Genomic DNA, 68,006 nt, shown 5'->3' on the forward strand with positions numbered 1-68,006 from the left:
TGAGAGTCAAACAACAGGTGTCTTTGTGCATGTAAGGCTGCAGCGGGCAGAGTGGCCAGCGCTTTGGGTTTCACTCTTTGAAACTGATATGGGTGAGCTGCTTTTCTCAGGCCTAACCCCAAATCTACCGTTGATGGACAGACCACCCATCTCTCAGCTCGTATAGGCGCACAGTGGGGCCACTCGCTGCAAAGGCAGCCCCCTGTCATTCTCCTTTGGAAAGGAAATGGATCAGCCGACTGTTTGTCAAGTACACTGTCAGGGTCTCCCTCACAATCAAACAGCCAGCATTACACTAATGGATACTACTGAAATACATGCAGGGCTTTACAAACCCTTACATCACTCTCTCAAAATGGTTGAAAACATGACAGCAGTAGCTCTGACAGAAGAAAAGAAAGTGAAGTCCTTGCTCTTTGTTCAAGTAAAGAAAGAGTATCTTGCAGGACAGTGAGATCAGTAAAAGTAGGATCACCGAAGACAAACTACACTTTTATGGTGATCCGTCCCGCGGTGTCTCTGTTGGACATTATAATGGGACCAAGTCGGAGGTTTCTGCCCTTGTATTCTGATCAGAATAAAGATTCCCCCAGGACGTCACAGTGCCAGAGCTGAGGATACCAGAACCATTGGTCAGAGGCGGAGGGCCGGGGGTTAGCCTCGCTGGGCAGCTCAACTGACAAGTAAGCTGTGGCCAAGAGTGGACTCAGACCGAGACAAAAGATTCACACCCATCCTCTTCCCTCCAGAAGGATCCCTCCCCTAAAGTATTTATGGTTAGTCACAGGGAGAAGAGATCCACCAAATACACAGCCTTTTGTTCTTGTTCCTAAATAATCTAAATAATCACACTTATTGGAGCAAGAAATATAAGGATGGAGGGATGACGTTTTCAATATGTGGTTGTTCTGTAGGAAAGGGTTAAGAAAAACCAAATGTTGTTTTAACTCTTGAGCCTTGGAACATCAGACCCTCACTTTTGGAGACATGGAAGACATGTTGCTCCATATGTGTATGCACTGGGCGCCCAAGTTTAGGAAACGATGCAAGTTGTGTTTGGCTGGTGACGGGGGGCAACCTGGTTTACGTCCAAATCCCAAACATATGTTCCCCCGTCGCTGGATGAGATCTGAGATACTGATAATCACTTTCATGGCCCCTTCCTCAATTAAACCAGGGCCCCATGGGTCTGTCCAATCAATAAAATGGGATCCAATCATTTGTCCAACAAACAAGAAAACGAAAACTCCCCCTCAGAAAAAGAAAGGGTTGCTCTCTAGTTGGTGGAGTGGATGTCAAAATAAGTTTATAATCCCTTTGCTTATGTAAGTGTGAAACGTTACCAATATTTCAGCATGTGTTGAGCTTCGACACAGAAATCTCTGCGCTGAAATAAATCAACCCACTGCCACATAAATCATGCAGCATATTAAACAATGGGGTTGAGAAGAAATTAAGCCAATGATTAATTTTTCTCTGGCCATTTTTGTCAAAACGCTTACTTCATCCTATACTTTGTTCATTACTCAAACACATCTGGCTGACAGGTGCCTCGTCTGCTAAATCGTTGAGTAATTTCATTCCAGCAGAGAGGAGCAGGCAGAGAGGAGTGTGGGATAAGGTCTTCTATCTTCTATCTGGGATGACATCAGGGCTCTCAGAGCAGCTTGTTAGAGATGGAGGGGTTAGAGCGGCGTTGCTCGGTTTCTACAGACAGTAATCCAGCCCGCCGCTGTCAGTGCCCTTTTCGAAGCACTGATTACTCCATTTCCAAGGACCTAATCTCTGTAAACAATCTCTGTTTTCATTATCTTTTAAACTGATTAGCCCTATGAATATAACTTTCCAGCGCTGGACTAGACAGAAGAAGAAAAAAAAGAAGGCCCTGCCATATTGATGCCAGCTGTAGCTGCGTGACCTTACAAGAGAAATAAAGCTGTGATACAAACACAGATAGAGGAACGGACAGCGGAGGAACATATGTGACGAACACATATCTGACAATTATGAGAGACATTTGATTTTTTTTTTTGATTTCCAGAAGGACAATCTTTAAGCTGCTTGTGGCAAAACTTGCAGCTGAATATTTTGGTCAAAACCTGGTTGTAAACAAACTCTCCACCATCTTTTCTCTAACTTTAAGTTTGACATTTGACATTTAAAAGCAACAAGGTTTTACTGCTTGTTCTAACTTTCATTTATTATCTTCACCTGGATTCCTAGACTCGCAAATTAAACAAATAACTCTTCCTCTGACATTATCTTTCTCTTCCTTCATGTGTCGATGTCTTTCGTGCCATTGCAAATTAAATTTCCTTTTCCACCCCATCCCTTTTCTCTCCTCTCTCTTTCTCTGTACAAAGTGAGGTAACGTTTGCCAGCACATGTCTCCATCTGTTAACAAACACTTCCAATATGTTGAGAACAACATCTTGGCCCTCGGTCTCCTCCATGAGGATGTGATGAACGCGCTGCACCTGTCTCGGCCTCCAGCCTTGTTTCTGGCAGCGGGAAGACGATCTCAGCCCTAACAACCACAACATCAAAGACAGGGACGTTGACAGCTTCAGATAAAAACAGTGGGTTTCCGTGCTTTCCTTTCCATTTTAACCTCCCAATACAAAGCATCACCATTGAACCCACTGCTCCCATTATTTCGTTTGGTGTTTTCCCATTTGCCAAAAATCACTTTAGGCCATTTGATACATCTCTGGTGGAGGAACTGTTTCATGTCAATGAGCACGCGAAAGACATGACTCCTGTTAATCCTATTTGGTAAACAAACTTTGAGTCATTCTCATGCAAAGGCCCACACGATCCCCCCAGACTGTAAATCACTCTGGACAGTACATTACCTCCACTAATATACCAGATCTGGGTGTTCACTTAAGTCAACAACAGAGAGAAGAATAGCAGCAAAACGATGTCAGGAGCTTGAAGCGGCCTTGATTGCTCAAACTGAGAAAGAACTCAGCCAATCACGCCAGGAGAGTCAGCGAGTTGAACCCAGCTCGGCGCTCGCATCGTGACACGGAGGAATGTTCAAGAATGAAAACAACCCCAAAAAAAGACAACCTGCGTCACCCTGCTCTGGACTCCACTTTAATTAACTAATGTATCTCCATTTGTCATAGCGTGACATGTCTTGATTCTGAGGCGAGCCGAGATGTTGGCTGCGGCTCCGAGAGGGGAAACCATCAGCACCCTCTACGGGCCGGCTTCAGGGCCCCAGCGGACTTCGGTTTCACTTCTTTCACATGGAGGCTGTTTGTCTAATTATCAGCTTCATGATAATGCTGCCACTGATGCTGCCTGCTAATGAGGAGCAGATCTCTGCTCTGAGCCGTAAAACTCTGGATTATATGACAATGACAATGATACAGTGAAGTGTCAGAGCCGCACGCCGAAGAGTTGCTGTTAAACAAGTAGAGTAATCCGTCCTCACTTCTCTCACTGGTTCCAACAGCCACAAGTTGGCTCCTGTTCATAGAGACTGGAGAGAAATGATGAGCTAATTGCTGACTTTTTCTCATCCAAGGTTTATATTTTATTTTATTCTTCCCTTGTGAGATATACACCGAGCATTAAAAAGAAAAAGACCCATTAGACAGCTTTTTGTGTGCGCCAGAAACATTTGGCCACATGACAACACTCCTTTCATAATTTTGGCAATTTGGTGGCTATGTGAGAACGACTGCTCCTTTAACACTTTACCGAGTTACAACAGCTTAAAATCCTAATGCGCTCGCTCTTAAAGGTTTGTGCTGTTAATCTATGTTGTTTTATTAGTGAAGTTTGTGAACTTTTTTTTCTCGGTGAAGGTCCGAAGAAACATGTGAGAACTACAACACCCATCTCTCATCTGTGCTCAGTGCAGGTATGTTACACAGTACATTCACTTAGTTACAATACGAAAGGAATATATATATAAATACAGACCATTTACTTTTAACCGACTACATATCGGCAAATATCTGTAATCTCTGCTCAACAAAATGTTTACAATGTATTGCGTTACAGTGTTTTTTCACATGTACAATATATTTTTTGAAGTTATCAATAACAAGAGCAGAATTTGTCCACTGATCCAATCAGAGCGGGCAGGTAACATTAGACCCCGCCTCCTGCAGCAGCAGCATCACTGGTGAAGAAAGCATTGGATTCAGAAGAGACTCCATAGACAGCTTTAGAGAAGTGGCTACATTCAAGTTATTTTTACCTTTAATACTCTTACTAGGATGTATATTAAAAGCAGGTACTTATTATTAACTAAAAGTACTACTAACTAAATGTAGTACTTTTACTTTTACTTAAGTGCGTTTATTTGCACTGAAGTAAATTGTTTGAGTGATCACCACTGCCTGTAAGTACTCTGAACTTGATGGATGAGTTACTTTGAATTAAATAACTCACCTTATAAATGACTCTACTCCTGCTACACGCATATCAAGGGCCATAAAGCTAAAAAAATAATAAAGAAGAAGGGCAAAGCCTTTTATATCTCATCCTGAGATTGGTGAGAAAGCAAATATAAACTCTGATTCCAGGAACGGTTATCATTATAAATCCTCCCCTCCCACATCTGCCTGGACGAGAGGGGGGGGGGACAATAAGTCAGAGCAGCAGGTACGAACCTTTTGGGATATATTTGGCTCCTCTGTGAGAGAGAAGGACTAAATATAAAGTGCAGGGGAAAAGACTTGCGTCAGCACTCAGATATTCTCAGATACGGGACGCCTGGCCTTTTTCATGTCGGTGTAACTGAGCCCGCGTCGGTATGTCACTGTCTCCTCGGCTAAACAAATTAGTATGTTTGATTGATCAAAGTTTATACGAGAGCGAGTATTTGATTTCAAACAGCGAGGGGAGAGAAGGGGGGAGAGTGGAATGTGAATGTACAGATAGAGGCAGAGTGGGAGGCAAAAAAAGCGAGGGAGAAAAAGAGAGACAGAGAGAGAGAGAGAGAGAGAGACTGAGCAGCTGGATTGCCATGTAAATAGCTGTGCAGATAGGTAGGGTTGGGCTTGGTGCCAAGGGCTCTACAAAGGGCTCCTAACATCTGTTTGAGGGTAGATTCCTGCTCTGTGTTGTAGTAAGAATAATAGTCTCGCTCTGAGGGCCCGTTCCCTCATCAGACGGGATCATGATCACGCATACACACTCTGTAACGACAGACCACAGGCCTGCAGAGCGAGTCGAGCTGTTAATGCTGTTATTACACCGCACCTCAGTCATCAGCATGAACGGACAGGTGGAACATTGCTCAGATAGTGGGAGCTCATTCATGAAGCAGGAGCAGACTCCAGTGAGACTAGCATCCCAGAAACATCCATCCATTAATGCAGGAGAATCAGGGGGCTGAGACGTTTTTAAAACCTCCTGGATAAGTAGGAAGTTTACACAGAGAGATACAGCGTTGAGGGTTCCAGTTTATATTCAAGTCAGCTGTCTGATGAAAACTGCAAAGCCACAAGTTTGGAGTACAGATAATTAAGTGCTACACCAGAATGTTGGAGACAAACTTAAAATATTCCTACGAGGTTTTCCCATCGAGTCGAGAGAAAATAAGCGGGACATCTCCGCTGGAGTGTCATGACAAGGATCCTTTTTCCTCTCCCAAGAACATGTGCGAGCAATTTGTACAACAAATGTTGGTTTTAGACTGTGTTCCTTGCATACTAGTGGCTTTCTCTAAAAAAAAACAAAAAAAAACCATGCAGGCCTCCATTCGTTAGTGGTTGAAAGCAAAGCAAACAAATTAATTAACACTATCTTTACATGGTGGTGGCCAAGGAAAGCAGGCGCTGAAATGTTACACCGTTACCTAAATTCGCATGCATCTGTCTGTGTCCCCCCCCGCCCCCCCCTTCCCACCTCCTCCCTCGCGCGCAGCCTCCCACCCCCTCCCCAGCGCACACGGCGCCCTTGAACAAGACCGGAGGACCACCTGCGTGAAAGAGGAGACCCTCTCTGTTATGTCTCTGCTAGGGAATGAAATAACACGGAATCCAGCTCTGCAAATAACTCACAGTGAAGATCATTTTCCACATGCTGCTTGACAAAAGGTAAAATAAGAACAGATGATATCCTTTCTCGTCTCTCTCTCTCTCTGTGTCTCTCGCTGGGAGTTTGCAGCTCTTGCTCTGCAGCTCTCCTGCTCGGCAGCCCCTCTGCACTGTGTCGTGCCGCTCGGCCCAGCAGGCAGATGCACGGGTCTGACCCCTGCAGTGGCCTTTGTTAAGCATGGGGTATAAGATACAAGCCCCCATTGCTAATATCCACTGATATTTACTCAGCGATTTTTTTTTTCCATGCCCTCCCCTGGCTTAGGTTAAGAGGGGTTTGGAGGAACCTGATCCCAGATCTGATTATTACGTGTGAGCCATCAGGAGCAGCAGGAGGCCTTCTTCTAAACACGGCATCCCTGACAGGAGAGGAGCTAGAACCAGTAGATGATAGCTGGGCCAACTTCTTGGGGAGGACACAGGCCATGAAGGCCGCCTCCTTCGTGGGCGAAAAGGCAAAGGCTGAAATGAGACGTCTGGTCTACAAGGGATTTCTATGATAGGCGTCACTAACTGCTGTCGCCTAGCAACAGAGCCGAAGTTGGACACGACGTGCAAGTTTTAAAGCCCCTTGGTATTTTAGCATGAGTATCGTACAGCTGTTCGGTGGAGTTAAAGCGTTTTGTGGCTTGCCTGGCGACATTACCTTTTTGAAAAGTTGTTTGTCACTGAAACACAATGAGTCCTGGGATAGGTTGGCCCGGGAATGATCCACCCGTCGGAGGCTTGATTTCTCAGGGGTGGAAGGACACGTTTGTCAGCTTGTTGTTTGTCAGTTTGTTGTTTGGAGGAGCCTTTGAAATGGGACAGTCTAGATGTGCAGACTAGAAGGATGCGGCCCCTGAATTGAAACACATCTAACATTTTGAGTATCTTGTAGTGGATTTCCCAAAAAGTACCTATGAGAGTTGGATCAAAAGACCAAAACCATTCTCATGACAAATATGAAAGTACAAACATTTAAGTGGGATGTTGTTCAGTAGGTTTCTTTAAATTTGGACAGAGCCAGACGGACTGTTTCCTGTTTCCAGCCTTTATGATAAGCTGCAGACATGAGAGGGGAGTCTATCTTCTCATGTAACTCTCACCCAGAAAGTTCAAACCCCTCTCTCACACTGTTGAACTGTTTCTTTAGCAACAACAGTGACTCTGCAGACACGCACGTCCAGCGCGCTCCATGCATAATCGAAACCAACACCTCTCAGTCTGCAGTGTAATTTGTCCGAGCGGACCTTTGGCTCAGCCGCTCCGAAGAGGACACATGTGAAGTCTGTCTAATCCAAATAAACAGGTGAGGCTCCGATTAGCCCCCAATTCCCACTGCAAGTGTAACTTCATTTTCAATTTGGACTCTCTCGCTGTGACTCATGGGAGAGCGACTTCAAAGCTACAGCCGTGCACTTGAGGTCATTATCTTCATGTCTAAATCCTCTGCAGGTTCTCGGCATATGGGAACATTTTAACTCTGCATTTTTATGTTTTTGGTGTGTGTGTCTACAGCCATAAATCTGACATGTCAACTATAAAATAAGGCTGACCAGCCACAGATGTAGCTGTAATACCTAACAATAAATGCATAAATAAATAAATAAAATCTTAGCACCTCTGTACTTTTTACTCTAGCATTCAGTAGCCATTGAGATTGATTTGTGTGTAGAGGAGATGGACAGTGAGCAAAGTCAGGACATGAAAAGGGGGTTTTGGGTGTTTCCATTTAATTTTCTATCACTGTTTTGCTTGCTCGCTCTCTTTCTTTCTCCCTCCTATCCATTCTTTAATCGCTCTCCTTCTTTTAGCCTTTAGCTGAGACGAATCCTCCTTTCATCTTCCTCTGCGGCGAGGCCCCGGTGTCTGTTCGCACAAAGCCCGACCATCCCTGACTCCTCGTCAACCCCTTTGCCCAATTCATCAAGCGGAGGCCCACGGGGCATTCATCACCCCCACCACCTTTCATATCCCGCACCAGCTGAAAGCCACTGTCCCTCCTCTGACTTCAATGCAGCCATGACACACCCGCAAGATTTATAGTGGCATAATTAGTAGCAGTGAGAAAAAGGGCCCGCGTGCTTTGGAGGGTCAATCGTACTGTAGCCCAGTCAGAGGAGCCCTGAGAGCCGCTCACATCTGCTTCAAAATAGATTGCACCGCCACCACAAAGTTGATGAATTAGCCAAAAAACAAGGAGCCGGGAAATTCATCAAAGCCTGACAGGGACATCAATACAATCGTACACACTTTGGGTCATTTAAACAGGCTATTCGTCACTATTCACTGGAAGTGAGACACGGCCATAAATCCTGTTCCTGCACTGGGGAAGCTGCTGCTGCCTGTGATGAGCAGCACTGAGGTGAGAACTCCCCCTCAGGACGGGGGTTTCCACAAACAGCTATAGGGAGGTCTAAAATAACAAGCCTAATAGTTAAAGTGTGTTATTGATGTAATCAGGCCAACCCCTCCCACCTCGTCCCGCTGTCACTGATATCTCAAGAACAGAGAACTAATTAAAACACTCCTGCAGTGTGTTTTCATTTCAATCCTCACACAGAAATAAAGCCTTCACTAAACAGCTGCAATTCTCTTTCTTTTCTTTTTTCCTGCACAAGTTGGGACCTGTTGCCACCATTGTGCACCCAGATGCAAAAATCCCCATTCAATCATAAATTAGACCCATTTTTCATTATTCCTGCTGCGGTTTCTCTCGCTGTTCTCTTTCATGTGGGCAGCAGCACCTGAAATATTAAAAATGTGGACATCAGCTGAGAGGAGGGGGCTGATGTGAAGGTGTTAATCAGAGCTGGGAAAAGAGCTTTTACTCTAAAGCTGCACTGAAGCTCAGTATTTAACTTCATGTATGTGCACTTATTTGACAGCTCAAGTGTTATTACTTACTTCTGAAAATTGTGCAATAACTTATACATGTACTTATACAGTATACACATATTACATTGGTTTTATTATTGCATCCACTAATGTATATAGTATTGCATAAGATTTCTTTATTGAGTTCATTTTTAGCTCTATTTTATTTAGTTTGAAAGTATTTATCCCTTTCTTACTTTATATTTTTTAGGACATTGCTCTTATTGTTGAGCTGGCCTGTCCTTCTCGTCCAACAGCATCATTGTACTGTTGAAACTGTCTCTCGTCACCTTTCAGGTTGTTTTTACACACACAACATGAACTTAAACTGCACAATAAAGTTAAAATGAACAGTAATACAAAAATTATTGTGCTCATTTGGGCCTTTTTGCACAATTTGTGCTTGTTTTCTTATGTCTGAATGCAATGTTTTTACTGATTGCTTTTACTTATACATTTATTTCATAAGAAAAAATAAAATATGTACGTGTATATCTGTTGGGAAGATTAAGTGTCACTGCTGTATACGTGCTGGATCGATGAGAACAGGTAAACGAGAACAGGTTAGTTCAACTTATTAATTCAACACCAATATTCACGTTTACACTGTACAATTAACTAGTGAAGCAGTGGTTCTGTGTAGATTAGACATAAAAAGGTAGAATACAGTGTAAAAGGATCATCGTTGACCAACTTTAAATAATACACAAATACTTTTTTTCAAATCAAAGTTTCAAACTCGTTAGCTTTAAGTTGAAAAAACTTAATTTGTGTTAAAAGTTGAAGCTCTTTACTTTTACAGAGCATAAACAAGTCATTTATCAGCTATATATTTACAATGCTGATATTAAAGAAATGCAACCTTCAGTAAATAACTCTCATATCCAGGATTTTCTCCATGTGCTAATGCCTCATCTCATGTTTTCTGAGTTATAATTACTGCAGCAGCTTATTTTTAAAGTTTCTGAAGATTAATGTTGAAAACGTTTTTTAGAAATCCCATCTCAAAAACATCTGATCCAAGCTCTTCTGGAGTTTCCCAAAGTTCAGCAGCAGTCCGATTTGATACCACACGTCATCAACATTTGGATTTTCCTTCTTTTTTTCCCCCTTGCCAGCAGAACAAGTGGTTGAGCTGCTGGTTTGCTGGAGCACATTGAAACGTTGTGCAGAGGGGCGAGGAAGCACCTGCTTCCAGCGAGGAGGTGCAGAGAAACGTCCCTCCGCTGTGGTTGGCACTGGCACTTGTGCGTGAGACCGGTTTGCTCTGAGATTACGCACAGATTATTTTGATAATCTTGCGGGCAGGGAAACGCTCACCTGATACTTTGCGGTTTTCCTGTTCCCCCCTCCACCCCCCCTTCTTCTCCCGGAGTGGCCGTGGTGTTTGACCATAAACCAGTCCGAGTAAATTATGGATCGCCTTTGTGGTGCAGTGGTTTGTTACAGTTTATGATAGATAGAGCTTCTCGGGCTTTGTGTCAGCTGCTTTTGTTTTGTCTTTTTTAACAATGATGGTGTGTGGGTCTGTCTCGCCACAAACTGCTGCCAGCAGAGTTCCCTTTCCCTGGAAGGACCGTGTGCTTCTGTCAGAGAAGGACGCCCAGCAGCCATGAGAGGACCCGCACTGGGATTCTGCCTGACCGGAGGATTCTCTGCAGCTTTCCACAGAGCCCAGTGACAGACAGCGGCACCAGCAGCAGCAGGGAGAAGTTGGACTGGAAGTGGCTCCACACGTTCCAGTGAGGGAAACTGATGCGCGTAAAAGAAGGGATGCCAGCCAGGCGTGGCTTGTGTTTGAACATCCAATGTGAGAATGCGTGGGGAGTATGTATATAATCAGAGTCTCTCCATCTGATGAACAGAGATATCAAACTGATGATTAAAGCAGAGGACGATCAATAAACTCCAGAGGAGCGGTTCGGAGGAGCAGCGGCGCGCCGGGTCTCCCTTTGGCTCCGTGCGTGCGTGCATGGACCAGGACTTGCGTGAAACTTTTCTCCCGCTTCGAGTCGCCCGAACCTTTTAAATGCCGTCGCTCAACCTGACAGCCGTGCACACCATGGCGGAGGTCGGGAGCTTCCTGGGGACGGTGGACTTGGATTTACAAACCTTTCCTTCGCTGGGGAACGTGCCGGTGGTGGAGGCTCCGGCGGGGCTGAGCGAGCGGCTGGGGCAGATCGAGGGCCGGCTGCAGCGGGGGTCGCCCACGGACTTCGGGCACCTGAAGGGGATCCTGAGGCGGCGGCAGCTCTACTGCAGGACCGGCTTCCAGCTGGAGATCTTCCCCAACGGCACCGTGCACGGGACCCGGCAGGACCACAGCAGATTCGGTGAGGCCACGCTCCTTCTTATGGAGCTCAGAAAAGTTCAGAATGCTGAGGATTTGATCATGTGTCTGTCTGCCACCACCAGTGACTTATTATTATTATTTGTGATGCTATTATTATTGTTATTATTATGTTATTACTATGTTATTATTATTATTATTCTACACAGTCACTGACAGATGTGTCTAAATGCAAAGGGTCGCGCTGAGGCCTCCGGTGCTCCTGGGGGGAAACAATTATCCTTATTACAGAAATTTCATTGCAGATTTTTGGGTGATTTACGAGGTGCAATATAGATCCTGCGCTATCAATTGAGATAATTCTCTCCGCTGTCAATCTCCGAGCGACTTTAATTAAGCAGCGTGTTTCCCCCTGTGAGTGCGGCTCCGTGCGTCACCGTCACCTGGAGGCGCGCAGGAGGAGCGTGTGTGCGTGCATGAGGGGCGCAGGTGTCTTCTCCGGCGCTCGTGCTCGTGAGATTTGGTCCCATTGATGCAAATGGGGCGAGGTGCGGGACAGCGATAAAAACACATGAGGTCAGGAGGGGGGGGGGGGGGGTGGGGGGAGCAGACAGACGCGCACATGTCTTCGCGCATCTCGTGTCCGTGCAGTCGCAGGTGCAGACGGAATACCTCCAGATTAAAGCATGACCAGTGCGGAATTCTGGGAAGGTCTTCTTTTTTTTTTTTTTTTTTTATGTTCAGACGTGCAGCCAAAACAAGCCGGTGCACAGGGATGGGTGGTCCGCAGCTTTGTCAGAGCTGCGAGGAGCGACGTGGCTTTGATTAAAAGGAGGAGAAGAAGAAGAAAAAAAGAAAGAGACACACACTCTTTACGCCCCGCAACAAAAAATTAGAGGGATCGTCTGTGTCATCCTCTGGCATGGGATGAGGTCTAGGAGATGGGGACCAGGTGGCCTCTCTGCCAGCTGGATCCTCTCTGACTAACCTCGGCCTCATCATCACAGCAACAGCAGCCCCGTGGCTTTTCATTTCACCGGTTTGTTTCCTGCTCTTTGAACTGTACATGTTCCCCCCTTTGCACCGACTTCCTGTGAGTCAGCAAACAACCGGTGCCCACAGCTCCCAGTGCTCCCTCTGTATTAGAGGCCAGTTGGAAGTCCCAACGCCAGGATGAACACATTTATAGACAACCACAGCCCCATTATGACAGAGTGACGCGATGAGTTGAGCAAGACTTGAAAAGAAAGCGACAAAACCAAAGAAACCCTCCCTCCGCTGCTGCTGCACATTTGTCTTTCCTGTTGTAATCGATGAGAACATCAAGTCATTGAGTGGCATTAAACGTTTTTTCAATGGGAAGTGTGGAGAGGGAAGAAGACGTTGGGTTTCCTTTGAGTGCAAATAATTCAGACTTGAAACGAATCAGATGGCAGTGGACAAATTGCAAAAGTATCAGAATCAGAAGTATTTTATTGCCAAGTACGTTCACACATACAAGGAATTTGCTCTGGTTATTGGTGCAAACAATGAACATAGAAACATAAAAACGCAATAAATACAACATGCAAAGGAGGGCAATAAAATATGGGAAACCAGTATATATTTACTCACTGTTTACTTCACTTTTTACCAATATTTATACAAAGTAACATTTATTTTGAGATAAACATTTCTGAATAAAAATATGTAAAAAATATAAAAAGTGAAGTAAAAAGTGAAACGCTAAATGCAAAACAGTTAACAGTGTCATATTGCAATATGCAATGTAATGCAGTATAATATAATATGATAAGATATAATGTGTTAATTTAACACATCCTAGAGGTGTGGGGGTGGAATAAAAGTCAGAGTCAGGTGGGGGTCCCGGGCCTTGTTGATAAGGCCAACTGCAGTCGGGAAGAAGTATTACGATTTACATGTACAGTACCTGCTCTATCGGCTGAGGAGGCCACTGTATTTGTGTGCTTCATTGACGGATTTGTGTGTGTGTGTGTGTGTGTGTTTGACCTCAGGTATCCTGGAGTTCATCAGCCTGGCAGTGGGTCTGGTCAGCATCAGAGGGGTGGACGCTGGACTCTACCTCGGCATGAATGAAAAAGGAGAGCTCTTTGGGTCGGTGAGTCAACCCCCCCCCCACCAACCCCTCTTTCATGTGCACCCCCATGCATGCAGCCTCTCATTCACAACTAGTCAGGCACAAGAGAGCACACGTCCGTAAGTAGCGGGCTGTCAAAAGAGATGTTTCCAGGAGCAATCTGAGGGTCCGTTTGTTATCGAGGTTCCCATACGTGGCGGATGGGAAAAGCCGCAGTGAGTCAAAACAAGTCGTCCGTGTGTCTCTCACACTCTTGAGTCGCATGCCTCTCTCTCTCTCTCCCGCTGCTTCCCTTCATCACAGAGGAACGAATCCAGACACTAGATTGAACTTCCAGAGCACAAACAACAGCCTCAGTATCAAATAAAAGAAATTCAGAGGTCCCCATGTGTGAAAAGGATTCAAGGGAAAAAACAGCGTCGGAGAGAGAGAGCAAGCTGACCTCATCTAGTTTTTGAGAAATGCAGAAATATTTACATATTTTCCCCAAAGTGGAGACAGGAGCGTTTCGGACGTGTGCGGAGGGAGAGTTCAGTGGAGATCACGTCTCCGTGCACAGCTGGACGGCACTGTTAAATATAGAAGAATTATTTTGTGTTTTTCCACCAGTGATTGTAGTTTCAAAAGAACATCTGTTTTTCAGGGGGGGGCCCTTGTGTGTGTGTGTGTGAGTGTGAGTGTGTGTGTGTGTGTGTGTGTGTGTGTGTGTGTGTGTGTGTGTGTGTGTGTGTGTGTGTGCGTGCGTGCGTGCGTGTGTGTGTGTGTGTGTGTGTTACGTTCTGGCTGACTTTCTCTCATATGTGGTCGGTGTCTGGGGACAGGGGAGGGGAAATGGAAGAGATAAAAACAATGAAAGGGAAGTATGTGAGGGTTACCTGTATCAGGTGTCCCATGGCATTTTACCTGAGGGCCCCTCAGAGCTCAGACTCCCCCCCCCCCCCCCCCCCACTGCCCCCCCCCCCGGCCCCCAGCTCTGAACATTTCCAACAGAGGCTACTTTTTAAAGCACGGCCATTATGTGGAAAAGTGCAGATACGGTTACTGCTATCAGAGTGTGGCATCCCGGAGCCTTGACCCTGCATAGGGGAGGTGATGGTGGGAGGCCATGATTCGGTGGGTCGGGGGGGGGGGGGGGTTGGGGGAGTAATTGCACACCTGAATAAGTCACCTGACTGACAGAGAGAGAGAGCGATGTAAATATATATGTCTGAATCTGAGAGGGCCAGGAGGGGGGACAGGAGGTCGCTTCCGGCCCCCAACCACCAGACCTCGACGAGCTTTTGATCCGATGAGGTTTGTGCGTGCGTCTGCGTGCGTGTCTGTCAGGAGGACAGACAGCCGGCCTAGTCATGTGCCCTCGGGGCTGTGTTTACAGACAACAGCTCCACCACGCAGCCGCAGCCAAACTGAGCCTGACAGCCAATCAACAAAATTACTGCTGTAATAAAAAGCAAGACTCTTGCACAAACACCATAGAGTGTGCTAAAGGCTAAAAGATCGACCGATAGCGAACGTTTATCTCCTTCGTAGCCCAAAAGAAAAAGAAAATGTGTGTGTGTCCAGGGGGACAGCGGGAGGGAGAGACTGTTTGGGAACACCCTTCAATTTCTGGGCCTGGGTCCTCAGTGATACCCTTGACTCCTTTGAGACTGACCGGTCCTGGCAGGAAAGCAGCTCTTATTGTTCTCTCCCAGTCACTCAGCCAGCACACTCTCACCTGTTGAACCCGCAGCCATCGCTCATGCTGCGCCATCAGTGAAGGCCGGGGCTGTGTGTGTGTGCTCTTGTACAGCTATCTTTGTGAGGACCACTTTGAGCCCACAAGCTACGGAGTGAGGACATTTAAGGCCGGTCCTCACTTTCTGACCCACCTTTACTGGGCTGTTTAGGGGTTTAAGACTTGGTTTTAGGACTAGGATTAGAATTAGGTTTAGGTTAGCATTAGGCATTTAGTTTGAATGGTTAGGGTAAGGGTCTAGGGAAATGCATTATGCCAATGAGTGTCCTCAGAGTGTAAGATAGAAGCATAAATGTGGGTGTGTGTGTGAGAGGAGCCTGTACTCCCGTTCACTGTTCTCATTGTAGCACATGCAGGGAGGGAAACACTTCTCCATGAACAACTAGAGGTGAACAGGTCCGAGGAGTAAGTGTCGGGCGTGTAGTGAAAAGCCGACTGTAATGACTTCCCCTCGTTTGTCATAATGAGCTCCTGTCTAGATGAGCTTCTGCTGCTTCAGTTCAGCTTTCGGTGCAAAGGACCAAAGTAGTTCACGACAAACACAAACGGGTCCGTCAGAGACTGGGAGATCTGCTTGCAGGGCAGCATCGAACATCTCAACCTACGCTTGTGTTCTCTCTTTAATGTCTGTCGTTGCAAATGTTCTTTTCCCTCGCTCAGCGCCGTGCAGAGCAGCACCTGACTGACGTGTTGTGTTTCTCTCCTGCAGAAGAAGCTGACGGCAGAATGCGTGTTCAGGGATCAGTTTGAGGAGAACTGGTACAACACCTACTCTTCAACTCTGTACAAGCACACGGACACGGGGCGCTTCTACTACGTGGCCTTGAACAAGGACGGCTCGCCCAGGGAGGGAAACAGGACTAAGAAACACCAGAAACTCACCCACTTCTTACCCAGGCCGGTGGAGATTGAAAAGATCCCGCAGGCCTACAGAGACCTGTTCCAGTACAGGTGACCAGAGCTGGTTCCACCGGGAGGAACAGAAGTAAACGAAGAGGAGAAGGGGGGTGTTGTGGATATTTTGGACCCGGTACTGAACTGTTCGACCTCAACACCCGCTGAGGTCACTGCGTTTACACCTCAGCCCACTACAAAGCACATACGGCACTGACATAAACTGTGTGCACGCTCCTGGATGTCGCTTCTTTGCTTCTGTAGTGGACTTGCGACGCCGGCGAGGACAGAGTCGTCTTGTTAAACCACTACGGACATGGGGACAAATGTGGCCCACATGACTGCCCAGCTGTGGGGCAATCAGGTGCCACGTTTCTCTAAATAACCACTTGTTTTGTTTTTTAAAAGGTAAATGCATAGATACTGAAAGGGTAGTGAGGAATGGAGTCCTAAGCTGGTGGGGGAGAACCAAAAGGAAAAGTTGGTATGAGAAGGCAGGAAAGATCAATTTAAAAAAGCTGCAGAAAGGAAACAGAAAGCACTGCAGATGAAACGTTTGTCATGCTCTGTACACAGTCATGGTAAATGTAAGCGAGGGCACATTCCACAAACACAGAGATGGATGGAGAGACGGAGCGTGGCAGGTTTGGATGGTCGGGCACTAAAGCGAACGGGAACAAACTGTTACAACGGGAGCTTTTATTGAGTTGTCCTCAAAAATCAAAGATGAAAGGCGGGGACGTAAAAATCTCTGATGAATGTGTGACAGATGAAAAGAGCACTTACTGCACATCCCCAGTTCCCAGCTGCGGGCTCGCTCGGTCTCCCATGCAATCATCAGTCTAACGATCGCATTCATCACGTTTAGATAAAGCACGGAGCGGCGTCTTGTAGGAGTTGTATGCGGAACAAACGATGAAGCTCGGGACAAAAGCACTTCTCTGACTGTGGTTGAAAAGAATGACAGATGAGGGGGGTGGGGTGGGGGGGGGGGGTTCTGTGACTTGTAATGTTCGGAGTGTCAGGAACATTATTAAAAATGCAAGCAGCTGAGGTGTACATATGGGTGATCCTATTTATGAGATGTACAATATATTTATTTTCTACCTATAAAGTATAAATATAAATCTATATATTTATTTATTGCAAAGACTTTATTTTGTAATGAACTTGAAGTTATCTGGACGGTTAGATTCTACTGAAATTACACCAAAATAAAAAAGCAAAAAAAAAAATTGTTATGAAGAACTGCAATGAAAATGACAATAAAATTGTCCTGCTATCAAGAACTCATTGTGAGAGACTATTTTTCCTTTGATTAAAATCTGATTTACCAATTAAAACCAGATATAGATATCAATGTGAATGTTGCATTTCTTTCCTGGTGTTTCCAGCCATGTTAGTGGTGCAGTGCCGTGAACAATTTCGACATGCGATTTTGCATATACATTCAAGGTCCCCAGAGGATAGACCCTGTGTATTTTGGTGTTCCCCTGGCTTCTCCTCTAGCACCAACATGACGTGTTTTTTTCACCTGATAATAAATTCACTTCAAAGTAGCTTCACCTCAAAGATATCTCTATTGAAATGCCATTTTTATGCAGCTTGCCCATTGTTGTATTAAATGTTATGTCTGTAATGTCATCGACCATGTGGCATTTGCGAGAAAATTAGGTGAGAAGTTGCAACACCCGTAGAACCCAGAGCCAATTTGCCCTCACAAACCCTTTACCCAGTAATGTGCACAGGCCCCTCTGGCTCCATGAGGTCTTAATCAACCCACATCAACCCAACAAAATCAGGCTCCCTGTGCAACTGGATCCCGACTCCTCCGCTCCTAATTGGCTTTACACATCAGCCGGGGTTCAGGGCAGGGATTGGTTGTTCCCGGCGGGGGGGGCCTCACAGACCCCGTCACGGCGCAGGCAGCACCGGGGCCTTCTGAACGGACAGAAACAGCTGCCTGCTCCACAGAGAACCAGCAGGGATGTGCTGCTGCAAACGTGGAGTGGTGGTAATCTGGGGCTAAGAGGGGATGGGATCAACATTTCAACATCTGCAATAGTTGTAATGTTTCTCCACTGGCAGATATCTGTAAGCTGTGAGAGCAAGCTCCCCTGGGGGGAGGGAATGGAAAAGTCAAAGACATGCAGGGGAAAACCCTGGCAGACTGAGAAATGAAAACAATACCAGGAGAGGGAAAATAGATGAAAGATTGAAGGGAGAAGAGAGTGGGACAGAGGGTGTGAAGCACTGGGACAGCAGGATGGATCCGTCAGACGGTTAGGGGTAGTACTAAATTTCTGAATATATTTGTGTTTGTGCCAAAATGAGAAGAAACATACTGTTCTCATGTGTGTATAAGAAATATGAGTTAGCCTAGCTTAGCATGGACACTGAGAGCAGAGGGGAGTAGTCTGGCCCAAAACAATGGCAACATAAATCTGCCTACTAGCTCATCAGTCAACACGTTGTAACTTGTTTGACCTTAAACATGAACCCAACTTTGTAAATATAAAGTTGTACTTTTACATGGGGACGTGTAGTTCTTCATCAGGAACAATGACTCTGTGGAAGCAGGATGATTTTGTGACAGAGCCATGCTAGCTGTTTCCAGTAGTTTATTGTCATTATACTAAGCTAGGCTACCTGCCTATTGTACGTTTTATCCATATGTGTGGTTAACATTTTTCCACACAACATATTCCTCTTTATTGATTGTATGTTTAAAACCTGACTCATACTATCCTCGATATCTGGGAGGCTTTGTTATCCCTCGTCTCTCTCGACTGTCTAATAAAGGCAATCAAAACAAGCCCCTAGAATGACCGGCCAATATTTGACCATGACATTTTATATATTCTTAAATATCTCCGTCAGTATAAAGCTCAACAATCCACCATCAGTCGTGCTTTAGATACGTAATGATACAGGTGTGTAATAAAAAGTTTGTGGAAGACCTTCAATAATAAAAATAACCAATAACCGAATGCCAACATTCCGCACTATAAATTCAGTCAGTGCAGAGGAATGTAGAACACTTAAAAAACAAATAACTCAAACACGGGAGTTGCTCATCCTTTTGGTCACTTTATTAAATGTTATATTAAATACTTATCAAGATAATAGCAGATCAGATTCATGGCAAATCAACTTGGTGTATTATCTAACATAAGAACATTCTTAGAGGAGGGCAAAAAAGTTTCTCGACACTTATGAAATACACCTTGTGCAAACGCAGGAGCCAACTAGAGAAGTGGGCGTCTCTTCATGAAAAATGCACGTATTCTTCATGTTTAACAGCTACACCAGTTTAAGCATTTAGAAGCAAGAATGTGCCAAAGTAGAGTACAGGTAGTCTGGGTGTCTGCCTGCCAAGACTACAGTATCCAGGAGGATGGATTCTCACAAAGCAGACAACACTTGTCAGCCCGTTATAAGAAGATTTCCAATCTTTACTTCTTCCCGTCACGTCCAACCTGATCAAACACGTGTCAAACTGTGACGGACGAGTAAAGGGAAACGTTTTGGGCCCTGTGATACGTGGCTGAAGTGGTTATGCTTTGCGAGACCCCATCAGTCACCCCAGCTCGGGATCAACACAAGAGGAACATAAACGATGGACAGGACACACAGTGCTATGCTAGACAACACATGACGATGGGAGTGAGGTTACGAAAAGGAACGGGCAGGCAGTTTTGAACAACAGAAGCATTCCATTAACATGTTCAGTGACAACTAACATAAACACTTAAAAGCAAAATAGAAAAAGGTTCTGAACAAATCTCAACTTTACAGAGTTTTTTTAGGAAACTAATATATAATAAGGCCAAAATTGTTATGCTTTTTTTTTCCTGTTATTGTCCACTCATCAGTTTCTTCTATTTGCCAAGAAGAGCAGGACTTTGCAGCACCAACAGCTGTGGGTGATATTGGTGGAGGAATCTACTGGTGCTAATAATCATGTAACCCTAACCCTTTACAGTTAATGAGTCCCGTCATCAACGACACTGGTCCCACTCAGTTTAGTTAGGCATTTAAAACAGTATAAAAAACTGAGTTTAAATTATATGGAAACCCTCTTAAGGGGGAAACAGAACAATGCTTTAAAGCATTGGGGGTAAAACTTGTTCGTCTTTAAATACATGAAAAATGAAGATATAGAACTTGAATAACATTAAGGCGGTATATACATTTTTTTTGTCCTGTTAAACATCCTAACAGATCTTTCACAGTCATTTATACATTATATTCCACTTCCTCTCAGTGAACTACAGAATAAAGGACAGAGTCTAGGCCACTTGAGGCCCCAGCGGACAGCGGCCTAGTCTCAAAACTACTCCACCCTCTGCTTGGTGCTCCGGTTTGCCTTGAGCGCTGCTCAGTTACAGGGCCACGCTTGGACTGGGCCACTGGGAGCTGGCTAGCTGTGTGGACAGGGGGATGGGTTGTGGGGGCTGAGGAATAGTCCCTCTGACCTACAGGCCCTTGGAGGGCCCAGGATTCTTGCCCATGCTTTGCTGGCCGTGGAGCTGCTGGTAGAGTCCCAGCAGGTCCATCTGGCTGAGCCCGCTGCCTCCCATCATGCCGTTCTGCAGGGCCAGCTGGTTCAGGTAGCTTGCCTGGTTAGCCATGGCCAGCTGCTGCTCCTGCACCTTCCTGTTGGTGATGAGCTTCTGCACGAACATCATCAGCTGGACAGAAAAACAAAACAAAACAGACAAATTAACTACAAATAACTATATATGACTATTGTAGTGAAATAACCACCAGCTGCAGACCTCACATGACCTGAGCAAATGTAAGAACAATGGAAAATAAAAGCAATACACCAGAAAAAATCCAATATGACAAAATAATGATCTCAAAAGGTTCAACGGAATGATTAATTTAGTTATTGACCTAATTATAACCTCAAAAACACAAGAATATACAAAATATGTGTTGAGAAAAAACAACACCAAGTTCATCAAGTTAAGGCAGGAAATTCCAGAAGGTTTAAAAATGCAGTTACTATAAAACCTGAATTTACAAACAGCTGGTGATCAAGCTGATTTCTTCTCAGTTCCTCAACAAAGGCTGGAAAGTCACGCTAAGGCACAGATTGTTTTTCTCAGGACAGTACTTTGAGTGATGACAACATTTTTTCAGTTTTAGTCAGACTTCACAACAACAACAACTCTACAGCTGATGTCTGAGGTTGATTATAAGTGTCTCACAGATGTAGTCAAGGTTAACTAAGAGCTTGTGAGGGGTCAGAGAAAGAAAACTCAGATACTACTACCACTGCAGACCAGGGTGATTTACTGACCTGGAAGATTCAGAACAGCCTTGAAACGATTAGGTTTTGATCGTGTGAATTGAATTGTCGTCTTTTTGTGATCTTTATGCATTGAGATCACAACCTCTTGGGCTTGTTGGACTGCCCTTGGAGAGTGAATGAATAAATACTTCTACCTACTAATACTTTTTTTAAATTCAGGGTACATACTGCAATATACTGTTTTTGAAAGTAGAATAATAACAATGTGCATTTTTCGGCCGAGTTTCTTCTACAGTTATGTTTCCGTCTGTGTTTGTTCGTGTTTTTTTAAGCAGGATTACAAAAAAACTGCTCAACGGATAACCACGAAACTTGGTGTAAGGATGAGATATAGGTCTTTCTTGATGGACCCATTCAATTTTGGTTTGGATCTGAATCAGGAGGAAGATTTGGGATTGTTTCCCCATTTTCTTTAGCATTGTGAGATAGGGTGTTAAACCTTTGTTGATTTCTCAAAGAATAATTTATTGACCTTGATGACACAAACATCTGGCATGTTTAGGGGACCTATATTTATAAGTGTGGAAATTAGGTACAGATCAAAATACTACTGTTTGGCCTTGGCTGAGGCATGTGCTCTCTAAGTGCCCCACTAGTTTCTGGTAGAATAGTGACAGCAGACATTACACTACCAGAGCCAGTTCTTACCGTCTGCTGCCTGGTGAGAACATCCCTGTAAACGGCTTCCCTGCGCTTGATCTCCAGCTCCACAGTGGCCTGACGTCCCATGGCCATAGACTGGACCTGATCCTCTGTAAGCTCAGAGTTCTCCTTCCACTGTTGGGAGAGACGACAGCTCACATACATTAACTCCAGTCCCCATCTCGGTCATAATACAGTTCAGTGACAGAAAAATAATGCTTCTTTAGAAGATTAAGACTCTTGCAGTGAGAATTACTATCAACAAAGACCGATTTAGATGCTGTGCTGCAAAAGTGTTGACACTCACCAGTCTGGCAATGGTGTCCTCCATTGACTCCCGTGAAAAAGTCTTCAATGCATTTGTTGCTTCAATGACTTTCTGTCGTCCCTGGTTTATCAGGTCCTGAAGACAAATCAAAGCAAAAAACACGACACTGGTTAAATAAAGGTAACTGTGGGGATTTGGTATTTACTACATGATGGAAGATCTTGAAACCAGTTATTGACACTATTGAAATTAACATTGAATCAAATTAGTTGACTTGAACGTCGCCATTCATAGGTACACTGAATCACGCAGCTCTTCACTGAGCAGCCACAACTTTACAACAGGTGATTGGTTTCAGTGCTGTGGCCCATTGGTGTAATTTTGACATAGCAGAGCCACAAAGCCATGAAGATCAACTGCAACTACCTGTTAAGTTTTTAATCTCAATACTACCAGCATCTCTAAACATAGGAACAACATACAGGCTGGGATTGATAAACTCTGTGCTGACCAAGTAGAGAAGAAGTTATCAGGAGTTGGAGAAACCACAGCTAACAAGGGTGTTAACATTAATATTCATGAGGGGGACAAAGACAGGATTCCAAACAAATACTAATCATGCTGCTGTGGTTGAACATGGCTCACGTCACTCGTGGCCTTGCTAGATTCATATTTAAGTTAAGTCTCATCATATATGAGCTGGATCATGATCTGACTGGGGAAACGGGGTTTACAGAGCAGCTTGTCTGGTCTTATTCCAGTAGTGTAGTGTTACCTTTGGCACCCCCTACAACACATATTCTCTAAAGGGGGACAGCAGATTGCAGCGCGCCCACAGACACCTGAGTAAAGGACATAATTGGTAGAGATGCCTGTGTGTCACACTGTATTTATTGGATGTTTAATTTATTGGTAATTACAAATTAGTCAGTCATTTGCCGACATTAGCCTTTGTGCGTAACTGCGCTGCAGCAAACAGCTGGAACTGATGTGTCTCAGGATCATCATGGTTCTCCCCCACAGAAATACACTCTTCAGGGCTTCAGAAGGAGAAAGGTCCTCCACTTCTAAAGAGCCCTCTGTGTAAGAGCTGCCTCTAGATTCTGTGTCTTGCTCATTTTTTTGCTCATTTTATGGCCTGAAAATGTCACAACAATTACACTGTCACTCTCAGACTGTCCTCAGTCCTCAGCCCAGTTCTTAGCATTTTCAAAATGCTCAATGTGTGAAGTAAGAGCAAGGTGAAGTTACACCTAAAGCTCAAAATGAGTTTAAACTCAGTTAGTTTATGAGTGTTTCCTTATTAAAAAGATAGAGGTACACAATTCCTCACATGCCACAATTACAAGAACTGAAGCCAGCACTCAGTATTTTTACACTAATAACTTATTGAATAACACAAATTGCCTCTTTGACTTTATGCCCTCTGTCAGTCAGATGAGCCACGATGTATAAATAGCTGCTGCCCGAGACATGCAGCATTACAAACTGTTGGGTAGAGGAGTGGGGCAGACTGGGCTTGTTGGCTCGTAGACTGTTGTCACAATTAGCAGTGGGGTCTGAGGAATGTGGGGCGCCATGCCGTGGGGGAGGGAGAGGGGGGTGTGAGGCAGGAGAGGGGCATGTGGAGCTCATTACTTACCTCCAGCTGCTGGTTGGTCATGGAGGCCAAAGCCGCCACGTTGTAGGAGAAGTAGTTGGGAGAGCCCATGTCCATTTGCGAGTATTGTGTCTGGTAGTTGGTCCTCATGGAGAGACCCTGTCAGATGAAAGACAGAGGAGGGAGAGAGGAGGCAGAGGGCCCCCCAGCGTCCAATGAAATAGATGGTCAGTATACATCAATTAGGCAGGTGTCACCAAGTGCATGATAGGAGAGAATGTATCACTGTGGTCGACCAGAGACGACAGCTCACTTGGCCCGTCACCCTCAGTCAGTAAACTTGTCAGTAACTCTTGGCACGTTCAACCAATTCACTCTGCAGGAGAAACACGATGTGTGATGTCAGCCTGCTCCTCTTGTATGAAATGTGTGTGTGTGTGGGGGGGGGGAAGAGAGCGATAGAGAGCAGTGACCAGATGTAAACAGTCCTGTCCCAGTAAAGGCCAGCAGGATACCAATGTTTGTGTGTAATTGAGCCTCTGCTGCAGATGGTTGTCCCGTGCCCTGTAATCTGGCCATCCGGTGTATGTGTATGTAGGGATGTGTGTGTGTGCGCATGTGCCTGTGTGTGTTGGGGCCAGTGGGGGTTGTTGGACCTGGTCAGAGACAGGTGTACAAGCCTAAACACTACAAAACCTCAAATCAACCACAAAACACATGATCGAGTACACCACACACACACACACACTTCAGGTTTGGGTTTGCCATTAACAAGCAGCTGCCCTTGGACTTCCGTTGCATTCTCAGATGCTCTTCAGACCTCAAACATCTTCAGACAGACACAAAATCATGACTTGACTAAATTATGAAAACTTGGTGTCAGAAATGTATGACATGAGTCTTGTTGAGCTCTACACTCAGCTGGAGTCATCCCAGGTGGCTCCTGGGTTCAGTTGTGAGAATCTGATCATGTTCTAACAGTTTCTTGGTTGCGTTTCCTGAGTTGCAAGTCTGATATTCATACACGTTACTTTTCCTGGCACAGGCGGCCAAACCCTTAAGTTATGAAGACATTAGCAGAGGCCGGGTTACGTTCCAGTTGTTTCTCCTACAAATCTCTGAGTAAACAGCGTGAAGCTGAACAGCTTCTCATGGATGAAAGTGACCACTTCTCCATCTTTTAGTGTGTGACAGATTGCGGTGATGCGAACACAATTGAAATCCTCACATTCGACCTCAGCGCTGCAGTTCCTACGAATGGGAACCCTCTGTTCTCTTGAAAAGCAGAGGAGCTCTGAGGGAAAGCCGCTTAAGGCACACAGAGGGCAAAGGAGGGAGTGTGTGTTGGAAAAATAATCATTAGAGTGAATTAGAATCTAGGATTACACCGGGGGGAGACCTGCTTCTGCTCGTTTACAACATCAAGCCCCCCACATCTCCAAATAAACCCCACTAATTGGTCATTGATTTGTACCATAAGAAAGGAAAGGGACGCTGAGAGGACAATGCAGAAGAGGAAAAGAGAGAAAAGTGTAACGCAGACAGACGAGTGGTCCCTAAACATCTATTGACGTATGTACTTAATGCTAGACGCAATTTGGAAAGCCTCAGTTATTTGTACAGGAGATCACTAAACTGATGGTGGGCAAAAAGGACCATGAGTGGAGTAGAAGGGAAGCCCTGTCACCTGCTTACTCCAGGTGATGAAATTATACAGATCCAACACAAACCCACACAAGAGGGATTTGCTCACCTTGCACTTTGATGTCAATAACATGGAGAATGATCGACAGAGGGGATAAACGCTGTACGTGTGCCTTTGTTTTTGGGAATGGTGGAGATGTCACTGTGCAGCACGCATGTCTCTTCTGTGTGAGTTATTTTCTCGTACCTTCTTCTCGGCCTCATACTCAGTCCAGGCAGCCTTGCGGTCCTCCTCGCTCAGGGCTTCCTCCTCCTTGTGGTCCAGCAGGGAGTCGTGCTCATGGTAACACGAAATCTGGGCCTTATTGTTCTGCAGCATCTCAGCCAGAATGGGATCCTGCATAGGGGGAGATATCAAAAAGATGAAAAGGGTCACAATGGGTTTACAGTCATCACTGGAGGAGGGGGGGGGGGAGATTTGGCTCCGGGGAAGCTTACGAAGGCCACACTGACTTTGAGTGAAAAAACAAAACATGAAAAAAACATATGTATCTACTTACTATCAGCTTACATAGTGTTTTGGGGATATACAGTTTGGAAGCAAATTGCTTTTAAAAAAATACTTTTTGCAAAGCAACACATTTGAACTGAGGAAGATCTTTGCTGTTTTAAAACAATGTTTCTTAATAAAATGCTCTGTGATCGGCAGAGCACAGAATCTTATCAAAGTGGAGTTTGATCTTTGCTGAAAGTTTTTGGGGATTCACCTGAATGCTCAGATATCTACACACTACTTAAGAGAAAACAAATTCTAGTAAAATAATAGTGTTTTTGGACACAAATATAATGTTTATATGTATGCCTCATTCAGAAGAATTATAACTGTCGTTAAAAAAACAAGTTTTGAGCCTTCATTCAATAGTCACATGTGGATTGTTGGCAGGAGATGAGGGAACGAGGTAAATCGGATCCAACCCAACACTTGGAATAAGGAATATTAATAAAAAGCTTGAATTTCCTAATAAATTTATTAAAAGGACACATACAAAACCAAACAAATTAAATAAATAAAAAATAAACAAATGAAGGATTTTTTTTTTCGGGGACGGGGTGGGGGGCTGGTTTCCATGACTACATTGTTTATGAAAACAATACCCGAGTAAAATTAAGAGAGCTGGGCCAGGCTCCACTCACACAAACATGGTTTGAATTACTCTCTCCGCAGCACGTTTGCTTTTCTTTGTCTCAACTTAGCTTTACATTAAACTGGAGCATTGCATTCTGGAAACAAACGTCATACAGAAGTTGCATCATTAACCTACACATGGACCAAGAGGGGATCCACGTCTCCTCTCCCTCTCATTTTAAAAAGGTGACAATAAGCTTGAAGTTGTAAACAAAATAAATCATGTCACTGGTATTGAGGAAGAAAAAAAAATATAAAACAGAAACAACACACTAAGAAATTAAGCAGTGATTGCAAACCTGCATTGAATAAACTGAAAATAAACACCAGGCCAGACGGAGTGAAACTGGATCCCCATATGGGTGAGAAGAGAGCTGCAACAAAACTACACAAGAACCTATTTTTAGGTTCTCCACAACTCCAGAGAACGACAGTTCAGGGGCCTCATTTATAACCGTTGCGTACGCACAAAACGGGCCTGAAACGTGCGTACGCCACTTCTCACGCCAACGTTGGGATTTATAAAAACAAACTTGACGGGAAAATGTGCGTATTTCTACGCAAACTTAGACCCTCCCGTACGAGCGTTTTGGGGAGACGGGAAAACGGCGACACAGACGTAAGGTGGTGAACTGCAGCAGATTATTGATCCAATTCATAATTTACATTAAAACCAACAGTTTTTCTCGCGCGACGTATCTGCTCCACATGAGCCTTTTAATTAAAAAAATATAAAACAACTTTAAGCAAATAAGGTTCAGATTTGATTTAACGGCAGAGTTACGGAGCCGAGTCATTAATAGGTTTTAATAATATCTTCTAACACTGTGCGTGTATCATCAGATCGCTGCAGTGAACGGGACTGAGCCAGAGAGCGCACAGAGCACCCAGAGCACAGAGCACACAGAGCGCACTGGAGATTACTTATAAGAAATCAGGAAACTTTCCAAATAATATCCCAGAAGAGGTGAGGATCCACTGATGTGAGGGAATCGGTCCGATGCTCTAAATAAATAAATACTGCTGTGACACTGGTGCGGGGAACTGCTCGATGTGTGCATGTGACTGGAAGAACGAGGAGGAAGCGAGGCTTCAGCGATCTCTGATCTCACACAGTGTGTTATCCACAGCAGCAGCAGCAGAGTATCAGTGTATTTTCTTTATTAGTGACATCGCTGCTGTCCCATAAAGTCGCTATTCACCTCCACCTCACTAACAAACACCTCGCTGTCAGTGTCAGAAAATTTCACTTCCTATTCACATCGCTTGATGCCGTGACTCACGGTGGAAACCCATTGGTCAGCAGCATCATTTAATATTCACGCTGTGCTTTGCGTTGACCATTTATTGAAAGGTTGAAAGTGGGCGTGTGGAGGGTGGATTTGGAGGCAGATCCACGTACGAACGTTTCCAAGTGGACTGTGATTTTTAAAGCGAACATTGCGTTCAGTTGTACGTGCGCACGGTTTTATAAATCGGAATTATCTTTTGCGTACGCCATTTCCGGATTTTGTACGTACGTACACTTTTAGTATGAATCCTACGCACTCTTTTATAAATGAGGCCCCAGGTGACTGGAACCAATAGGTGCTAAAGAGCTTCTCGTCTGCGCATCTATCAACCCATCAAGCGTCCAAAATCCTGGGCCCTGGATCTGATTCTGCTCCTCATTGACACATGTTTATGTTTCCTAGCCATCACACTCAATCAGGACAAAACCAGGCCAACCCTGAACAAGCAGACATTTCAGAGCAGAGGCACAGGCAGCTATTCAGCTGCTGCTTTGCTCTCTAATTAGGACATAAAAGCACAGGCGAGCCTGTTGGCCTGACTCGGATAAAAGACATCCATCATTGTTTGTTTTACCAAAGTAGGTGAGCACAAGGTCAAATGAAGGCCAGAGTAGATGCCAGCATAGACAATTATATTGGCACTGGTATAGCCACAACATGCATCGTACGACACGTTGATTTGTCATAAATGTCCACCTCTCTGCATTGCGACTGGCTCGGAGTCCCTTCTGAAGGAGGGGGATTATGGCAGGTACATCAAACTATGACGCAGAAACAAAAATCGTATGCATCATAGACTACAGACAACAGAAACTAACACTGTGAAAGACGTCCTGGTCGCTCCACTCGGCTCAAATAGTCCAAGCTTTGTTAAAGAAAGACTACAATTTCATTTTTGGGGTATTTTAAGGTGATGATCGATTCATGTTGACAGGTCAGTGAACCTGCAGGTCAAATGACAGTACAAACGCCCCCACTGGAACCAACTGTATACTGGGATACCTAAGAAATCACCACTAGTAATGGCTCCGGGGTGGTCCAGCTCATCTCCCATCCTGTTTCGCTTGGTGTGTGTGTGTGTGTGTTTGTGTCCCGAGCCAGAACTAATGATGGTAGGTAATCTGACCTGGGCTATTGTCATCCTTATGGAGCTGCATGGTGAAGCCTATCACTTTGCTGCAGTGGAAAAGAGAAAGCGAGGAACGCTGGGTGGGCAGATGCTCATAGATTGAAAAAGGTTAACTCTATTTGTATTACCCCTCTGAAAAGGTGCGGGGTGGGTATTTCTTACTGTGTCAAATCTAGAAAAGAGTTGTACAATTTGGCATTAGAGAGCATGTATTTTTGGATGCAATATGTGAATGTATGGGTGTTATGTTGGAGGGGGAACCTATGTGTGAGGATGAGATTGATTTCTCTAGTGATCTTAACTGATTCAGTATCAGCCTGGAAATCACTTTCCTAAAAAGTGGCTTCACCTGACTGTAGAAAACTTTGGGAAAGAATTGTTGTATAATCAAACATCCACAACATGAACCACAATATGAAGCACTTTCCTTTCTTTACATTTAGACAACTATTTATGGCCTTCTTAAGCCCAATTCTTGTTCAGACAGTAAATGTATTTTGAACATGTCTAACCTGCCAGGAGTCCATAAGTGATGTAAAGCACTTTTCAAACTCAGCAGCTCTCCCATCAAAGATGAAAACTTGGGGAGACTTTACTACTTGGCACAGGCGCCCACACGTAGCTTTACCAGTAGACTGTAGGTGACGCTGAACTTTAAAGGGTCTGATGCAATTAAACACCCGCATGCATTAACAGCGGCAGGTTGTGTGCAGGCAGGATTTTGGCCGTGTTATCAGATACTTTCTTGAGCTGAAAACATTCTCAGCCATGTTAACCCAATTTCATGGCCCCGTTTAATGTGTTAAGAACGCTGTCACTAGGCCTGTACAGTCACTGTTTTATTTGTCATTGCCACAACAATAAACTTCTTCAGAGAAAAAGTAAATGTGCATTAGGAGAGTAAATGCAGTAAGTTAAGAAGATATTCTGGGGAAAACAGATGTTTGCTTCGATCGCAACACTAAAAGTGAGAGATCCGGAAAGGGGACGACACGTTTGTGAAAGAATTCGAATTGGCGGTGTCTGCTAGAAACTGCTTTTATCACACAGGTATGTTAACATAGCAACAGAGGGGGCCAAGACAGGAGAAATGAGAGTGGTTAAGATATTTGTAATACCTAAACATAGCCTGTCAAAACTCCCTCTCCCCCAGCTGCAGACAAATGATACACATAACCCCATTGGCCCACTCTAAACAGTTCCTCTGCAGAAACTGGGGCGTAGTGCGGGACATCAGGAAGTCTCCCCTACCCTCAGGACCGCGCTGTCTTTATACCCTCTGAGGGCCTATATACAAGTCAGAGGTTTAATCTTGATGTCAGCTAGTTGACAGAAAACAAAATTGTGCATGTCACAAAACAAAGCCTACAAACATTCCACATTCCAATAAAAAACGACCTCAGCTAGCAGCAGTAGGGGGCTGTTTCTAATGAAACTTGCTATAAGGTCCAGGCAGCTGGACCTGGACAGGCTGGTCAGGACAGATTCATGAGGGGACGTTGAATGTATGATGGTGGAACTGTCAACGGAGGGAAAAAAGTATGAGAAAAATTGTTTTTGAATTAATCTGAAGTAAAACTCTTAATGTAAAAATCAGGCCATGTACTAAACGCATGTTCCCCACAGGGTGATAATCCTGCAACATAGAAGAGGTGAAGGGATGATGCAAACCTTTATTTAGCTCGGAAATACGTTCAGGTGCAGACTTAATTTTACACTATAGCTAAGTTAAAAAAACAACTCGTAAGGGGCAATGAGACAAAAGAAGGAACATTTTATTATAACGGCAATGAATAAATAAAGCAACTAAAACACTGTAAAGAGTAATGAAGTAAGCTTTAAATTGCTCCGCATGTTATTCCAAGGTGCAGGTGCACAGGGAGAAAACTGGAGGTTTGAAGTTCAGTGACGACACTCGACACCTGCAACGTAATCATTTGAGTTGGTCTGTCATGGGCCCACAATCAAATCTAGTGTCTTTTTATCTTAGAGTCAAAGTCAAAGTTGCATGAGTAATAGCGATCCGGTTTAGGTTGATCATTTACTAATGATCGTGATAGTTTACATATGGCATGATAAATTCAAAAAGGCCTATAATCGTTATTGTAGGCAGTTCCACCACCGTTATGTGGGCGACCAAAGTCCAATGCAGTTAATACACTGAATTTGTGTTCCCATATACTTGAGATGCATGGTTATTGCTTGTTTTTCCCTGATTACAGAAAAATCAGCCCGGCCAATGCGAATTTGCCTGAAGCCAAATATCATTGTAAATTTTTTGTCTAAACCCGGCTTGGGTCGGATAGCCACGGTCCTGTGTGATTGTCAGATTGTGGGGTTTGTAAAATGACTGAACTGGTCACATCATATTCAGACAGATCTATCATCAGAAAGGTGTGGAAGCAATGGGAGTCAGAAGCTGTTCTATTATCTGAATAAGGGTTCTCGATGTTATTTAACATAGTGCATCAATAGCCTGATATTTTATAGTAAAATTTAGCTGATTACACTGGATTGTTGTACATAGAAAACTGTATTACCCTTTAAAAACACAGGTGTTGACATTTAATTATTTGGAGGTATATTCCGACTTTTCCTGCTGAGTGACAAAACCGACAGCTGAGCTGAATTAAAACCTGAGTCCAACATAACAGTGTTTTTTTCTACAAACATCTATTTCCACGTTTGTGTTCAGCAACCACACAGAGATGAATCATGTAAGGGACAGTCACTGATATCTCCACAGTCAGTACTCCCAATAGACTGAGCGCTGCAAATGAGGCCCATGGCTCGTTGCCGCGCTGTGACTGTCATTAGTGATCTTTCCACCTGCATGCAACAAGCTCAGGCAGGTTTCTGAAAGCTGGCAAAGAGCATTCTGGGAAGTGTGAGAAACCTATTACCAGAGTACAAGTACCTGGGGTAGGTTAAGGGTGGGTTCGCGTGTATCAGGATATAAGTCCTGGAATCCACAGATTGTCAGTGACTGAATGCTGAAAGAGGATTTAAGGGGGGAGTTTTCCTTCAAGGTCAAAGTGACTTCCTACCCCTAATGAGACAAACATGGTGTGGCTTATTGCTCCAGTCTGCTCCTGCTCTTGAGGTTCAAGTGCAACCTCAGTGTACCTGACTGAGTCTAATGAACACTGCAGCCATCACCTGCTGAGGGCACACACAGTGAGATACGCCCGCAGCCTGCCACCTTGACCGACAGTGTACAATGCAGCAACATTAGCAGGGGGCACTGCAGAGCTGTATAAAAAAATTCCCCAGACTAACATGCATATTGTCCTTTGTACACATGTCAACATTGTGCATACAAGTGATGAACAGGAAATGGGTAAAAGAGGGTGGGGAGTCAAAATCTCATGTCTGGGTTGCATGGAACTTCTTTGTCATTAGGGGGAAGTGAGCCTGCTTCCTTTGTCTCCAATTAGTTTCTCTGAAGAGTGCAGAGACATCTTTAAGAGGGGGTTTAAATAATGACCCTTCATCATGCACAGGAGGCCAGAGGGAGAAAAAGAAAAACAACTTTACTGAGCTTGCTTTGAACATTAAGAGGCAGTGTGTTGAGTCAGGGCAACAGATGGTTGTGAAGATGGCTGAGGGGAGCCGTGATGGGGTAATGCTGGACAGGGGAAGAGAGTGGGGACATCAGCACAGACAAGTTGCAGGGGACAGGAAATAAAGGTAAAATACGAGGCAGTGGAGGCACAGTAATGACAGCGGTGGGATATAAGAAGCATAACAGGAGAGGAGGAAGGTGGAGTGATAGAGAAAACAGTTATCTGGTGAGTTTTCCCTCTACATGAGCAGAAGGATGAGACAAAAATACTCAGCTTCTTGAGCATAAATATCCACCAGCGTCTCAGTGGCCCTTGTGAACGCAAGTTTCACATCAATATAGCGTCTGTGGCTGAGAAAACAGCACTTGACCGGTGTGAAGATCGAATCACTCTCCTTCTGTGCAGAGCGCTGTTGGCTAAAAGGGACGGAGGGCATCTGACTCATCTTCACATCATTCCAGACGGCAAATTCCTTCCGTAATACTGCAGTCCTGCTGCCACATCATAGTCAACCCCCTGGCCAAAACAGGTCGCTTGTTAAAGAGCTTGTCAGCCTCTCCAGCTTGAAGACTGTGTCACATAAATGTCACTGGACTCATTAAAGATCATACACATCTAACAGGCCGGGGCTCAGTGAACACATCTTTCCTCTTCAAATCTATAACAGTGCTCGCCTGCACTCTAAGTAGGCTACTCCTTCCTTAAGAGGGATATAGAGGGTGAGAGCAATGTTACCAGCTGCCGAATGAGTACATTCATACAGTGCTTCTGCCTGTTAATACGCATATGAAGGGAACAGTGATAGAGACCTTTTGACAGTGTAAATGGAAAAACTGATTTTCCATTAAGGTGCACGGAAAAGCCTCTTGAGTGTCCAGTGAAAGAGCAACTGTTAAGATACACAGCGTCTCCTATCCATTCTGTTTACACATTTCTGCATCGTAACCCGGGTCAAACCAAAACAAAGAGGTAAAACCACTTAAAATTATCCGTAGAAACCCCCACACTGCGAAAAGGAACAGGAAAGGATGGAACTAATTCAAAGATCAACAGAAAAGTAAAAGACAGCTAGGAATGAATGAAAACAGAAAAAAGGAGCAGGTTTATAACAGGGCAGCAGCAATGTTGCAATGAGAAGACTATTTAGTAAATAGCAGTAAACAGATAAATCAGTGCAGCTGTGTGGGGTTGGATGGCCCATGTAAGGGATGCGTGTTCTTATTAAACTGCAGGGGGCCCAAATAGTGACACTGCACCTGCGCAACGCAGAGAAGAGGCGGGTTTAGGACTATGAAGGGAAACGAGAAGAAACAGAAAGATCCCGGAAAGGTCACGCAGGATACAAGCTGGCACTGTGTCTAAACAACAGTTTATCACTGAAGTGCTAAACTTCAAAAGAAAGAACATACTACTTGGTGCAAGTTATGGAAAAACAAGCTTGGCATTTAAAAAGGCATTTGGTGCCATGTTGGTTGATGGATAAAAGACTTTTTTACTACTGTTAATAGGTTTCAGCTTGCTTTTCTGCATTTCCTTTGGGGATCAGTCTAAAGAAGCCCGTGAAATTTCAGTCAGTACTTTAGCAAAGACCAATTAAAGATCTGATTTATGCTCAATTTAATTTCTAGAAAATGCATATCTCGGCATAAAAACATAAATGTGATGCACATATGCATGTTTACCTTAGGGAGCATGGGTGTTGCCTTCTTGCTTTTCTTTTCCGAGGGATCATCCAGCATGTCTGGCTCAAAGGTGTAGAGCTCGGCAAGCTCGTTCATTGTAAAGTGCCTCTCGATCTGCTGCTGGTCCACAACTCGGAATGACAAGGACTGCTTGGTTACCTGCCGCTCATAAATCTTCTCCTCCATTGTACCCTGAAATATGAGAATGAATGAGTGGACGGCTAAGAAAAGAAAAACTAATGAAGGTCTACTTTCTACAAAGGAGTAAGTTACCTTACTATGTATTACTTTGTTATTCATGAGTGACAAAGGCAATGTTTCTAAAGCCACTGAGATTCTCTACATATTCATGAGTCTCTTTTAGAAACTGTGATTGTGTCTACTGCCTACCCCTACCTAAACAGGTCACTGTGTTATAACTGTTTGCTTTTAGCATGGGATTTCATTACTGCTGTGTAGGATTTAACTTAAGTCACTAACTGTCCATTGAACTGTTTCCTGATACGAACATTCTCAAACCCATGAACTGAAATCCTCAAGCAGAAGTTGAGGCTGGCTGATCACAGAAGGTTTATTTTACATATCAGCACCACATCCATAAACAGAACGGCCCACTGAGCTCACCTGGGCAAGGAACCTGTAGACGTAGACGGTCTTCAGTTGGCCAAAGCGGTAGACTCTGAAGATACTCTGGACGTCGTAGGATGGGTTCCAGGATGCATCGAAGATGATGACCCTGTTGGAAGCCACCAGGTTGATGCCGAGTGAGCCGGCTCGCGTTGAGATGAGGAACAAACGACCTCTAGGAAAGCGTAAGAGTGGGAGAAAGCTTGCGTTACCATCTGTTGAAAATATTTGCATTTAGATGCACTTGAATTTTAGTTTTACATTCTCCCATATTCTTCTGTGCCGTTTCAAATAATGAGGTACATTACCTTACGTTACTGGTGTCATTAAACTCTTCAGCCCACTTCTTTCTGGTCGTGGCATTAGTGGAACCATCCAGGCGATAGTAGTCTATGTTCCTGAACCACTTGCCTTCACCTTCAGAGACACACTACAGTTACAACACTGTTGACTTTTCACCATCTAGGCTCCACAGAGCCTTCAAGATAACACGTCTCTCCATCAAAAGAGCCTTTTCCTTGTCAAAAAGACTTAGTTCTGGTATTAACAGACAGCAGATAGATGACTGTGTTGGTTAGAGGCCAGTCGTGTTTAGCCTTCAAAATAGCTGCCCCCCCCCCCCCCCTTACCAGCCTTCATAACCAACATTTCAGTATGTTTCCAATTACAGCACTGTGATCTTTTCATTACAAATTACAAACCCTTGAGCAAACATTTTTTGTGGAATAAAAAGTCAAGGTCTAATCATTTTCAAAATGAAAGTAAAAACAGCTGCTGAAGTTTAATTAGGAACATGACCTTACACCAGCAGCGGTGTGTGTGTTCAGGGGTAACAAGCAAACCAACGATTACAAGAATCCGTGCTGCATGTGGACTGTCTCACGAGTGTGAAACATGCATTTCTATAGGAATCCACAGTATAGAACCACAAAATTGAATCTTAGGACAACATCCTCAACCTACATAAAAAGCTGATTTATTTATAAAATTTTGATCGATAATTTATACATTATAAAACCAAGAGCTGCTTTGTAAATGTTAGCCTACAGACAAAGCTGATCATGTGCAAAAATAGGATCATTCAGTGGCATAATGTAAACAGACAAGTCAACTGAGTAAAAACCTCAAGGCCTTGTCAGACTGCACTAAAAATGTACCTTTGTATGGAGACTCTTTTTCCTCATCTTTAGCTCTGGTCGCCAGTTCAAGGAAATCCTCAATTAGGTCCAGAGAGATAAGAGACTGACTGAACACCAACCTGAGGAAAAACAAATACTGAGGTTACACAAGGATTGCTAGAGCCTGATTGATGTGGATTTTGTATGGGCCAATGTCGATAATGATAATAGGGTGTGACAAATATCAGACACCAATATATTTATATATATTTTTTAATTATTGCATTGACTCTAAAGATGTTATCAAAACCTTATGAAATTAATTGAATTCATTGAAAATTCAAATTTTACAGATTAACCAAAAACTTTTTTAAGTATAACTAAAAGAAAGCAAGTACAAGCATATAATGTAAACATGAATGCACTTCTTTCCTGCATTATTTATGCTGTAAAATTTAAGTTTCACAAATTGCCAAACATAAACGCTGATTCCAATGTGCGTGAAAGGCTCATATCCGCTGATTTTGATCAGTCATCCAATACGTTCGAACTCTACGAAATTTTACAACACTGTCACTCTGGGATGAACCCCAAAAACTTCAAGTCACACTGATAACCAACAGATACACTTACACTTTATCGTCCACTTCCTCTGCCATTCGCAGGATCTCAAAGAGGAGCGTTATCTTTCCAGAGTGCTCCAGAATCTCAGCATCTGCATCAGTGACAAACTCCCTGTGCCAGTCAGCAGAGGTATTTGCTGATGGTGAGCCAGAGGGCCGAGCTGTTTGAGATACATGAAGTTACAGATTAGTGTTCATGCCGGCAGAGATTCCCCTAAACAAGTAACTGTAGCAAAGACAACAAGATTATAATTCTGGCCTTCACTATTGCACAATTTTCTGCTACACTTCAGGTACAGATTCTGAGTAAATGAGTGATGCTTGCTTTCCTGGGCAAATCTATTCACAATTTGAATATGAGACCAGCTTAATAACTCTTATTATACGACGAGCTCTATAGTATAGTGTCCTCTATAGAATTTCCTTCCTAGTCCCTAAATTCTGAATTTCTGGCTCCGAGGCTGAAATTATTATAATGAAATCTAGTAACAAAGGCTGAGCTTCTGGCTTCTGCAAGGCTACCATCCTGAATGTGGAAATAGGTGGCGAGTGGCATCACTTGTTTCACAAAAGAATCTCCCGCATATGTGGCTCTGGTCATAATGTCCCCTAATGAGTCGTGAATACTCCAGACTCACGCTCCTCAACAGGCTCTGGTCTGTTTCTGCCCTCTCCGTTTTTGCCCCGAGAGCTGCTGTTCCACTCCTTGATGACCTCCACGTCATCACTGTCGGAGTCATCGGAGTCATCCTTTTTTCCCTTTCCTCTCTTCTTTTTCCTATTAGGGTGGAGGAACAGTGGAAGAGTTGGGGTCAGCAGGAGTAACAGATGCAATAGAGAAGGGCAGTTAAATGAGGTAATCTCTGCGCAAATATTATATTTACTTTTTCGCCTTCTCGTCATCGGAGGTCATGCTCATCGAGGATTCTTCGGTTTCTGAAGCAATGAATTCGTCCATACTGTCCTCGTCAAAGAATCCCTGCAAGAGAGTGTATGTGTTTAAGACTTGTCTGTGTGGTGATAAAGGTCAAACAAACACATCTGATTGTGGGTAGTAGAATTGATGCATAAGGGAGAAATTCTGCCTCAGAGGCAACATGCGTTGTTCTCCCCTGCTGCTTGACCGGTCAGCACTACATTTCTATCATTTTCCCACCATGTGTGTGATTTGTGGTAATTTGTATTCACAGTTTTGAGTAAGTGTTTAGTGTGATCTACTATGGTCCTACCCTATTTTCTTTACTGATGTAGTCCAGCTGAAGGCACCAGGGATGGGTCCAGATTCTGCTGAGCATCTGGAAATCCTGGAAGAGTTTGGTCCCCGCACGGCCACGGCCCCCCTCCACAGCATTCCCTACACCTGCACACAAGGGAACAAGGGGGAAGATGAATGTTTGTTTGCATTATGTACTTGACAGCATGCCCTCAACCTCCTCATGCATACCGATGAGTGTGGAAACATAGAACAAAACATAAATGTTGATTTCTGAGGGACAATAAATTAAGCAGAAATTAATAAATTAAAATGCAGAAATTATGTATTAATACATAAATGAAAAAATAAAGACATTTTGGTGATGAAAAAGGCTATTTATGCATTTTCCCATATATTTATTTATGCCTTTCTACATGTATTCATTTATCTTTAAATGTTTTCAATCATTTTTAAATGTATTTATTTATTTTTGTATTTCTACATTTATTTATTTATCTGTATGCTAATAAGGTAGGCGACCCTTTGTTGTCCCTCATAGATTTCTACCTGTGACCACTTCACCATGGACAAATTAAAGTAAAATTATTATTGTTCTCACAAAACGGATAAAACCCAAGAAGTGTCAGCCCATCTCATGTCACAGACGTCAGGTCTAAAATGTGTAGACGTGATGTTTCTGCTTAATCAGATTATGGTTTCATCACAAATGCGAGACAATGACAGCTGCTGAAATGTTTACTTTGTACCTGCGCTGCATGTTGGCAGAAGTTACTGTGGGTTTTACATTAGCTCTAGCAAAACTTTTGGGACCATTCCCACCCTGCAGAGTGACTGGTGGTCTTAGGTCCAAAGACACCATCGAGGAGGTCTAGAGCCAGTCACAACAACAGAACTGTGCCCCGTGGACAACCCAGCCTAATGAGCCACAGCACATACCACCAACAGCCCCCCCCCCCATCACTCCTCTTTTAACATACCGGTTCTCCTGTTCTTTGTTTTCATTTTTGGTGTAAAACCTCTGGCCCCCTCCTGCCTCACAATGTCTTTCCCCTTCCTTTATGCCCCCACATTCCCCCTATTACCCCCCACCCTCTGTTCCCTCTCTCCCAGGGCTCTTCATTAGGGAGACGTGGGAAACTGGGCTTAAACCCTGCCTGCGGCACTCTGCCAGCTGCCACTCCTACACACATACACGCACACACCCACAGTGGGCCACATTCAGAGAAGAAAGTCCACTAAACGACTTAACAATACAGCATTAAAGTGAGAGACCAGTCCAAAGAACATTTCTGTAGTGGGACGTTGCCTCGTCCCAGACTACACACTTTTTACAGTGGAACTTTCAATTGGATTTTGTTTTAGTTTAAAAGGTTTAATCTGGGCTAAATCCCTGTCCAAGCAATCAGATCTAATTCTGTTAAAGCCCTGTTTGCAGCCTCTGTTGCTCTCAAGCTGACCAGTGGCACTGCCATTCTCATAATCCTTTGCTCCTGTGTAACAAAAACTCAAAAAACCTTCATTAGAGTGCGTTTCCCACCTGTGAAGTTTTCCAGATAGTGTCTGTAGAGTTTACACTGGAGCGGAGTCACTCTAACAGACAGCACATATTCATGTTTTGGCGGCAGGAACTTGGTGAGCGCCGTGTAATCCTTCCTCTGTGGGAAGCAGAAATCAGTCAGCCACTTTAGGAGACAACGAGAAGGTGGATGAGGAGAATCAACGTCAACTGTCTCGGGCAGTTTTCATTTACCTGGACACAACCAGCCAGCATCTCATAGAGGATGTGAGCCCTCTTTTTCATGATCCGGACATCGTGTAGCGTGGAGTCGGCACACTGACCGTTCTGGATGGGGTTAATGAAGCGGTTCCTGAACTCTTTAACTGACCCAAGCAGGTTTTCCTTGATGAAGTTCACCATGCAGTGGTCTGATAAGGAGACATGTCATAGTTATACATATATATTCATGACACAACAAAATCTTGGTACCAAGTTATCTCAATAAAATGTCACTATCCAAAACCAAGGACAACTAACAGCCTTTTTTCAAATATGGATTGTAATTAAGTATTCTCACATTCAATAAGGTTGTTTTGCAGAGGTGTTCCAGTCAGCACAACCCTCCTCCTCGTCCTGATGGAGTTCATTGCTTTGGACACTGCTGATGCCTCGTTCTTCAGGATGTGACCTTCATCGCAGATCACCATGTCTGGACCTGGTGTCAGTGAATTAAAAGAGTAGCTTATGACAAGAAAAAGAGCAACTGAAAATGTGTTTTATCTCCAGGCAGTCTTTAGGCAAACACATACAGTCACAACAATATGTGTTAGTAGCCTGTGTTAACGACAGAGGACGTTTATAGAGTTAATAAAGAAACCAATTAAAAGTAGTGTATATAAATTAATATTCTTGAGTAGCAAACTGCAATCACTTTTGACAAAAAAAAACATGAGTAAATATTATGTGATTATCAAAATGTAAAAAATGTTAAAAGCAGTAGAAACAACTACAACTAAATAGACAAACAAGTGCGGTTGCTATAATGCATGAAAGCTTGCAGTGCTTTGAAAATAAGCAAACAATTAAAATGACCATTCAGACTGAAGCCACAAAGCAGAAACATACCTAAATCAAAATAGAAGATCTGACTATATAGTGTTTCTCTTCCCATTCATTAGATTTCATAGATAGGGGAGAATTGTTCTTAATTTTGTTAACTTTTACATACAGTTCAAGTTTCAAGCCAGAGCAGCATACCTGGATCTACCAGTGTCTTCTGAAAGATCTCTTTCAGCTTCTTGCTCTTCATGTTCCTGCCCTGCGTCAGGTTTCGGTACATCTCGTAGCCAATGATTATAACCCCGCCCATTTCTTGCCATCTCTGGAGAGCGTACGCTCGGTCCTGTGGCCTCTTCACTGTGGCCAGCTCAACCACCTGTTAAACACGGCAAACATCACTAAGATATGCAGGAATTTTTGAAAAGTGGTTCATGAATTGGGAGAGAGACAAGTCTTTACCTCTAAACTCTCCTCATCTGTCATTCCTTTTTGCCACTTCTCAAACTCGGTAAGCCAATTCAGGACAGTGTTCAGGGGACAAACCACCAGCGCTGTGGTGAAACCCACTTTCTCAGAAAGCAGCAAAGTATTAAGCAATGTCACCACCTACAGGCCAAAAAAGAACTACAGTTAAACACAATATGATGGCACAACTTTGGAAGTGATTTGATCATCAAGGTTTGACAGGCTCTTCCAGAGGATACCAGCCGCAAAAGGCAGTTGATGGATTTATATCAAAATACATACTGAATTGTACAATGAAAGTTTTCATCTTTTTTTTACATTGTGCAGCATTAGAGCAATTTTCCAACTGGAACAACATGGTGCTCTCTCCTCCTTACCTGTAGAGTTTTTCCCAGGCCCATACAATGGGCGAGGATACAGCCGGAGCCAGAAGACTTCTGGATCTTCTTCACAGATTCACAGCAGCAGTCCCACATGAACTGAACCCCTGAAATACGACAAAAAAACGGAAGGGCCAGATCAGTCATGAGCATCTTGCTATTACATATAAAGAATAGCCTTTGTTAATAATCCTGTTCACCTTGTCCTTACCGTCAACCTGGTGAGGTTTGAGCTTTGTGACAAGGTTCCTGTGCACCTGAACCAATGGCTCCTTGGTCTCTTCGTCTTCATCCAGCACCAGCTTGGTGGTGATGGGACACGTGATCTGGGAAGACTCCTTCACTACAATCACCTGAAAGAGGAGCAGAGCCAGGGAGAGGGGAACCACAAGAGAGAAGCAAAATTAGTTTGAGGGGTAAAGTCAATCAAATATGTCATGTCCTTGAGATAGAGTTTTATCATGTACCTGTTATTCTTCAAGTGTTTCATAAAGGCCAGCTTCCATCTTTCTAAAATAAACTATTGTCATCATTAATATACTGTATGATTAAATCTAATGACCAGTACTTATAATTAGTCCAATAATGTAGTAGTTATGCTAAGATAACCATGGAGGCATAATAATAATTAATTAAAACTTTGAAAAAAGCAGCACTAGTTTTCAGAGTAACCCATGGTTTGATTAACTATTAACTATATGCTGCCAGTTACAATACAGCAGGACTGAGTTCAACCCTGTGTAATATCACAAAAGCTTAGAAGATTCAACTTTCTGAAAATGGAGGTGGGTGAGTGCTCATATAAGACTGTGAGTGCAAAGGACGTAGAAAAGATTTAAAAACACAAATAGTGAAAACATGACTCGCAGTGTTTAGAAGCTTTGCTGGAGAGTAATTTTCCTAACAATGATTTCAAACATATCTGAAAAGTGAAAAAAAACAACTATGGCCCCTGATTTGAATTCAACAGATTTTAATCAAGATCGGTCAATGTGAACACGTCCCGGAAGGCTTGGGGGGCAACATTGAGCCATTTTGCCACGCCCATCGAAAATTACTCCAGAATATGTAAATGTTCTAATTTACTGAAAATTTTGGAAAGAATTTGAGCATGTTAAAGCCCTCAAAAAGTTCATTCATTTGCCTGAAAAAAAATAAAAATAATAATGAAAAAAAATAATGATGACAAAAATGCAATGATACCTTTACTCCTGTGTCCTGCATGTGTTGGTTTTTCTTATGAGGTTCCATGTTATATAATAATCCTTATAATAATAACTGGAGTTGTGGATGTGTCTTGGAATCTAGCTCTCCTAAATGAAGACAGCTCCTTTGACGACATAGAAGAATCATTTCTTCTTCGATAACATAAAAGAATCATCTTCTCCTTTGATAACATACAGTAGAAGACTCATCTTATATTTCATGAAAGGAGCCTTCTCTTAATTGACGAAGAAAGAATATGCTGTAAAACTAAAAATATAATTACAATTTCTAGGACTGCAAAGCAGCACTGAACGGGCCCGAGAACTAGCATTTTGAAGCATTGCATTCGTTTGGCAGAAGTTTAGTGGTCATAATGCACAGTGGAGTTATGACAACATTGTCTCCTTTAGCGAAGGATGAACCTCAATGTTTACACAGTTTGAGGAAATGTCCCAATTCTAAGAGAGAAAAAGAGAGAGAGACGTCACCTTTGCAAGACTTAAAGATTTTGATCTATGACTGATATACGGTCACTGCAGGAGTGGAGTTGTTTGTTGACGGCTCAGCATTTATGGTGCTTGTATGTCCCAGATACAGAACATCGTGTTTTGATGGCGTGTAATCAAACTTTGACGCCACGCCACGGTCACAGCGCATGACGAAAAGTTAAAATTCAAGGTAGTGTAGATCTCCATCTTGTTGTGATGTCAATCACCCAAATTTTAAGTTGATCTTATGAAAGCTCTACGACAAGTTCGTCAAGTAAAAATGTGGAATATGGCCAAAATGGCCACTAAATCCAAAATGGCGGGCTTCCTGTTGTATTTTTCATAATGCTCCTTGAGGCTTTTTTGTATGACTGGTCACAATACACCTGTGTTCCGATGAAGATCGTTTGTGGGGAAACCTAGGGGATGCGTTCCAGGTGGCGCTGTTGAGTCATTTTGCCGTGCCCATTTCCAAATAAAATAAATTCTAATTTACTGCAAACTTTAGAAACTTTTTGAGCATGTTGAAGCCCTCAAAAAGTCCATTCCATTGCATGAATAATAATAATAATCCTTTCAATTTCAACAGGACATCCCACCGTTGGGTGCTCGAGCCCTAATAATAATAATCCTTACAATTTCTATAGGGCCTCACCCTGTCTCACTCTGTTCAGTGCTCGGGCCCTTATAATCAGTGAATAATAGCTGAACATTTCCACAGATATGTTCAAAAGAGCGGAATCGCACTAACGTAGAGAGTTACTACTGTGGGCGCACTTGCTTCTTTATAATTGCGTTTTCATCATAGCTTTATGAGCTAAATGTTTTTGTTTCAAAATTACTTTGCTTTATTCCGTTGGACATGGGCAAAAAAAAAATTTTTTTTTAAAGGACTTGAGTTTACTTTTCATTGTTGTGATATTGAGTATGGGCGTACTCAGTTCTCATACACTATACTGCTAATCTGTCAACGCAGATTTAGGGTGAAAAAGCTAAATTACACTAACTTTATTAATCTATTAAATCAATTAAAATATATTATAAACTTCATTCTCTGCTGAAAAACACTTGACCCTGTGCCCCCTAAGGAAAATAACTATAATCCTGTATAATCCTGTTTAGGGCTGAACGATTAATTGCATTTGCGATAGAATCGTGATATGATAAAACGCGATTTCCTAATCGCAACGTGCGCGATTATACCGTGCGAACGAGAGTAGGGCACCGGGCTGCTGTCGTCACCGACGTGGCGGAAACACAAAGCGAGCTCATTTCGCTGGTGACCGCGGTGCCGGAGGCGGACCTCAAAATCCCTCCCCGGAAAAGCAATCCGAGCCCTGGGGCGGCGAGGCTCCGGAGCCCCCCGTCACCTACATGCACATCTGCGAGACGGAGGTGTTCAGCATGGGGGTGTTCCTGCTGAGGCCCAGCGCCTCCGTACCGCTGCACGACCACCCGCACATGAACGGGATGCGCAAGGTCTTTACACCGCCTCATGTCTGCTGTGTTGTGGCTCCACACACACGCTGTCTGTTACTTGACTTGTGTTCGAAAGGGTTAAAAATAACAGTCTGAGGAGTGGTATCATTTCATTAACTTCAGGAAACTGTTTATACATGCAGTTGTACTGTTTGACTCTGTGGCCTGTGCATTTCTCCGTTTTTTATTTATAATTTACTTTGATTTTACAAAATATCTTCAAAGTATAGAGGCAAATTCTATGTTTCAGTTGTGTGACATGTTACTGGGAGCAGTAAGACACCCTTTAATTTCAAAGAATATTTTACAATAAAATGCATCTAATACTGTGTTGGTCATATTTAAATCATTCAATAAGTTTTTTTGGGGGAAAAAAGAGGATCACATAAAAATATCGCATATTAAATCGCAATATTGGGGAAAAAAAATCGTAATTAGATTATTTCCCCAAATCGTTCAGCCCTAATCCTGTTTAGCCCTAATTTTACAAGCTTAAACTGTCAGACAAATACTGACTGGAGACAATGGACTGATCACACAGACGCTGTTTTCTTATCACTGTCCTGAGCAGATTCTGGAATTTAATTGCTTAAAGAAAAACCCATAGAAGATTCTACAGCTGTTTGGTTCTGAGACAGTGAGGGAATCAGCAGCTGGTTGGCCTGTTTTAGTCCTTCAATATTTCCATTGCCCATTAGTCTGGTTACATTTTCAACTTATTTTGTCAACAAGATGCCAGAATCATATTAAACCATTGAATAATCACAATATCTAAAAGCCCCAAATCACATCCATAAATTGCGTGCTTTTTGCAAATAAAAATATTCAGTTTACAATTAAACAAGACAAAGAAAAGCAGCAAATCATCTCATTTGAGAAGGTGTAGCCATACTGGTATGGCTCCATGATAAGGTCTCTTATCTCGTGCAATGGATTATCATAATAGTTGTAGATAAATGTTCTGTCAATAGACTAATGGTTGCTGCTGTAATCTGCATGAGACAGTTCTATGCATTCCTTCTTCCAAGAACCAATTTTCTAGGGGAAATTCCTGAAATTGTATCAGAGCATCGAATGACATTAGGACTTTTCATTTTTACCTCTCGAAGTTTCTCCCTGAGTGCCTCCCTCTCAGCTATACGTTTCCTCCTATCCTCTTCTTCCTTCAGGGCATCTCTCGTTTCTGTCCGCAGCTTGTCGTCCTTCAGAATTTTGCGAATCTTTTTGCGTCCTTTTTGGTCTTCGTCATCTCCGTCTTCACCGTTCTCACCATCTTCACCGTCTTCCCCCCCGCTCTGTGGAAATTAACATTAAATTCAGCCTTTGATCTTCAGCCCATAGGGGGGAAAAGCAACACCATGATTAATTTTTGACTTTAATAATCCTAACACTCCCAGTGGTGAGTTCAAACAACATTTTGTGTGTCATGCATGACCTAACTGACAAATGTTATTCAGGTCCATCTCCTCCACCTGGCAAATCCTACCATGAATAAAAGAAACTCAAAATATCCAAGTGTACTGCATCTTAAACACCTTCTCGTTGCTGGATGAGGAATCCTGAACTTTGATTCTGCGTCGTTTCTTCTTCTGCTTGTAACTTCGCTGTTTCTCCTCAGCCTTCTTCTTTGAAGATCTACAAACACAGCAGAATTCATCTTAGCATGAGCAGATCGATTTAGATTGAGTGGCAGTAAAAATTGCCACTATAGAGTGGATGGAGTTATCATTTCTCACCTTGTTTTTCGACGCTTCCCTTCGTTTTCTGATTCGCTAACCTCCTCGCTTAATGCAGACTCTTCACTGGACTCAGACTTCTCAAAGTCTGAGTCTGAGTCTTCAGAGTCATCGCTGTCCACTGATATACAGACACACATAGGACAAGGAAACAAAATTCATTTGATTTAACAAAGCTCAGTTTACTGGCACCATAATAATTAGACAAGACTTAAAAGTTTAAAAAAAAAAACACCTTTTCGTCCTGACTTCTTCTTGCCCTCCTTGCTCTTCTCTTTACTGGAGGTTTTCTCCTCTCCCGATTCACCTTCACTCAGCGAGAGTTTATGACGAAGCAATTTGTGTCGTTGGCCACGTTTCTTCACTTCAACATCAGAACCTGAATCGTCTCCAAGGAGAGAAAATAATTCAAGACCAAGCTCAATAAAACCGGCTTATTTAAAAAGAACTGGTTATATTCAACAAATGTATGCTACCTTGCTGATCCTCTTCATCATCCTCTTCATCATAATCATCCTCTTTCTTAACTTTTTTGGACTTTTCATCCTTATCTTCTCCTTCATTATCAGAGGAGCTCTCTGCTCCCGAAGAGTAGTTGGATTTTATTTGGGCAAGAAGCATTTTCTTTGCAATCCTTCAGAAGAAAGAAATAACACAGACACAGCAGGTTAACATTAATCCAGCGTTTCCCTAGCGTTACTGCAGGGGGAAATAATAGCTACCCATTGAAAACAACAAGTAATTTTCCTCAAGACATTTGTGAGAACCCAAATGTCTTAGTAAGAGTTTTCCTTTCAGCAACCTAGCAAAATATACGCAAAAAGTAAGAGCTTGCCCGTGCAGCAATACAGCAGGAAAATGTCTGTAGAATCACTGAAGCCTGGATGTGTCAATGCATTTCTAACACATTGCGCACACAAAACGACAAAAAAGAAACAACAAAAGAATACAAGTCTCAGGTTGAAAAGGAGGAGCCTGACATGTAGAAGACACCAACAATTTCTCAACTTGGAAAGACAACAAGATTTGAGAAGATGCCAGTGCTGATGCCAGTGCTGATGTGCTGTAAACACAAACAACATTTGCACAGCGGAATCTATACATTATGTTCTGCCTCCTTTATGCTCTACCAAGGCTTACGACATTGCAATGGGATAACTGAGTAGAGCCCAACTGATACTGGGTTTGTAGGACCAATACATATACATACACACATATTGAAAACAATAGTCAGAGCACACTCTGCTGGACAAACTTTTGGATGACAGCATTGAAGCACCCCAAGAATCAATTTCTACATGATCTTCATGAAAAAAAAGTTGCATATCAGACAACAGACATCAATACCAATATATCTGTGATGAAAAAATGTTTGTCCAATAAAATGTATGACAAAAAGATAAAACAGCCAACCTCTACTTTTGGGCAAAAATCTGATGCTCTGGAATAAACCAGAGATAAATGTGTTGTGATTGAAAACTAAAAAACATAACATTCTTCATTGAGGACCAGACTGAGCAGCCGAACTGTGTTTGGTTAGTCAAATATTGCAGTGTGCTCTTAGAACCCAGTCAATATAATAGGGTGAAAAGGCCCAGTAAAGACGATCTTTGCAGTTTTGAGTATGTACCTGTTTTCAGGGTCATCATCGTCATCATCTCCGCTGATCTGAGAGACTTCTGCTTTATCTCCCGCCTCATCTCCTACATATCCAAAGAGCAAATATACCATTAATGGAAGAGCTTGCAAGTTACAGTTAGATATTGTGAAATTTCCCCTTTTGCTTTCTTGCAAGGCAAAACATCAGAAAGTTACTTTTTAAACCTCAGTTTTAGGTGAAAATTAAACAAATTAAAAAGAACATGTTCTTAGGGGCACTTCAGAGGAACTAGGAGGCACATTTGTTAACTTGTGGACAGAGCCAGGCTAGCTTTGTACAATGCTAACTAGTTGCTGGCAGTAGAGACATCCGACAGGTTTCTGTCTTCTCATCTTACCTCAGCAAGAAAGCCAATAAGCTTAGTTCCCAAAATGACGCACTCTTTTTAAAGACAAATGAACTTCAGGTTTGCTCAAGTTGACTCAAATGTGTGACAATAAAGCAGATACCACTAAACTCTCTTCTCCTCTACACCAAATTACCTGAGGACTGATGGAAGTGACCACTGCCTTCCACCACGTTCCCCTCCACGATGGGTTTGATCTTTTGCTCGTCACTGTCTTCTCCTGAGCCACCGTCAGCCTGTTGCTCCTCATCGTCCTCACTGGAGGAAGACTGCAGCTTTGCGGCTGAGCTAGAGCTCCTTCCTTTGCGCTTCTTTTCATATGACCTTTTGCGGTCTCCTGCCTTCCTCTCAGGCGAATGTTTTTCATCCGGTTTTGCCTCTTCTTTCTTCTTCACGCGGCTAGACCTTCTCTTTGTTGTGCTTTTACTCTTGATCTCTGAGTCCGAGTTGGAGGAGTTTGAGCTGTTTTGCTTCTTCTTCTTGGGAGTCTTTTTACTTTTCTTCTCCGTATCTGACTCAGAGCTTTCAGACTTTCTCTTACGTTTTGAGGCTTTGTCTGTATCCTGTGTGGATGTGTTGTTTAGTTTGAATAAGCGCTTTTTGGCACTCTTGCTTCCTTCTTCCTCATCTGTGCTGTGGCTTTCTGTAGCCTTTTCTAGCAGTATGGGTGGAACTTCATCCGAGTCAGAGTCTGTGGTCTTTTTCTCCTTGGCCTTGGTATGCTTTCCATCCTCTTTTTTGGCATCACTGGATTTCTTGGAGTATTTGTCCTTCGACTTACTTTCTTCCTCTGACTCTGATTCAGAGGATTTTACCTTGTCTTTTTTCTCGGCCTGCTTCCTCAAAGGGGTGGTCTTAACTCTACTAGAGCGACGGCTAGGAGGTGGGCTTACTGTCCTCTCTACTGCATCACACTTCTCCTTGCCATCTTCTGCTTTGCACTTTTGCTGCATCTTCCCACCGTTTTCTCTATTTTTGGACCTGGAGGACCTTGACCCACATGTTGTGACGACTGGGACTGGAGTCAGCTTGACTATAAGGTTCTTAACCTTGGGGTGGGGACGTTGAGAATTTGTTGAGTTTTCATTTGACCTCGCATCAGTGCGTGTGATCAAATCTGTGTTGCTCTGTGAGCGCATGGTGGAACCTGCAAGACTCTCCACCATCTGAAAAAGCTCTTCAGGAACCGAAGGTGGTACAGACATGATATCCTGATCCAAGGACATTTCACCAGCTGACACCATGTCATCTTCACATACTTCAGATTTTATGATCTTTTTGGTTGGATCAATTTCAGTTTGGCAGTCTTTCATTTCAATATCACTTGAAACTTTATCACTGTCCATCTCCTGCTCATTAGACTGTGCCTCGTCCAGCTCCTGATCCGGATTTTCGACGGGCACCTCGTCTGGCTCCTCAACGGGCACCTCATTCGGTTCCTCATCCAACTCCTCTACGGGTTCATTGATGATCCCCTCATCCATCTCCTTGACGGGCTCATCGATGGGCTCCTCATCCAGCTCCTTGGTGGGCTCATCGATGGGCTCCTCATCCAGCTCCTTGATGGGCTCCTCATCTAGCTCCTTGATCGGCTCATTGATGGGCTCCTCATCCAGCTCCTTGATGGGCTCATCGATGAGCTCCTCATCCAGCTCCTTGGTGGGCTTATCGATGGGCTCCTCATACCGATCATCGACAGGCTCCTTGTCCAACTTCTCTGCTTCATCAACCTTATCAACTGCATTCGCCACAGTATCCATACTATCAATTTCTACAGGGGGCGGGACAGTCTTGGTCTTTCTTGCAATAGGTTGGCCATCATTACCATTCTGAAACTCCATGCTTTTGAACTCAGGTTCCAAAGCCACCTCCAAAGCACTGTGGGCTTTCTTCAAATCAGCTAGGACAGCCTTGAAGGCTTTCAAATGCCGACACCTGATAGATTTATCTTCTTGCTCCTCAACTTCCTGCTGTATGAACTGGATGAATGTATTGTTTAGACCAGTTGTAGTTTCAACAAGCTTTTTTACTTTCTTTATAAGTTCTTTGGGTACCTGCAGCTTTTTAAAGGAAAACGTCATAGTCCCTGAGCCTTCGGTGTGTTCTTTTCCATTGACAACTGCTTTGTGCTCTTTAACTGATTTGTTTTTCTGTCTCTTGCTCTCACGTTCCTCTGTTTTAACTGGTTTTCCTGACTTGGGTTGTTGAAGTTCTTGTTTTTCCATGATACGGTGGCATTTGGAGACTATATCCTGAAGCGGCTCCGACTTGCAGATATAACAGTGCCACTTTGAGTTCTCATCAGTAATGGTTGACAGCTCCCTCCTGCCCAGGTTGCGCAAAATGCATTTTTTGCAGAAGGCATTGTTGCAGTAGTCACAGCAGATGAGCTTGCCTCCTTCAGCACACCACCTGGGGAGGAAAGGTTGAACAGTTTTAGGGCCTTAAACAAATAAGGTATTTTTGAATAGTCAGTACTATTTATCCTGACTTCCATACTACACTGTAGGCGGTTGATTACTCTAACAGAATTGCGTAGCTTCTGCATGATAGTTCCGGAGCTTGATGGACACGGACACACACACACAGCTTGACTGTGGGCGGCATGAATAATGGACATAGAGGAGCAGTAAATTACTGAAAGCAAGATAAACTGTTAAAATAATACTTTTTATGGTCCAAACATGCAGGAAAGACCCAAAATGATGACTGTAAGTACTTGATCATTATCACCTAAATCTATATCTGAACAATGGATAAAAGGGGCAGAACAGCAGTACTTTTCATGTATTTCATTACATGTCAATCTCAATCCACAGAGAAGCATTATGGTCAAATTTTATTATGTTATGTTATGTATTTTTTAGATGCCCGGTAAAACCTAATTTTTTTTAATTTATTCCGTTATGTAACACGTAAGCCGATAAATCATGTTTGCTTGGTGCTGTGTAAAACATCTTACCTGCACTGCTCGTCCATCCCATCAGAGTCTCTGCTGATGTCATCACTTGTGTAATACTTGTAGCATGACTGGAGGAAGAGGAAATATGGGATCAGTAAAACATTGTGAAAAATATCAGGAGGTAATTTTCCTGAAATGGCTATGAACATGTGAAATGTGAATTTGGACTATCTTACCTTGCAAATAAGTACTTTAAGTGCGGGATGCTCATACACAGAGTTGCATTGAAACTGGTTTACTTGTTTTCCACAGGCAGTGCAGTTTACCTTCTTCTGCAGTGTATCATCTGATACAAGGACCAAAGAAATTGATTGCTTTAACTTTCCTCCTTTTTTACCCACTCACTGAATGATTTATTGCTGTGTACTGTCGCGTTACACTCAAATGCAAGAAATGCTCAAACACGAGCTAAACTTACCTGTAGGTTTCGGTTTGAAATCGACTCTCAGCTTCATGGCACCTTTGTTTTCATTACCAGCTGGTGTCATCACTAAAGTGCCTAAAGAGAGACATAGCAGAAGTGTCTCACAATCAGCATCTAATTAAGGGACAGTATCTATCGAAATCAATGATATCACAAGTATGAGGAAAAGGTGTTCCCTGTTATTTAGACAGTGGTGGTTCACCATAGTTTAATTGGTTTGTGTGTTTGTTTTTTACAATTTCATAATAGACCTGTCAGTTCAGCAGCCAATCACAATAATAAACCCTCATTCCCCCCGTCCCAAAAAGCCACTGCTGTAGATAGAATGGAGATTCTGTAAGAAACGCGGCACTTCCATAGGTCATACCTTTACATGCGCTGCCTGTGTTACTGTCGGAAGGATTGTCAGAGGGGGCACCGTCATTGTCACTCTCAGCAGAGGAGTCGGATTCATTCGGTCCAGTGTGCTTAGCTGCAGTAGTAGGCTTCCTGTAATGTGTTAGCACAAGGACTTTGAACACTTGAAGCAGTGACTGTGCCATTTTGAGAGCATGTAAGTGAAAACAAATACAATGAGTGCCTCAGTTGAGAGACCTGCTCCTCACCTCTTGCTGCGAGAGGAGGAGGGCTTCATCTTTTCTCTGGAGCTACCAGGCTGAAGGGGATTTAAGATTTGTTTGAGTACCATGACAATTTAGAACAAATTATATTTACAAAGACAGTTAAATATGAGCCGCCTAGGAATAGTTTACATTGCTAGTATTGTCAACACACAAATGTAAACACACATTATTCGCCAGCCATAGAGACTGCATATTTACCTCTTCTGCTTTCTCTGCCATTGGGTCTAGGGTTGAATCAGAATCCAGACTCATATTACCTGCAAAGAGATTTGAAAATGTGTTTACTAATGAGAATACTAACACATTTCCCCTTCTTTTAGGGATTGGGAAAAACAAAAGGATTTAATACATTTACTGTTACCATGAGGGACGGGAATCGGCAGGGACCTCCCGATACGATACTATCACGATACTTAGGGGGCGATACGATATGTATTGCGATTCTGTGGGTATTGCGATTCGATATTACGATTTCCTGGGATTTCTTTTGTTTTTTTTTTTAAATACTGGACCATGGAAAAATGTTGAATCATACCTTAAAATACAACACAGTCAAATTCACTGAGAGCTTTACAAGTTTTATTTCAAATATTAACATTAACTTAATGACTGCTGGGCAGCCAATAGAGAAAATAAATAAAAATGTGCCGTATTATTGTAAAGCCCCTGTCAACTGCACACAAACTGACAGATTAAGAAATGTAAGCCACCTAGGCTACTTTTAAACAATAAATAAAAGGTTAATTAAATAGAATGAATAAAAGTTTACTTAAAATATAAACAAAAAGTAGGCTATTGTTGTTTGCATGTAGGCGATGCAAAGCTAGTGCTTGGGTATGTTTAGATTCTTGTGCAAAAACAAGAGCTGGTCAACAGGCTCTGGGGTGATGTTGCTCCCCCCATATATCCCCCCCGTATAAACCAATAAATATGTTTAAAAAAAAAAAAAAAAAATCATTCACAAGAATCGCGATTTGTAACTGAATCGATTTTTTCCCCCCATCCCTAGTTACCATACAATACTGTCAATACTTCATACAACTTTCCATTCTTTCTGTGTTTCCATAAGAAGTGCTTAGTTTTTTAACCGGAGAGCGCTGGCGAGCATCGCGATCCCAGCATCCTGGTTATTCCACTGGTATCGAGCCGATGTGGATTCAATAGCGGCTCATCGCTCTCATACAGAGGCCCGCTGTTTGTTTGGATGTTTTGCGTCATCACGCTGTGCTGATTACATCGCGGGGAGCTGCTCTCACTCCGCCCGCAGCCACCAGGCCTGAACCGGGTCCAACAAGCCCCCGTTCCAAAACAAAGAACCCGGCGGTGCAACAAGCAGCTAACCCCCCCCCCAGCACCGACACAACACAGACACTGTGTTGACACAGACACTCCGGACCGACGCCAGGTTGAGGCTAGCTTACAGTAGCCGGTTTAGCTCTCGCTGAGATTACTTATTCTTCCTGCTGCACGTTGCCCTGGCAACCTTGCAGTCCGGGCTCCAGTGCATGCGATGCAACGGGGGGGGGGGGGGACTGCATGCACGGGCCTTCCCTGGCTGCGACTGCACCGCGGCGCGAAGCCGAGGAGACAGCCGCAGCCCGGCCACTTGCTAGCACTAGCCACAAGTAGCAACACAACATGTAGCTAGCAACAACAACAGACCAAGTCATCGCATGTGGACACTAAAGCGCCCGTTGGGATTGAATTAACAACACTGTGCACTGTGCACGTGTGCAGCTGCGTGTGTGCGAACGAACTTGAATGTTGCCGGCTGCGCAGCTAATCGGCTAGCATCTGGGTTAGCATCTCGGCTAGCCTAGCTGGCTAGCGGCGGGCACTCATGGCCCGGCTCCTCTCTCGCGGAGGCGGCACGGCGACCAGTGGAACAACGACTGATCCAAACAATCACATCCAGCTGAGACCGTACCTGCTTCCCGCCGTCGTCATTTCTCGACCGACGGACACTCGTGTTGTTTTGGTTTTCCCGTCAAACAGGCCGCTGGAATCTCACAGGTTTGCGATGGCGCGGAGGCGAGAGGAGCCGCAAAAACAAGAAAACACTCCGGTCAGGGCAGACAAAGCGAGGAGACCATCTTGCCGGATGGCTGTGGACGCAGTAAAATGGCGCTTCTAGCCTAAATCCTGTGCGTGCTCCCATTGGCTGAGCGCCGCAGACGGGGCTGCCACTCCGACTGGCCCCGCCCCCCCCGGAGACCTGCGATTCGCCGGTGCACCGAGGGTCTCGTGTTCCCTGGGAAGGATCCGGCTGCTGCCCCCCCATCTCCATCTCATTCATTTGTTGATGTGCTGAACGGCGCGCTGTTTTGTTTCCCTGATCGCAGCTGTAATAACACGCACACACCCACACTCTCTCTCGCACACACACACACACAGGGGCGGCTCCTGGTACAGGCGACATAGGCCTAGGGTGAAAAATGCCGAGAGGGCGGCACAAGAGACTGAATTATCAGGACGTGACACATGCAATGTAAAACAATATATTAACGTCACACCATCATCCTCTAACCCCGGGAGGTAGAAGCGCAGCGAAAAGCGGTCCGCCTCTTTTCCTCGCCCATGTTCGCACCGGCATTGGGAAGAACCGGGAATCGTCGCGGCCACACACACACACACACAAGCACATAATCTCCTGTGGGGGGTGGGGGGCGGCTACAGGCTTGCGTAGGTCAGTCACCTGTGAAGACCAGCATCATTCACCCCTGAACCAGCGCAGAGAAATGCGCTCCCTGGGCCGCAGGGATGAGCCAGCCCCACGCCACTACGCTGCCATGGGTGGAACCAGGACACCAGTGGACACAGGAGCTGGGTCCAAACTCATGGGTAAGTTTGGCAGGCTGTCGTGTTGGCAGGACTTCAACCACCTATTCATTGCACAATATCTAATAATATGTAAATTTAAAAACAAAAATGAACCATAACCATTTCAAATTAAATATAAAAAAAATAAAAAATAAATTAAATTAAATAAAATTTAAAAGATTTTAAAAAACTGCGCGCGCACATCCTGCGCAGAAACCTACTGCACACATCCTGCGCAGAAACTCACTGCGCACATCCTGCGCAGAAGCTCATTGCGCAGGAATTGCGCGCACAGGTTTTATTTTTTTTATTAATTTAATTTAATTTAATTTTTCTTTTTTTATATTTAATTAATTTTAATTTACATAGTGTAATATATTTTGCAATTAATAGGCGATTGAAATCCTGCCAATTTTAAGAGTTCAATATATTGCCGGCACGAAGATAAGAAAGATTGGGGATCAAACCCTCGACCTTCGTGTTGAAAAACAACCATTCTACCCACTAGTCCAAATAGCTGACTCCCATGAGGAACTAAGCACCAAACGAAGATGGACAAATTATCGTGTGTGTGTACGTGTCCGTGTCAATATTTTCTACTTTACTACCTTACTTAAAAGTTACTTTTATATTTTTGGATTAACCCAGTAGTTTCCAAACTTGTCTTCTGACGCCTTAAGGCTCCAGTATGCTTCTACGTATCCGTTTCGCGGAGAGGGACGCACAGATAGCAGAGTCTTTGATACCTCTGTCGGCATGCCTCCCACACACTGAACCATGGCAACTAACAGAACTAAATAAAGTGACACCCAGCGGGTCAAAATGCTGATGTTATCGTTTCTTAGCGCAGCAGTTCCCCGGTCTTGTTTTCGAACTGTGTTGCTGATTCCACAGCTTGAATCTGCCTGAGGCTACACGGAGCTAGCTAGCTTCCCCCCCAGCTTCCACACACAGTCAGCAGGGACTCCCGGTACTAACTACTACCCAGTGTTTGCTTCTAACCTGACGGTATTATAGAAACAGTGTCATGATAGAAGTGGAATTAAAGTCGTGACAGCGGGTTTTTGCACCGTTACCACCGCAGTTAGCATGGTGGCTAGCCCGCTAGCCTAGCACGCTAGCGCCGTTATGAAAGCTCGTTATAACCGTATGTGACCGTGCACACATGCCGTCAGTGCTCGAACGAGCCACCATCAGCCGGACAACTCCCCTGGCTTAACACACGTCACAATAATCGTAGAATCATAGTTGTGTTTGGGTTTGTTGCTACAGGGAAGGAAGCAGGAAGTTTGAGGTCCCGAAATGTGAAATACGGAAATGACGTCATACGGAAATGATGTCGTTCGCGGACCAATCACAGCCAAGGGCTGTCCGTTGGGTCTCCGAAATAAACACGGACAGTTAGAAAAATCAGTGGTGCACAAAAAGGTCTCTGAGGCGCTCGGAGAGGGCGTTTCTCTGTCCGTTTCTGTCCGTGTCATAAAAAACGGAGAAGTATATATCGGCCTTTACAAGAATCACACTCTGCTGCTGCTGGTTTCCATGTGATGTCTTGAGGCTGCCCCCTGCTGGCTGCTGGGTTCCTCTGCTGCTCTTGCTTGGTTTGTGCAGCTTGTGATTAACTAAAGCTGTCTATAAAAGAAAATCTTTATTATCCTTCAAGGGCAATTTGATGTACAACCAGCAACCAGCGCACGACAAAAATAAAGCAATATATACAATGTAAATAAAACACAATATAAAAACCCTATAGACTAAGTAGTAGGGGAAAATGAGCTTTTACTAAAATTAATTGTCGACCAACAGAAAATTACCCGTCAACTATTTAGATATTCTAGAAACATTTCATTCTACTTTTAATTTCCTGTTGTGTTTCGAATTATTAATAATGTTGGTGACATTTCCTTGATAAATGTGTGGAGGTTTTATTACCTCTGCTAAGGAGGTTATGTTTTCACCTCTGATTTGTCAGTCAACATGTAATAAACTACTGGACCAATAACCACGAAACTTGGTAGAAGGAAGCTGCATGGATCAGAGATGAACCTGTACGGCTCTGTTGAGCTCTACTGAGTGCCAGTCTAGTGAATGAATCTGGAATCCTCTCTCAAAAAACATTTCCCCCCCCCACAGGATTTGTAGTGTGAAGCTAATGAGGTGTTTTATAAAGATGTGATCGAAAACGTCAGACCAAGTGAATCCACTTTATATCAGCATGAACAGAAAAAAAAGAAGGGAGCTTCATTTCACTGTTAGCAGCAGGACATACTACTGGATTTCCCCTCTCATATACCATGAAGGTTACTCTATCTCTTCAGTTACTAATACAGCTCTGTTCAGTTAGACACACAAAGGGATATAAGAACTGGGGTTAATGAAAATGCAAGAGAATTCAAAACCAACACAAATTAGTAATTGGAATATTCATTCAACCATAATGCAACTTTCTGCTTTGCATGTAGATTTTTTGGCAAAAACATCAAACATGATGCTTTGGTCAGTAGTGGTTGCAAGAACAATGGATATCCGCAGCCCCAAACGAGCCCAAAAAAAATTGGCGCGCGCTGTGCGCGCAAACATTCAGCGTCCTTAGGGGCTAGGCCCCCCCTTTCTTTCAATCCTAGAAACGCCCCTGGGGGGGCGCCAATTTCAAATCTTGCCTAGGGTGCCAATATTGCCAGGGCCGGCCCTGCACACACACACTCTCTCTCTCGCTCTCTCTCTCTCACACACACACACACACACTGTCTGTATAGATGTTGCAGCTGCAGCATCACTCAACTCCCTCCACATGGTGGTCATCATATCCAAACACAGGAGGCACAGGGCAGATAGATTGATAACAACATGTGAGCAATTGTCGAGGAGGAATGTAAAAATACTGGAGTTGGATCTCAGTTCTGCATTTACAATCCCTCTGATTGAAAAGTACACCACTGTTATAAGCCGAAGCCTGTGCTGGGCCACATTGGCCAAAAATATCGTTGCATAAAGATTTCAAAATCAGTCGATATCAATAATCCTCACGGTACATGTCACATTATCTTCTTCAAGTTTTAGTAAATATTAAGGTTTGACATTATTCGATATGGACAGAGCATGACAAGTACTTTCTAAATCTGAATTAGATAATTATGTGTTTTACCCCAGTGCACAAATAATAAGCAATACATTGTTATAAAGGCTTATTGTTTTTTCCATATATATTCACTTTCATCTTCTTCGTATAATATACTTATTTGTTGATTGCCCAGCCTTATACAACATTATTATTTAGTCATTCATGTGTAAACGTCTGTTGTAGTTGGGACTGCTTTTAATCACTTTAATTGCTTAACATCCTAAGGGCCCCAGTATTTAATATTTCTAAATATTCTAAAATATTCTAAAAATTATGAAGTTGTGTGGGATCTTTTAGGGTATATGTTGGAATCTGAATTATTTGAAGCATTTATTAGGTATTAGTGTCAGAAATGGCCACATAGTATAAAATGACATTTATTGAATATAAAATTGAAATGCAATTTACCTTTCCTAAGTTAGGCTATCCCCTCTATCATATTTCTTTATAATAAATGAATCATTACTAGCTTGTGATCCAGCTTTTCCTTGTACAAATTGAATACTTGTATAATATTTTTCTCTGTCATCATAGAAAGTAAGAGCTGTGTCCTAAATCGTTCAGTTTAATTTAAATTGATTCGGACTAACCTTTTGTTATACATCCAAAACAAATGTGGACTCTTGCTGATGATATTTTTCACGAGATTGATCTGATCATCACTCCAAATTCTGAAAGTGTCACACCGTAGGATGAACGACACCAGAATTTGTCAAATGCAAAAACATGTTATGTTATTATATTTAAATAATATTCAAACAAACAAAGGACAGTCTAAGAAAAAACACACAAACATATGGAAAATTGTGCCACTAAACAACAAATGCCTGTTCAACTGTCAAAAAATATAATGAAAAATATACTTTCACAAAATATCTCTATATTTGATGACAGCTGACTCAGGACAGACTCAGATGAGTATCATCAGAAAGATACATGGTAAAGCAGGTCTGCAATATAAAGGCCTATAGCATAAACATAGATTATCTTTTTGTGTTAATCAGATTAAAACAGTCACATTATAATCAGAAATGATCAGATGTTTTGTTAAAACCAAAATTACTTACTTATTTACTTTCATGCTCAACAAGACACCTGCACTCCTTTTCTTGGTTTAAGTATTATTCAAGTTTTTCATGTTTGGTTGAAACTTAAAGAGTGATCATTAAAGTTAAGTATGTAAATATGAAAGCAGACGATTCTCAAACTGTCTTAATTCAGACTCAGAGAGTTATCTAAGCAGTTCAAATGATGCATCACTCATTTTTAATGGGTCACAAGGGGAAAATGTGGGGACTCACTGGTTTATTCAATGGATCTGATGAGTTTGTCATGGTATTTTGTAAAAAATTTTACCCTTAATTTTCACATTACAACTGCATAAACTATGCACAGCTCAGATACTTTAATTCCTGTACTGAAAGTGTCTCCCAGTCTCATGGCCTCCATGTTGTCTCGTTAAACAAATCGCTGTGGTGTGAATAGCGTAGATTCTAAAACTTGCAGATGATTACCTGAAGGTGGGGCTCTTCCTCAAGGTTTGTCAGCTGGTGGTGCAACAGTAAAAATGATCCTACTGCTGAAATAGTAAATGTAAAATATGATGTGAATGTGCTTGTGTGCAATGATATTAACTGTATCAATTCAGAAGTGAGTCTCTCTCTTGGTTTTTAGTGTCACCGTTCAGACTTCAGAGAGTCAAACAAAAATGCTGCATTTTCATTGACTTCTCAGTTGGTCTGCCTTTTCAATAACAGATATGATTACTAGCAGTAGTAATGAATTAAATTATTTTTAGTAATATTTCTATTATTTTCAGATATATCTTTGATTGTCTCATCAATACTAATGTTTAACGTTCAGTACATCCGCCAAGCAGGATTTCTTTTTACCCAGTCTGTTAAAATTTTGATCCAGGAATTTGTTTAAACTTTCTTTGAAATTGGTGTTTTTTGGCGAATAATTCATGGCTCGATGAAAAAAATTGTAAAAACGTTAATGACATGTTAAGAGGACTTACCCCTGAGTGTGTGGAATTCAGTGCAGATACAAATCTTTAACTTTCTTTAACATCGCAAGATAGAGCGTCTGCTACTAATTTTCACCATTTTAAAAAGAAATAATTCATGTGATTAATTCATTTGACACAATGTCATGTTCGGCGATTAGTTTTTACCACATCTTTCCACATCAGAACAAACGTCATCATAGGTTAACCCACAGCGATGACCAGCCTGGAATTACCTGGAAACTGCTTGATGGGAGATAACATATGCACCTCGTGGAACATTTGATAGTAACACAGATACATATCATCCTCATCCTTATTTGGTGTCCTCCAGCTCTGACGTGTGAAATAGATCACAGTGTCAGCGTGGTGACAATATAAATAACATCAGTAGTAAGAGTTTGAAAGTTACTCAGCTTTACTGCTCAACCTGTCAGCGCAAGCCCACGAACAATTTCAAAGACATGAAGAACTTCAGCATTCAGAGTTTCACACTCATGATGATGATGACTGTCTCTTCAGCAGCTGTGCCGAACCCTACCACATTGCCGCACAATGGAACCACAGGCTTCGATCCAAAAAGCCTGCTGAAACAAATCCGCCTTGAGGCGTCTAATCTGATGAACAGCATGGTGAGTAAACTATGAAAGTCACAACTGGTTGTTTGTTCAATTGTGTACTAATTTTTTTAAATATTTTGTCATTTAAGTCATCAGAGCTGAAAAACACAACCGTGATGTTTCCAACAGAATGTTCGGTATGTTGGAAACCCTTTTGATTATAAGTATTGAGATTTTTGTAAATAGCATCCATCTTAGTAGATGCAAGATGCTGTTACTAACTGTGAGCTTCTCTACACAGAAAGAGTTTTTCTGCTTGGCCGAGAAATCTCTGAATTCCACGAGTTTGGTCGTCGTGAAAAAACTCACCGGTTTAGTGGAAGGCTACAACAAAGTAAAGGTAAAGAGCAGCTTGCATGTAATCGAACCACCTTTTTATAAATTTCCCAAACCAAGTTCATGTCAAAAATATCAAAAACTCTCCATCATTTTAGTTCCTAAAAAGTTGTTTCTTTTCAGATTGTCCACTGTACCGGGGTGACGACCAATCGAAGGCTATCCAAATTGGTGGAGCAAATCGAGCATTGCTCCAAAATGAAAGTGAAGGCATGAACTCTTTGCATTGACCATATTTATTAAGTAACACATGTAACATGCATAAGATATTTATTATTTATTATAAAATGTAATTTATTTTTTATACATCTTGTGTTTTTATATCAATAAATTATTATATAGCAGCTATTTTTTGTTGAGGTTTCGAGTTTTTTCCACCACTTATACATCCTTTCTTTAACCAGGAAGATGCCACAGCGATGCAATATCTCTAAAGATGCAAAGTATCTGAGGTTTCAAATCAATACAAACATGCATACACAAAAACACAGAAAAGTAATTTAAAACAAAGAACAGACCTAAACATCTGGCATAACTTATGGTACAAAATAAAAGTCCGTTTGCCTCCAGTACAGAACATAACATTAAAGTAGTATACTAAGGCATACAGCATTCATGGGTTAACTCAATAAAACACAGAGCGGGGTGACAATAGAAAATTAAAATTGTGACTAGCTGCGATTAGGAAATGGCACGAGAGCAGGCAGCCAAGCACTCCCTTATGCTTCTTACAGTATAAAGCACATCCTTCAGTGAACTATGTGAAATTATACTCTGCTCTTGTTGATCCCACACATTAGTGTTCACTATGTTCCTCTCCATGTTAATGGACTAAAGCTACAGCCTGTGCTCAGAGAAGAATCATTTGCTTTAGTTTAAGCGCAAATGCAACCCTCTATGAATTCAGTTATAGGCCATGTGTTATCGATCAGTTTGTCACAAAACAGGAAATCAAATAACAGAGGTTAAGACATAATCTGTTGTGTTCATCACACAACGCTGCTGAGTACACATTTTCAAGATTATGAATGCAGTAGCTATGTGCACAATATATATTTCCAGAAATCTGAGAAATCTGTAGCTGCTTTCAGATTGTTTGTCACTTTTAAACAACATTGAACTATTGAGCGAAATATGATTACAGAGGATTTCCCCCTTGAAGATAGTGGTGCTTAGATAAATGAGCTTAATTTCAAACAGAGAACTGAAATGTGTTCCACAGCGACACTAAAATGTTGGGTATCCTCAAAGAAGTCTTACATTATAATATAAATAACTAGTCCTTTACTCTACAGTTATTGCACCTCCAACAACAAATCCAACGACTAACAACAACTTAAATCTTCACAGCTATGCAGTGCATTCAGATAATCTTTTTAAATTATGTTCAACTTATTTAGACTAATGACATCTTGATTGAGTAAAATGAAAGTTGCAGAGATGTGTGACCTTCCTCTGCGTCTTTACTGCAGAAGGGATTCGAGCAGAGCGTCTGGCTTTGCAGATCTTTTACTGTGGGGAGATGAAAGCAAGATAAGAGTTATCAAAAACCTCTGAAAGTTTTCAACTCTGTCATTTCACAGAATATTAAGATAAAACAATATATTAACGTCACACCATCATCCCCTAACCCCGTGAGGTAGAAGCGCCGCGAAAAGCCGTCCGCCTCATTTCCTCGCCCATGTTCGCACCGGCAGCGTAATGCCGGGAAGAACCGAGAATCGCCGCGGCCACACACACACACACACACACACAAGCACATAATCTCCTGTAGGGGGTGGGGGGCGGCTACAGGCTTGGGTGGAACCAGGACACCAGTGGACACAGGAGCTGGGTCCGAACTCATGGGTAAAGGCTCCAGTATGCTTCTACGTATCCGTTTCTCGGAGAGGGCTCCACGAGGGGCGAAGAGTCTTTTTGATTTTTACCTCTCCGTCCACTGTACGTCGAAAAAAATTCACCGCCAAACCCATAGGTGGTGCAACGGAAGACGAGCTCAGAGAAGCCTACCCCATTTGGGAAGAAGAAGTCCACGTGTGTCTGTTTACCTCTGTTAGCTTGCCTCCCACACACTGAACCATGGCAACTAACAGAACTAAATAAAGTGACACCCAGCGGGTCAAAATGCTGATGTAATCGTTTCTTAGCGCAGCGGTTCCCCGGTCTTGTTTCCGAACTGTGTTGCTGATTCCACAGCTTGAAGCTCCGTGTAGCTTGAAGCTAGCTCCCCTCCCAGCTAGCTTTCACACACAGTCAGCAGGGACTCCCGGCACTAACTACTACCCAGTGTTTGCTTCTAACCTGGCGGTATTATAGAAACAGTGTCATGATAGAAGTGGAATTAAAGTCGTGACGGCGGGTTTTTGCTCTGTTACCACCGCAGTTAGCATGGTGGCTAGCCCGCTAGTCTAGCCCGCTAGCGCCGTTTTGAAAGCTCGTTATAACCGTATGTGACCGTGCACGCATGCCGTCAGTCAGGGGCGTTTCTAGGATTGAAAGAAAGGGGGGGCTTAGCCCCCAAGGATGTTGAGTGTTTGCGCGCGCAGCGTGCGGCAATTTTTTTTGGGCTGATTTGGGGCTGCGGATATCCATTGTTTCAGACAGTTCATAGATCGGTTCAATCAGAAAGACTGTGATTTTTCTATGTATCTTTGCTTGCATGCATTCAGTATAAGATCAGAAGAGACAGCATTTCAGGGTTATTGTGAAATTTGACAACACAAATATGAACTTTTCTCAAATAGAGAGAAATAATTTTCCTGCTTGTAAAGGAAAGACGGATATACTAGTTTTGACTAGGGCGGAGCTGTCACCTCTGCTAAAGAATCTTCTTATATCCATCTGGTCAATGAATTGGATGATATAGGCCTACGGTACAATAGCGTTATGAGGGACACTATGACATTTAGTTTTAAACAGCATTAACTGATTATAAACATCAACATTCTATAGGCACTGATATTATTGTTTTAAAATACAAGAGATAGATATTAATGCAAAGAATAGAGAGCTGTCGATAGTTATTTCTTACATTTCAAATTTGCTCGTTCACACTCTTGCTCACTGGAGACATTTTCTAACAAAATAGCTAGCTAGCTAGCTTAGTGTTAACATAGCTCATTACAATATTCCCTTTCATTTGCCTCAAGTAAACCTAAATTTAAGCAGGTAACAATCGTTAACAACTACAGATAGCCACATTCTGTAACTACCTGTACTTACAATTTCACTCCGTGCATCATTTACTATGAGCTAAACTCCTTGGCTGTAATCCTGCTGTCTTGATGAGAGACGTTACTTGGCAGAGTGAGAAAGCCAGCGGCGATGCAGACTCCCCAAGGTCCTAGTGCCCGGTCTTTTATTGTTAAGTATGATGAGAGGCTATTGGATTGTAATTTGAAGGGGGAGAAAACATAAATCCAGAAACGCACTCACATGTATAGCATGTTAGAGTTATAAATAACTTGTCCATGTGTAAAACAATAGTTTAATTTTTTTTTTTTTTTTTTTTAAATCCCAAAAATTATTTGGGGGGGCTGAAGAACATTTTAGGGGGGCTTCAGCCCCCCTAAAACAGGCCTAACGACGCCCCTGCCGTCAGTGCTCTAACGAGCCACCGTCAGCCGGACAACACAGGCTTAACACACACGTAACATTAATCGTAGAATCATAGTTGTGTTTGGGTTTATTGTCAAGCATGACGTTTGAGGTGCCGGAAATGTGAAATCCGTAAAATGACGTCGTAGGGAAATGATGTCGTTCGCGGACCAATCACAGCCAAGGTCTGTCCGTGGGCCCTCCGACATAAACACGGACAGTAAGAAAAATCAGAGGTGTACGAAAAGCTCTCCGAGGTGCTCGACGACGGATAGGGCGGTCTTATCTATCCCTAATAGAAAAGACGTAGAAGCATAAATTGGCCTTAAGTTTGGCAGGCTGTCGTGTTGGCAGGACTTCAACCACATATTCATTGCACAATATCTAATAATATGTAAATTTGGAAACAAAAATGAACCATAACCATTTCAAATTAAATATATAAAAAAAAAAAAAAAATTAAATAAATAAAAGAATTAAATTAAATAAAATTTAAAAGATTTTAAAAAACTGCGCACGCACATCCTGCGCAGAAACCTACTGCGCACATCCTGGGCAGAAGACCATTGCGTACAACCTCATAGAAACCTACTGCGCACATCCTGCGCAGAAGCTCATTGCGCAGGAATTGCGCGTGCAGGTTTTATTTTTTTTATTCATTTAATTTAATTTAATTTTTCTTTTTTTTATATTTAATTAATTTTAATTTACATAGTGTAATATATTTTGCAATTAATAGGTGATTGAAATCCTGCCAATTTTAAGAGTTCAATATATTGCCGGCACGAAGATAAGAAAGATTGGGGATCAAACCCTCGACCTTCGTGTTGAAAAACGACCATTCTACCCACTAGTAGTCCAAATAGCTGAAAATCACCTCTGATTTGTCAGTCAACATGTAATAAACTACTGGACCAATAACCACAAAACTTGGTAGAAGGAAGCTGCATGGATCAGAGATGAACCTGTACAGCTCTGTTGAGCTCTACTGAGTGCCAGTCTAGTGAATGAATCTGGAATCCTCTCTCAAAAAACATTTCCCCCCCCACAGGATTTGTAGTGTGAAGCTAATGAGGTGTTTTATAAAGATGTGATCGAAAACGTCAGACCAAGTGAATCCACTTTATTTCAGCATGAACAGAAAAAAAAGAAGGGAGATTCATTTCACCGTTAGCAGCAGGACATACTACTGGATTTCCCCTCTCATACCATGAAGGTTACTCTATCTCTTCAGTTACTAATACAGCTCTGTTCAGTTAGACACACAAAGGGATATAAGAACTGGTCGTAATGAAAATGCAAGAGAATTCAAAACCAACACAAATAAGTAATTGGAATATTCAGTCAACCATAATGCAGCTTTCTGCTTTGCATGTAGATTTTTTGGCAAAAACATCAAACATGATGCTTTGGTCAGTAGTGGTTGCAAGAACACTCAGATGAAAGCAGACGATTCTCAAACTGTCTTAATTCAGACTCAGAGAGTTATCTAAGCAGTTCAAATGATGCATCACTCATTTATAATGGGTCACAAGCGGAAAATATGGGGACTCACTGGTTTATTCAATGGATCTGATGAGTTTGTCATGGTATTTTGTAAAAAATGTTACCCTAAAGTTTTACATTACAACTGCATTAACTATGCACAGCTCAGATACTTTAATTCCTGTACTGAAAGTGTCTCCCAGTCTCATGGCCTCCATGTTGTCTCGTTAAACAAATTGCTGTGTTGTGAATAGCGTGGATTCTAAAACTTGCAGATGATTACCTGAAGATGGGGCTCTTCCTCAAGGTTTGTCAGCTGGTGGTGCAACAGTAAAAATGATCCTTCTGCTGAAATAGTAAATGTTAAATATGATGTGAATGTGCTTGTGTGCAATGATATTAACTGTATCAATTCAGAAGTGAGTCTCTCTCTTGGTTTTTAGTGTCACCGTTCAGACTTCAGAGTCAAACAAAAATGCTGCATTTTCATTGACTTCTCAGTTGGTCTGCCTTTTCAATAACAGATATGATTACTAGCAGTAGTAGTGAATTAAATTATCTTTAGTAATGTTTCTATTATTTTCAGATATATCTTTGATTGTCTCATCAATACTAATGTTTAACGTTCAGTACATCCGCCAAGCAGGATTTCTTTTCACCCAGTCTGTTAAAATTTTGATCCAGGAATTTGTTTAAACTTTCTTTGAAATTGGTGAGACTGGGTGTTTTTTGGTGAATAATTCATGGCTCGATGAAAAAAATTGTAAAAACGTTAATGACATGTTAAGAGGACTAACCCATGAATGTGTGGAATTCAGTGCAAATACAAATACAAATCTATCTGGATCTATTGAATTGAAAGTTCAGGGTGTAGAATATAGTGATATTTAATGGTGAAGTTGCATGTGGCAGCCTAATACCCCTCACCTCACCCTCCCCTTCCACACATGGAGGAGAACCTGTGGTAGCCTTCAGTTTTCATAAAAACTCGAAAGGTGTTTAGTTTGTCGAGTTAGGACGACTGTATTAAAAACATGGCGGCCTCCATAGAGAGTAGAGAGGACCCGCTGCCGATTTAAATATAACGTTTTTAAATATAAAAGGCCCATTCCATGGTAAAGAAAACCAAATAGATCAGGGACCTTTGAAAATCAGCCAGGACTTTCTTTAACATCGCAAGATAGAGCGTCTGCTACTAATTTTCACCATTTTAAAAGGAAATAATTCATGTCATTAATTCATTCGTTTGCGGTTGGTCATTTTGAGTAAAACTAAAAGTCAAGAATTGTTTTTCCCTGTCACATTTTCGTCCTCCTAATGTGTGGGATAAAGTTATAAAACTTGACTCAAAATGATTTCCCATGTGCCCACACACCGTGATCATTTTGCCATGATACTGTAGGTGTTACTAATGATGTTGGTTAGCCTAACAATGGCTGCAGTTCACTGTCACTTTAATGAAACGATGTTGGATCATCATTCATTTCCTCAGTTCCTCGTGTGTTATTCTGAAAACTCATAATATCGTCTGTGGAAAGGCTCCATTAAATCATATTCAACTCTGAGCATGCGGCCATGATGAAACACTTAGTTTACTTTGGCGGTCATAGTTTTTTCTATGTGAAATCAGGGTATTTCATCATTTGACACGATGTCATGTTCGGCGATTAGTTTTTACCACATCTTTCCACATCAGAACAAACTTCATCATAGGTTAACCCACAGCGATGACCAGCCTGGAATTACCTGGAAACTGCTTGGTGGGAGATAACATATGCACCTCGTGGAACATTTGATAGTAACACAGATACATATCATCCTCATCCTTATTTG

At 42.8% G+C, this 68,006-nt stretch overlaps 2 protein-coding genes across 3 annotated transcripts; one reads left to right on the top strand and one right to left on the bottom strand.

Annotated features, from left to right (window-relative positions):
• Positions 1-10,953: 10,953 nt before the first annotated feature.
• fgf16 (fibroblast growth factor 16) lies at positions 10,954-16,005 on the top strand. Its single transcript, XM_061080099.1, has 3 exons — positions 10,954-11,257; positions 13,230-13,333; positions 15,760-16,005. Exons 1-3 carry the CDS (start codon positions 10,954-10,956, stop codon positions 16,003-16,005), a joined length of 654 nt encoding a protein of 217 aa, XP_060936082.1.
• A 3,009-nt stretch (positions 16,006-19,014) lies between these two features.
• Positions 19,015-54,288, bottom strand: atrx (ATRX chromatin remodeler). Of its 2 annotated transcripts, none has more exons than XM_061079012.1 (34): positions 54,114-54,288; positions 52,385-52,443; positions 52,169-52,218; positions 51,931-52,052; positions 51,558-51,638; positions 51,316-51,425; positions 51,140-51,207; positions 48,314-50,589; positions 47,802-47,874; positions 46,648-46,805; positions 46,407-46,550; positions 46,172-46,292; positions 45,971-46,070; positions 45,536-45,730; positions 41,474-41,615; positions 41,260-41,369; positions 40,877-41,023; positions 40,616-40,793; positions 39,936-40,073; positions 39,611-39,786; positions 39,398-39,515; positions 37,874-38,004; positions 37,529-37,623; positions 37,283-37,422; positions 36,655-36,805; positions 36,061-36,161; positions 35,212-35,320; positions 34,901-35,078; positions 34,277-34,468; positions 25,669-25,818; positions 23,820-23,936; positions 22,217-22,312; positions 21,916-22,044; positions 19,015-20,638 (listed from the first exon to the last, which is right to left on the bottom strand). In XM_061079012.1, exons 2-34 carry the CDS (start codon positions 52,436-52,438, stop codon positions 20,423-20,425), a joined length of 6,366 nt encoding a protein of 2,121 aa, XP_060934995.1. In that variant the 5' UTR covers positions 52,439-52,443; positions 54,114-54,288; the 3' UTR covers positions 19,015-20,422. The 2 variants fall into 2 exon arrangements, with proteins under 2 accessions (XP_060934995.1, XP_060934994.1); XM_061079011.1 differs by having other exon boundaries at positions 46,407-46,559.
• Positions 54,289-68,006: the final 13,718 nt, after the last annotated feature.

This window comes from Limanda limanda, chromosome 10 (genome assembly GCF_963576545.1).
Source record: "Limanda limanda chromosome 10, fLimLim1.1, whole genome shotgun sequence".
Taxonomy (NCBI): domain Eukaryota; kingdom Metazoa; phylum Chordata; class Actinopteri; order Pleuronectiformes; family Pleuronectidae; genus Limanda; species Limanda limanda.

What these genes read in the sequence shown, in the direction of transcription:
- fgf16 (XM_061080099.1), top strand. Translation starts at nt 10,954, where the DNA reads ATGCCGTCGCTCAACCTGACAGCCGTGCACACCATGGCGGAGGTCGGG. An exon ending in GCAGGACCACAGCAGATTCG is followed by an intron (nt 11,258 to 13,229) that starts GTGAGGCCACGC and finishes GTTTGACCTCAG; the next exon opens with GTATCCTGGAGTTCATCAGC. An exon ending in AAGGAGAGCTCTTTGGGTCG is followed by an intron (nt 13,334 to 15,759) that starts GTGAGTCAACCC and finishes TCTCTCCTGCAG; the next exon opens with AAGAAGCTGACGGCAGAATG.
- atrx (XM_061079011.1), bottom strand. Translation starts at nt 52,438, where the DNA reads ATGAGTCTGGATTCTGATTCAACCCTAGACCCAATGGCAGAGAAAGCA. An exon ending in TCCTCCTCTCGCAGCAAGAG is followed by an intron (nt 52,053 to 52,168) that starts GTGAGGAGCAGG and finishes AACACATTACAG; the next exon opens with GAAGCCTACTACTGCAGCTA. An exon ending in ACCAGAGCCTGTTGAGGAGC is followed by an intron (nt 36,806 to 37,282) that starts GTGAGTCTGGAG and finishes TATCTCAAACAG; the next exon opens with CTCGGCCCTCTGGCTCACCA.